General features: G+C 39.1%; 4 protein-coding genes and 2 pseudogenes across 4 annotated transcripts; 4 read left to right on the top strand and 2 right to left on the bottom strand.

Moving 5' to 3' along the window:
• Positions 1-2,005: 2,005 nt before the first annotated feature.
• Positions 2,006-3,723, top strand: LOC112163768. Its single transcript, XM_024300032.2, has 2 exons — positions 2,006-2,061; positions 2,651-3,723. Exon 2 carries the CDS (start codon positions 2,656-2,658, stop codon positions 3,721-3,723), a length of 1,068 nt encoding a protein of 355 aa, XP_024155800.1. The 5' UTR covers positions 2,006-2,061; positions 2,651-2,655.
• Positions 3,724-8,417: 4,694 nt separating this feature from the next.
• Positions 8,418-10,744, top strand: LOC112163766. Its single transcript, XM_024300031.2, has 2 exons — positions 8,418-8,473; positions 9,063-10,744. Exon 2 carries the CDS (start codon positions 9,068-9,070, stop codon positions 10,742-10,744), a length of 1,677 nt encoding a protein of 558 aa, XP_024155799.1. The 5' UTR covers positions 8,418-8,473; positions 9,063-9,067.
• Positions 10,745-24,015: 13,271 nt separating this feature from the next.
• On the top strand, positions 24,016-29,326 carry LOC112201885. Its single transcript, XM_024342811.2, has 6 exons — positions 24,016-24,362; positions 24,648-24,844; positions 27,321-27,398; positions 28,169-28,408; positions 28,621-28,698; positions 28,876-29,326. The coding sequence occupies exons 1-6, from the start codon at positions 24,248-24,250 to the stop codon at positions 29,113-29,115; spliced, it is 948 nt and encodes a 315-aa protein (XP_024198579.1). The 5' UTR covers positions 24,016-24,247; the 3' UTR covers positions 29,116-29,326.
• An 8,240-nt stretch (positions 29,327-37,566) lies between these two features.
• Positions 37,567-38,691, top strand: LOC112163765 (annotated as a pseudogene).
• A 16,969-nt stretch (positions 38,692-55,660) lies between these two features.
• Positions 55,661-60,293, bottom strand: LOC112166647 (cyclic nucleotide-gated ion channel 1). The gene is made up of 7 exons (XM_024303521.2): positions 59,271-60,293; positions 58,645-59,062; positions 58,094-58,294; positions 57,311-57,576; positions 56,890-57,001; positions 56,485-56,721; positions 55,661-56,277 (listed from the first exon to the last, which is right to left on the bottom strand). Exons 1-7 carry the CDS (start codon positions 59,288-59,290, stop codon positions 55,798-55,800), a joined length of 1,734 nt encoding a protein of 577 aa, XP_024159289.1. The 5' UTR covers positions 59,291-60,293; the 3' UTR covers positions 55,661-55,797.
• A 583-nt stretch (positions 60,294-60,876) lies between these two features.
• On the bottom strand, positions 60,877-62,437 carry LOC112201390 (annotated as a pseudogene).
• Between the last annotated feature and the right edge of the window lie 9,652 nt (positions 62,438-72,089).

The raw sequence follows: 72,089 nt of genomic DNA, 5'->3' as shown, positions 1-72,089 counted from the left end.
TGAGTTATTAATTTGAGAAAATTTCCTTCATGAAAGTTGTAGAGGGCGTTAAACCGAGCGCGTGCATATGTGGTACGTAAAAATCGGAGTTCGTATGCAAAAGTTATGAGTGAATTAAGAAAATTACTGTTCATGGTAACTTTTGGATAAAAATAGAAACTTACCAGGGTAGGTTTCCAAAACCGGAAACCCACCCCCCCATTCTCTTTCTCTCTCCCCGACTCTCCCTTCCTCTCTCGGCCGATTCGCTCCCCCTCCGAGTTCTTCCTCTTCCGGCCGCCTCCGGACGTAATCCGGCCAACCCCAAGCTCGGTTTCCTCCCCGGTCACGTCTGTGGAAGCATCTTTGGACGATTTGGCCGGAAAAGCTCGGATCGAACGAATTTCCTCCCCGGTTGCAGTTTTGGATTTTGGCCGATTCCCGGCCATTCCGGCCACCTCCGGCCCCCATCTCACCGTCGAAGGTTCGGTTTTCATCACTGATCATTTCCCCTATGGCCTTGTATCACGATTTGTTGTGTAGAGGTCGAATCGACGAATTGAAATTCTAGGGTTCTTGAAGTTTTCTGGGTTTTTTTTCATTGTTTGATTTCGGCCATTTAGAGTTAAAATTGATCAATGTTGTAGTTAAGAAGTTGATTGGGTCTGTTGAGATGATGTTGTTGCCGGAATTTGGTGGTCATCGGAGAAGGTCGCCGCCGGCGCGTGGTCCCCACGTGCCGCCACTGTAGGTAGCGCGTGGAGGCGCGTACAGTAGGGTTTTAGACGTCATTTTAATCCCCTGTACCAGTGAATGATTGTAGAACGTAATGCATGAAGTTTGGTGGAAGTTGGAGGATTTACAAATTGAGTTTAAATGATTAATTATTGATTATCGTGAATTCGATCGCCGAATTCCTTTTGAATTCACTCTAGGTATAGCATCAATGATAGATTATTGTTGGAGCATTAAGGATGGATGTTGTAGAGAGTTGAGGAGTCGGATTTTAGGAAGAGGGATGTTTTGAATTTCCAATTATAAGTATCGTAAAGTTAAAGTTCCGTCCTGTGAATTATATATTTATGGTTGTTCTTCGTACAGGACGAGAGGAGTCTCCAAACGAGGAGAATCACGAGCGACGTCAGGATTGACCGCTTATTGTGAGTGGACCTTTGATTTTAATTGATGCATGCAAATTAAATTCCGCAAGTTTTAAGTTATTGATTTAACAACTATTTATCGAGCATTTTATTTTGGTTTGGATTATTGAATGTTTTATTGGTTTGAACTTTTGAATTAAGATTCGTTATGCTCGATTTGAGGATTTTGTTTTATGCGGATTCGGAAATTTATACTATTGATTTTATATTTATACTCAGCTCTTGGAGCTTTTTAAGAGATTTACGAAATAAGAATTCGAAGAAGCAAAACTTTATACTTCTTTATACCCTACTTATATTGGAACTTGAGATGATCTTGGCGTGCGGGGTCACGTCTTTATACACTTGGATTCTTATTTCGTGAGATAAGTGGGGAAATTATACAGATTTACTGGCTTTGGACGATCTCCTTCCTCACCATACGCGGGTCATGTGAATAGGTCTCCTCCTCACTTACTTTGTGTTTGTGAGTGGCAGTGAGGTAGCTTTCTCCTCCTCACGTGGGTGGTAGTCGAGGTGATATTCTCCTCCTCACACAATCTATGTGTGAATGGAAGTTGAGGTTATTAGTTCTCCTCCTCGCACAATCTATGTGTGAGTGGCAGTCGAGGGTAGGTTGAGCCTGAGGGGCTCTATTCCCGTATGGTGAACCCATTTTCCCCATATTCTTTGTTGTTGTTCTTGACTAGCGGGGCTAGTCGGTCTTTTCTTAATTATTGCATGCATCGGGAGTTTTATTGAGATAATTGTGGAAAAGTATAAAACCCTTTTTCTTTCAATTACTTATTTTTGTCCACTCACGCTAACGTTTTGATATACTTTTCCCTGGGCCCTTCGGTTTCAAATGCCCAGATTGCAGTGTTGTTGCTCGGTGTACGAGTGTGAGCCATAGTGACCGCACCTGCTTCCGCCATCACCTTCTGTAGGTTACCTGGTTAACCTACTGTATTCCTTGTCTATTTATATTCCTAGAATGCTCTGATTACTAAGGGATATGTGACCCAACTTACATGTATTATATTCGAGGTCGATGACCTAACTTTGGTGATTGTAGTAAATTGTATCTTTTGGAGTTTATGTTTGATGTGGATAGTTTTGAGTTGGGTTGTTTAAATTTGGGAGCAGGGTGGCTCCAGGAGTTGTGGTTGGTTTTTTTTGAAGTGAATTATTAGCTTTCAACAGGATTTTGGGTTACCCATTTTTAAGGGAGGTCATGCCGAAAATTTTGGTAAATCTCCTTTAGAGGTGGGTCCCGCAGGGCCACTTCGGATTCCAGGGTGGAATTCGGGGCGGGTCTTGTCAGTTGGTATCAGAGCACTAGGTTTCTAGATTCTGTAGACTTCCTTACTTCCTTACTACTTTATATGCCTAATGACGCCTGGTACCTCCCGAGTGATGGCCCGACCGCGGCGGATCCCCATCGTGTGCTCTTCGGTACTAGTGTGTTATTATGCATGTAAAGTAGATATCTTGTTGTACTGATCCTTGAACTTCTTAAATACTTTCTTCAGGTACTATGGCTCGAAATCGCCGAGCACGTGAGAGAACTCCGGTTGGGGAAGATGAGCCGATACCTAGGGGGTTTGCTGATTCTTTTGGACAGTTCTTTCGGCAGATTGCCGCAGCACTCCCCGGGTCACGTACTGACTATACTGTGGAGCGTGCTAAGAGGCACGGGGCTCAGACTTTTGCTTCTGCCGCCTCACCTGTTGAGGCTCAGCGGTGGATTGACAGGATGGAGAGAGTTTTCTCCCAAATGGATCTTCCAGAGGATAGGAAAGTGGATTTGGCAGTACAGTTTCTTGAGGATACCGCCTGGCATTGGTGGATTGATGTTACGAATGACCCTGCAAATGTTGGCCCCATGACATGGGATATGTTCAAGACCCATTTCTATGGACGGTACTTTAGTGATGCCCACCTTAATCGGATGCAAGACCAGTTCTTGAGCTTAGTGAAGAGAGATGATCAGTCAGTGTTGGAGTTTGAGCAGGAGTTTCTCTCCTTAGCCCACCATGTGCCGGATTTGGTTCGCACCGAGCAAAGCAAGATTCGTAGATTTGTTTTGGGACTTGGAGGCAAGTTTAAGGACAAGATGTTAGGCACACCGTATCGGAGCTTTGCTGAGGCAGTATCTTATGCCATGGACATTGAGTCAGACTCACCTGCTGGATTTCACCCTAGGGATCCTGGTGGCCCTAGCCAGGGTCCATCTAAGAGGGCTACTTCCACATCTGGTTCTGGTTCTTCAGTTGGTAGTGGAAAGAGCAGTGGTTCCAGTTCGAGAACCCGTACTAGATTCAGGGCACGTGACAGGAGATTCTCTCGGGGTCAGTCTAGTAGACGACAGTTTGGACAGTTTGAGAGGTCCAGGAGTTATCATGGTGGTTCGAGTGGGGCTTCTGCTAGCCAGCCAGCCCAGTATGGGCAGTATCAGACAGCTGGATGTTTTATTTGTGGTCAGCAGGATCACTTCAGGAGGGACTGTCCCCTTGCGACTCAGGGAGCTAGATCTACCCCACTCAGACTGTTGGTCAGTCCTCTGCTGGTGGTTCTACTAGCAGCGCCCGCACTAGCTCGGTAGGCCGAGCTAGTTCTCAGCAGGGCAGGGCTCAGCGAGGTCGTCCTGTGACACATGCTAGACTGCACGCCATGACCCAGCAGGAGGGCCGTGATTCACCCAAAGTTATCGTTGGTACGTTATTTATCTTTCATCAACCTGCTTTAACCTTAATTGATCCTGGTGCGACGCACTCTTTTATGTCCAGTAGATTCACATGTTTTGCAAATGTGCCATCATCACTCCTTATTGGTGAGTGGTATGTTTCTTTACCTGCGGGAAGGGCACTTAAGATAGAGTGGGTTTTTAATGGTTGTGGTGTAATGGTTGACGGTTTTTGCCTAGAGGCCAACCTAATTCCTCTAGACCTTGTGGAGTTTGATGTAATTCTGGGGATGGACTTTTTGGAGACACATGGTGCATTGGTTGATTGTTTCCGTAAAGAAGTAGTGTTTCGAAGTCCAGGAAAACCGGAAATCACCTTCCGTGGTGAGAGAAACATTCTCTCCTCTTGCCTGATTTCGGCCATTACGGCTGAAAAGCTTATGAATAAAGGTTGTCAGGCTTATTTAGCACACATTGTGGATACAAAGAGGACGGTTAACTCGTGCCCCAGTTTTAGTATTGCCTGATGATAGCGGGGAGTATGTGATTTACAGCGATGCCTCAAGACAAGGTTTAGGTTGTGTGTTGATGCAGCATGGAAATGTGATTGCTTACGCATCTAGGCAGTTGAAACCTCACGAAATGAACTACCCAACTCATGACCTTGAGCTTGCTGCTGTAGTTTTGGCACTTAAGCTATGGAGACACTACCTTTATGGAGCACGATGCCAGATTTTTACGGATCACAAAAGTCTCCAGTATCTACTTAACCAACGGGACTTAAATTTGAGGCAAAGGAGGTGGTTAGAGTTGATTAAGGACTATGATTGCACTATTGAGTACCATCCAGGAAGAGCTAATGTGGTAGCTGATGCACTTAGTCGAAAGCCCTCTAGCTCTTTAGCCCATTTGAAGACAGTTCGAGTCCCTTTACTTTATGAATTGCGATCTACAGGAGTTAATTTGGCGATTGAAGAAGGGTCTGGAGCATTGTTAGCTAGCTTCCATGTGAGGCCGAATCTCATTGATAGGGTGCGGGAGGCACAGGATGAAGATGAATATTTAAGACAATTAAAAGAAGCAGTGAGTGATGGTACTAGAACGGACTTTATTCTTAGAAGAGATGGAGCCTTGATGTTTGAGAATAGAATGTGTGTACCTAACCTTCATGATCTTAAACGGGAAATTTTGGAGGAGGCTCATAGTTCTGCTTACGCTATGCATCCTGGCGGGACAAAAATGTATCGAACTTTGAAACCATACTATTGGTGGAGAAATATGAAAAGGGAAATTGCAAAGTATGTGAGTAGGTGCTTGATATGCCAACAGGTAAAAGCAGAAAGACAGAAACCTTCAGGATTGCTACAGCCGTTGCCTATTCCGGAGTGGAAGTGGGAGCACATCACCATGGATTTTATTTCAGGTCTTCCACGAACTCGCGATGGTCATGATAGTATTTGGGTGATTGTGGATCGACTCACCAAGTCTGCTCATTTCTTACCTGTTAACAAGACTTATGGGATGAACAAGCTGGCGGAACTTTATGTAAATGAAATCGTGAAACTTCATGGACCACCCGTTTCCATTGTCTCTGATCGAGATCCTCGTTTCACCTCAAAATTTTGGAAGAGTCTGCATGAGGCTTTAGGTACTGGATTAAGTTTTAGCACGGCATTTCATCCACAGACTGATGGGCAATCTGAGAGAACTATCCAAACCTTGGAAGACATGTTGAGATCATGTGTTATGCAATTCAAAGGAAGTTGGGATAGCCATCTGGCATTGATTGAGTTTGCTTACAATAATAGCTATCATTCCAGTATTGACATGGCTCCTTACGAAGCTCTCTATGGAAGACAGTGCCGTACTCCTTTATGTTGGAATGAAGTGGGAGAAAGAAAGCTCATAGGTCCAGAGATTGTTCGGATTACCACCGAAAAGGTTAAGTTGATCCAGGAGAAACTCAGGACTGCTCAGAGTCGACAAAAGAGTTATGCGGATAACCGCAGGAAAGACTTGGAATTTCAAGAGGGTGATTGGGTATTCTTGAAATTGTCCCCTTGGAAGGGTGTAGTAAGATTTGGAAAGCGAGGGAAGCTTAGTCCCCGATTTATTGGACCTTTTATGATTAAAGATCGAGTTGGCCCAGTTGCATACAGACTGATTCTACCTCCGAGGTTATCAAAGATTCATGATGTCTTCCACGTGTCCCTGCTCCGCAAGTATATTGCTGATCCCTCCCATGTTTTAGAAGAACAGCCCATTCGTTTGAAGGAGGACCTTACTTATGAGGAGAAACCGATCCAGACACTCGATAGGAGAGAGCAGGTCCTTAGAAACAAGACGATACCTTTAGTTAAAGTATTGTGGAGTAATCATTTGGTGGAAGAAGCCACTTGGGAACCGGAAGATTTAATGAGACGACAGTACCCCCATCTGTTCTGACAGGTACGTAAATTTCGAGGGCGAAATTTTTGTTAGGGGGGGTGAATTGTTACACCCCATATCTGATATACCCTTGTTATTCAGTTGCATGGAATTCCTTATGGTTACCGTTCGCGGTTATAATTTTAACGTTTAGGGGGTGGTTTAAAATTGACTTTTTGTGAGTTATTAATTTGAGAAAATTTCCTTCATGAAAGTTGTAGAGGGCGTTAAACCGAGCGCGTGCATATGTGGTACGTAAAAATCGGAGTTCGTATGCAAAAGTTATGAGTGAATTAAGAAAATTACTGTTCATGGTAACTTTTGGATAAAAATAGAAACTTACCAGGGTAGGTTTCCAAAACCGGAAACCCACCCCCCCCATTCTCTTTCTCTCTCCCCGACTCTCCCTTCCTCTCTCGGCCGATTCGCTCCCCCTCCGAGTTCTTCCTCTTCCGGCCGCCTCCGGACGTAATCCGGCCAACCCCAAGCTCGGTTTCCTCCCCCGGTCACGTCTGTGGAAGCATCTTTGGACGATTTGGCCGGAAAAGCTCGGATCGAACGAATTTCCTCCCCGGTTGCAGTTTTGGATTTTGGCCGATTCCCGGCCATTCCGGCCACCTCCGGCCCCCATCTCACCGTCGAAGGTTCGGTTTTCATCACTGATCATTTCCCCTATGGCCTTGTATCACGATTTGTTGTGTAGAGGTCGAATCGACGAATTGAAATTCTAGGGTTCTTGAAGTTTTCTGGGTTTTTTTTCATTGTTTGATTTCGGCCATTTAGAGTTAAAATTGATCAATGTTGTAGTTAAGAAGTTGATTGGGTCTGTTGAGATGATGTTGTTGCCGGAATTTGGTGGTCATCGGAGAAGGTCGCCGCCGGCGCGTGGTCCCCACGTGCCGCCACTGTAGGTAGCGCGTGGAGGCGCGTACAGTAGGGTTTTAGACGTCATTTTAATCCCCTGTACCAGTGAATGATTGTAGAACGTAATGCATGAAGTTTGGTGGAAGTTGGAGGATTTACAAATTGAGTTTAAATGATTAATTATTGATTATCGTGAATTCGATCGCCGAATTCCTTTTGAATTCACTCTAGGTATAGCATCAATGATAGATTATTGTTGGAGCATTAAGGATGGATGTTGTAGAGAGTTGAGGAGTCGGATTTTAGGAAGAGGGATGTTTTGAATTTCCAATTATAAGTATCGTAAAGTTAAAGTTCCGTCCTGTGAATTATATATTTATGGTTGTTCTTCGTACAGGACGAGAGGAGTCTCCAAACGAGGAGAATCACGAGCGACGTCAGGATTGACCGCTTATTGTGAGTGGACCTTTGATTTTAATTGATGCATGCAAATTAAATTCCGCAAGTTTTAAGTTATTGATTTAACAACTATTTATCGAGCATTTTATTTTGGTTTGGATTATTGAATGTTTTATTGGTTTGAACTTTTGAATTAAGATTCGTTATGCTCGATTTGAGGATTTTGTTTTATGCGGATTCGGAAATTTATACTATTGATTTTATATTTATACTCAGCTCTTGGAGCTTTTTAAGAGATTTACGAAATAAGAATTCGAAGAAGCAAAACTTTATACTTCTTTATACCCTACTTATATTGGAACTTGAGATGATCTTGGCGTGCGGGGTCACGTCTTTATACACTTGGATTCTTATTTCGTGAGATAAGTGGGGAAATTATACAGATTTACTGGCTTTGGACGATCTCCTTCCTCACCATACGCGGGTCATGTGAATAGGTCTCCTCCTCACTTACTTTGTGTTTGTGAGTGGCAGTGAGGTAGCTTTCTCCTCCTCACGTGGGTGGTAGTCGAGGTGATATTCTCCTCCTCACACAATCTATGTGTGAATGGAAGTTGAGGTTATTAGTTCTCCTCCTCGCACAATCTATGTGTGAGTGGCAGTCGAGGGTAGGTTGAGCCTGAGGGGCTCTATTCCCGTATGGTGAACCCATTTTCCCCATATTCTTTGTTGTTGTTCTTGACTAGCGGGGCTAGTCGGTCTTTTCTTAATTATTGCATGCATCGGGAGTTTTATTGAGATAATTGTGGAAAAGTATAAAACCCTTTTTCTTTCAATTACTTATTTTTGTCCACTCACGCTAACGTTTTGATATACTTTTCCCTGGGCCCTTCGGTTTCAAATGCCCAGATTGCAGTGTTGTTGCTCGGTGTACGAGTGTGAGCCATAGTGACCGCACCTGCTTCCGCCATCACCTTCTGTAGGTTACCTGGTTAACCTACTGTATTCCTTGTCTATTTATATTCCTAGAATGCTCTGATTACTAAGGGATATGTGACCCAACTTACATGTATTATATTCGAGGTCGATGACCTAACTTTGGTGATTGTAGTAAATTGTATCTTTTGGAGTTTATGTTTGATGTGGATAGTTTTGAGTTGGGTTGTTTAAATTTGGGAGCAGGGTGGCTCCAGGAGTTGTGGTTGGTTTTTTTTGAAGTGAATTATTAGCTTTCAACAGGATTTTGGGTTACCCATTTTTAAGGGAGGTCATGCCGAAAATTTTGGTAAATCTCCTTTAGAGGTGGGTCCCGCAGGGCCACTTCGGATTCCAGGGTGGAATTCGGGGCGGGTCTTGTCAGTTGGTATCAGAGCACTAGGTTTCTAGATTCTGTAGACTTCCTTACTTCCTTACTACTTTATATGCCTAATGACGCCTGGTACCTCCCGAGTGATGGCCCGACCGCGGCGGATCCCCATCGTGTGCTCTTCGGTACTAGTGTGTTATTATGCATGTAAAGTAGATATCTTGTTGTACTGATCCTTGAACTTCTTAAATACTTTCTTCAGGTACTATGGCTCGAAATCGCCGAGCACGTGAGAGAACTCCGGTTGGGGAAGATGAGCCGATACCTAGGGGGTTTGCTGATTCTTTTGGACAGTTCTTTCGGCAGATTGCCGCAGCACTCCCCGGGTCACGTACTGACTATACTGTGGAGCGTGCTAAGAGGCACGGGGCTCAGACTTTTGCTTCTGCCGCCTCACCTGTTGAGGCTCAGCGGTGGATTGACAGGATGGAGAGAGTTTTCTCCCAAATGGATCTTCCAGAGGATAGGAAAGTGGATTTGGCAGTACAGTTTCTTGAGGATACCGCCTGGCATTGGTGGATTGATGTTACGAATGACCCTGCAAATGTTGGCCCCATGACATGGGATATGTTCAAGACCCATTTCTATGGACGGTACTTTAGTGATGCCCACCTTAATCGGATGCAAGACCAGTTCTTGAGCTTAGTGAAGAGAGATGATCAGTCAGTGTTGGAGTTTGAGCAGGAGTTTCTCTCCTTAGCCCACCATGTGCCGGATTTGGTTCGCACCGAGCAAAGCAAGATTCGTAGATTTGTTTTGGGACTTGGAGGCAAGTTTAAGGACAAGATGTTAGGCACACCGTATCGGAGCTTTGCTGAGGCAGTATCTTATGCCATGGACATTGAGTCAGACTCACCTGCTGGATTTCACCCTAGGGATCCTGGTGGCCCTAGCCAGGGTCCATCTAAGAGGGCTACTTCCACATCTGGTTCTGGTTCTTCAGTTGGTAGTGGAAAGAGCAGTGGTTCCAGTTCGAGAACCCGTACTAGATTCAGGGCACGTGACAGGAGATTCTCTCGGGGTCAGTCTAGTGGACGACAGTTTGGACAGTTTGAGAGGTCCAGGAGTTATCATGGTGGTTCGAGTGGGGCTTCTGCTAGCCAGCCAGCCCAGTATGGGCAGTATCAGACAGCTGGATGTTTTATTTGTGGTCAGCAGGATCACTTCAGGAGGGACTGTCCCCTTGCGACTCAGGGAGCTAGATCTACCCCCACTCAGACTGTTGGTCAGTCCTCTGCTGGTGGTTCTACTAGCAGCGCCCGCACTAGCTCGGTAGGCCGAGCTAGTTCTCAGCAGGGCAGGGCTCAGCGAGGTCGTCCTGTGACACATGCTAGACTGCACGCCATGACCCAGCAGGAGGGCCGTGATTCACCCAAAGTTATCGTTGGTACGTTATTTATCTTTCATCAACCTGCTTTAACCTTAATTGATCCTGGTGCGACGCACTCTTTTATGTCCAGTAGATTCACATGTTTTGCAAATGTGCCATCATCACTCCTTATTGGTGAGTGGTATGTTTCTTTACCTGCGGGAAGGGCACTTAAGATAGAGTGGGTTTTTAATGGTTGTGGTGTAATGGTTGACGGTTTTTGCCTAGAGGCCAACCTAATTCCTCTAGACCTTGTGGAGTTTGATGTAATTCTGGGGATGGACTTTTTGGAGACACATGGTGCATTGGTTGATTGTTTCCGTAAAGAAGTAGTGTTTCGAAGTCCAGGAAAACCGGAAATCACCTTCCGTGGTGAGAGAAACATTCTCTCCTCTTGCCTGATTTCGGCCATTACGGCTGAAAAGCTTATGAATAAAGGTTGTCAGGCTTATTTAGCACACATTGTGGATACAAAGAGGACGGTTAACTCGTGCCCCAGTTTTAGTATTGCCTGATGATAGCGGGGAGTATGTGATTTACAGCGATGCCTCAAGACAAGGTTTAGGTTGTGTGTTGATGCAGCATGGAAATGTGATTGCTTACGCATCTAGGCAGTTGAAACCTCACGAAATGAACTACCCAACTCATGACCTTGAGCTTGCTGCTGTAGTTTTGGCACTTAAGCTATGGAGACACTACCTTTATGGAGCACGATGCCAGATTTTTACGGATCACAAAAGTCTCCAGTATCTACTTAACCAACGGGACTTAAATTTGAGGCAAAGGAGGTGGTTAGAGTTGATTAAGGACTATGATTGCACTATTGAGTACCATCCAGGAAGAGCTAATGTGGTAGCTGATGCACTTAGTCGAAAGCCCTCTAGCTCTTTAGCCCATTTGAAGACAGTTCGAGTCCCTTTACTTTATGAATTGCGATCTACAGGAGTTAATTTGGCGATTGAAGAAGGGTCTGGAGCATTGTTAGCTAGCTTCCATGTGAGGCCGAATCTCATTGATAGGGTGCGGGAGGCACAGGATGAAGATGAATATTTAAGACAATTAAAAGAAGCAGTGAGTGATGGTACTAGAACGGACTTTATTCTTAGAAGAGATGGAGCCTTGATGTTTGAGAATAGAATGTGTGTACCTAACCTTCATGATCTTAAACGGGAAATTTTGGAGGAGGCTCATAGTTCTGCTTACGCTATGCATCCTGGCGGGACAAAAATGTATCGAACTTTGAAACCATACTATTGGTGGAGAAATATGAAAAGGGAAATTGCAAAGTATGTGAGTAGGTGCTTGATATGCCAACAGGTAAAAGCAGAAAGACAGAAACCTTCAGGATTGCTACAGCCGTTGCCTATTCCGGAGTGGAAGTGGGAGCACATCACCATGGATTTTATTTCAGGTCTTCCACGAACTCGCGATGGTCATGATAGTATTTGGGTGATTGTGGATCGACTCACCAAGTCTGCTCATTTCTTACCTGTTAACAAGACTTATGGGATGAACAAGCTGGCGGAACTTTATGTAAATGAAATCGTGAAACTTCATGGACCACCCGTTTCCATTGTCTCTGATCGAGATCCTCGTTTCACCTCAAAATTTTGGAAGAGTCTGCATGAGGCTTTAGGTACTGGATTAAGTTTTAGCACGGCATTTCATCCACAGACTGATGGGCAATCTGAGAGAACTATCCAAACCTTGGAAGACATGTTGAGATCATGTGTTATGCAATTCAAAGGAAGTTGGGATAGCCATCTGGCATTGATTGAGTTTGCTTACAATAATAGCTATCATTCCAGTATTGACATGGCTCCTTACGAAGCTCTCTATGGAAGACAGTGCCGTACTCCTTTATGTTGGAATGAAGTGGGAGAAAGAAAGCTCATAGGTCCAGAGATTGTTCGGATTACCACCGAAAAGGTTAAGTTGATCCAGGAGAAACTCAGGACTGCTCAGAGTCGACAAAAGAGTTATGCGGATAACCGCAGGAAAGACTTGGAATTTCAAGAGGGTGATTGGGTATTCTTGAAATTGTCCCCTTGGAAGGGTGTAGTAAGATTTGGAAAGCGAGGGAAGCTTAGTCCCCGATTTATTGGACCTTTTATGATTAAAGATCGAGTTGGCCCAGTTGCATACAGACTGATTCTACCTCCGAGGTTATCAAAGATTCATGATGTCTTCCACGTGTCCCTGCTCCGCAAGTATATTGCTGATCCCTCCCATGTTTTAGAAGAACAGCCCATTCGTTTGAAGGAGGACCTTACTTATGAGGAGAAACCGATCCAGACACTCGATAGGAGAGAGCAGGTCCTTAGAAACAAGACGATACCTTTAGTTAAAGTATTGTGGAGTAATCATTTGGTGGAAGAAGCCACTTGGGAACCGGAAGATTTAATGAGACGACAGTACCCCCATCTGTTCTGACAGGTACGTAAATTTCGAGGGCGAAATTTTTGTTAGGGGGGGTGAATTGTTACACCCCATATCTGATATACCCTTGTTATTCAGTTGCATGGAATTCCTTATGGTTACCGTTCGCGGTTATAATTTTAACGTTTAGGGGTGGTTTAAAATTGACTTTTTGTGAGTTATTAATTTGAGAAAATTTCCTTCATGAAAGTTGTAGAGGGCGTTAAACCGAGCGCGTGCATATGTGGTACGTAAAAATCGGAGTTCGTATGCAAAAGTTATGAGTGAATTAAGAAAATTACTGTTCATGGTAACTTTTGGATAAAAATAGAAACTTACCAGGGTAGGTTTCCAAAACCGGAAACCCACCCCCCCATTCTCTTTCTCTCTCCCCGACTCTCCCTTCCTCTCTCGGCCGATTCGCTCCCCCTCCGAGTTCTTCCTCTTCCGGCCGCCTCCGGACGTAATCCGGCCAACCCCAAGCTCGGTTTCCTCCCCCGGTCACGTCTGTGGAAGCATCTTTGGACGATTTGGCCGGAAAAGCTCGGATCGAACGAATTTCCTCCCCGGTTGCAGTTTTGGATTTTGGCCGATTCCCGGCCATTCCGGCCACCTCCGGCCCCCATCTCACCGTCGAAGGTTCGGTTTTCATCACTGATCATTTCCCCTATGGCCTTGTATCACGATTTGTTGTGTAGAGGTCGAATCGACGAATTGAAATTCTAGGGTTCTTGAAGTTTTCTGGGTTTTTTTTCATTGTTTGATTTCGGCCATTTAGAGTTAAAATTGATCAATGTTGTAGTTAAGAAGTTGATTGGGTCTGTTGAGATGATGTTGTTGCCGGAATTTGGTGGTCATCGGAGAAGGTCGCCGCCGGCGCGTGGTCCCCACGTGCCGCCACTGTAGGTAGCGCGTGGAGGCGCGTACAGTAGGGTTTTAGACGTCATTTTAATCCCCTGTACCAGTGAATGATTGTAGAACGTAATGCATGAAGTTTGGTGGAAGTTGGAGGATTTACAAATTGAGTTTAAATGATTAATTATTGATTATCGTGAATTCGATCGCCGAATTCCTTTTGAATTCACTCTAGGTATAGCATCAATGATAGATTATTGTTGGAGCATTAAGGATGGATGTTGTAGAGAGTTGAGGAGTCGGATTTTAGGAAGAGGGATGTTTTGAATTTCCAATTATAAGTATCGTAAAGTTAAAGTTCCGTCCTGTGAATTATATATTTATGGTTGTTCTTCGTACAGGACGAGAGGAGTCTCCAAACGAGGAGAATCACGAGCGACGTCAGGATTGACCGCTTATTGTGAGTGGACCTTTGATTTTAATTGATGCATGCAAATTAAATTCCGCAAGTTTTAAGTTATTGATTTAACAACTATTTATCGAGCATTTTATTTTGGTTTGGATTATTGAATGTTTTATTGGTTTGAACTTTTGAATTAAGATTCGTTATGCTCGATTTGAGGATTTTGTTTTATGCGGATTCGGAAATTTATACTATTGATTTTATATTTATACTCAGCTCTTGGAGCTTTTTAAGAGATTTACGAAATAAGAATTCGAAGAAGCAAAACTTTATACTTCTTTATACCCTACTTATATTGGAACTTGAGATGATCTTGGCGTGCGGGGTCACGTCTTTATACACTTGGATTCTTATTTCGTGAGATAAGTGGGGAAATTATACAGATTTACTGGCTTTGGACGATCTCCTTCCTCACCATACGCGGGTCATGTGAATAGGTCTCCTCCTCACTTACTTTGTGTTTGTGAGTGGCAGTGAGGTAGCTTTCTCCTCCTCACGTGGGTGGTAGTCGAGGTGATATTCTCCTCCTCACACAATCTATGTGTGAATGGAAGTTGAGGTTATTAGTTCTCCTCCTCGCACAATCTATGTGTGAGTGGCAGTCGAGGGTAGGTTGAGCCTGAGGGGCTCTATTCCCGTATGGTGAACCCATTTTCCCCATATTCTTTGTTGTTGTTCTTGACTAGCGGGGCTAGTCGGTCTTTTCTTAATTATTGCATGCATCGGGAGTTTTATTGAGATAATTGTGGAAAAGTATAAAACCCTTTTTCTTTCAATTACTTATTTTTGTCCACTCACGCTAACGTTTTGATATACTTTTCCCTGGGCCCTTCGGTTTCAAATGCCCAGATTGCAGTGTTGTTGCTCGGTGTACGAGTGTGAGCCATAGTGACCGCACCTGCTTCCGCCATCACCTTCTGTAGGTTACCTGGTTAACCTACTGTATTCCTTGTCTATTTATATTCCTAGAATGCTCTGATTACTAAGGGATATGTGACCCAACTTACATGTATTATATTCGAGGTCGATGACCTAACTTTGGTGATTGTAGTAAATTGTATCTTTTGGAGTTTATGTTTGATGTGGATAGTTTTGAGTTGGGTTGTTTAAATTTGGGAGCAGGGTGGCTCCAGGAGTTGTGGTTGGTTTTTTTTGAAGTGAATTATTAGCTTTCAACAGGATTTTGGGTTACCCATTTTTAAGGGAGGTCATGCCGAAAATTTTGGTAAATCTCCTTTAGAGGTGGGTCCCGCAGGGCCACTTCGGATTCCAGGGTGGAATTCGGGGCGGGTCTTGTCAGAGTAGCTAAGAGAGTGAATCATATGAAGAATCTTAAGTTCTTAAGTTCGTAAAATCTCATCAAGGGAGTTGCTTGCTATGTTGCTTGGAATTTGTGATTTCCTATCCACTTCATTTCTCTAACTCCTCACCCTAAGCCTCATTACAACCTAATAAAAGTCCTTTTTGATCCAAGAAGGTTTGTGCATGACCCGTGGAGATGAGATTGAAAAACAAACATATGGCGACATTTGCATGAGATTGTTTGAGTGATAGTGTATGATGCGGCTAAAATAGCCTCACAATTTAACCCTGCAAAATGTAGTTGTCAGTATAGGATAAGCAGGGATCGTTCAGTCCGGGGATTGTAGGGTACACCTACACAAAAAGGTCAATTAACAAATAAAAGAATAAAATGGGGGGTTTTGAAATTTGGTTCCTAATCTACTTAAAATAAAAACGAAACAAATAAAACTATATACAATGATCGACTTCCCTAACCTAGACCAATACCACTCGGAAATTACTAAGTGTAAAAACAGAAAATTCATTTCAACATGATACAAAAATGTGCCCATCTTAAATGCCTAGATAAGAGCCTAAATGAAAAGCCTCAGCGGATCAATCCACTTATCTGATTCATTCTAATGTAGGCTTGGATCGGAAAAGTCCTTACCAAGCCTAATACTACTAATTTTTGAAAACACTCAGCGTAATTCTCTTAACTAGTAGTATTATCTAACCCTCGAATCAACTCACACGTGCAAATTAACCATTACACATAGAATTTAACACGTAATTTCCAGAATCGTTTAACCATTGAACATAGTTTTTACCACTTTTTAGAACTAATTGCTACTTGTTTAACTCTGCGCCTTAACAAATAACAATTACTCTTGGCAAATTAAGAAAACACACAAGAACTCTCACCGTTATTCTAGCATGCAAACTTATGAATCTAACTCTGAAAATTACCAAAACACATAAAAGGGCACAAGATTGTAACATGCATCATAAAAGAATTCTCGAAATTAACTCAATAATAAACTGAAAATCTCAAAATATTAATAAAAATATTCTGAAAATTTCATGTCTCCAATTACACAACTCACAAATTGAAACACACAAAACCGAAACAAAAATTGTAAGTAGAGTCATAGTTACACTTTGAAGCTTTCCTCAGCGGCTTAGCAACACGGTGATGAACTCGTCTCTGCTATGATGGTGGAGCGTCCTTGACTCAGCGCCTTAGAGCTTTGTAGATTGATGGATGGATGGTGGTCACGGTCTTGTAAGATATGGAGGTTTGAGGAGTGAATTGGGTAGTCTTGGAATGATCTTGGCTGGGAAGTGATCTTGGCTGGGAAGTGGTCTTGGCTGGGAAGTGATCTTGGCTGGGAAGTGATGCAAATTCAGTTCTGGACGTTGCCTATTTATAGGGGAGCATTGGTTGGCTTTCCCAACTGAAACGTCTTCTTTATGGCCTTAACTCCTCTCATAATGGGGCAATTCCTTTAATTTCCAAGCTGAAACATCTTTTTCTTTTATTCCTCAACTGAAAACGTCTTTTCTCCTTTATTCCCCAACTGAAAACGTCTTTCTCTTATTTATTTTCTAGCTGAAACATCTTTTTCTTTTATTCCTCAACTGAAAACATCTTTTCTCCTTTATTTCCCTTCTTCATTGCTTGGTCAAATATCTTAATGCTTTATTTTATGACTCCATCATTGCTGTTTCCAAGAGTTCAACCAGGCAACGTTTCCTACAACAAGCAGGAGAATATCAGAATTTTCTAGAGAAAATAAAGGGAAATTAAAATGTAAAGACCGCAAAAATAGTTGACAGTTAGGAATCCTGATCCAGCTAGGATTTTTCATGAATTTTACTTTTTCCGCTTATTTCACGCCAAACACTCTACAAGACTCTTAAAATGACTCGATGACTCAAAACACGAAACTTAAGGGAGAAACAAGGCTAAAATGGAGCATATACTCATTAATATTATCACACTTTTTTGCTCCTATCAACTACCCCACACTTAGCTTTTGCTAGTCCCTTAGCAAAATAAAAATACAAAACAAAACAACGACTCGACAAAAAACAAGTAAATGACTCTACTTCCCCTAACTGTTGTCTCAGAGACTCCAAACTCATGGCTTTCACGTTAAACACTTAATCAATATCGCATAGATAATTCCATGGTTAATAAACATGTGACATTCATATGACTAAGCAAGATATGGAGAACTTAAGTTATACAGTGAATGATAGCATGTTTCGAACAAGTCCAATCCAAACTCACAAGGCATACTCTCGATTTTTCTCTCAGAAATGGCTATGCTTAAAAGCTTCACTCTCAAGTATATGCAAGAGAATAAATTGTAAGGCAACAAACAGCTTGCATATTTCATCAATAAACGCATTTTGGGAAGAATTTTTAAAGACCTCATGAAATGACTAAGTGCACAAATGGACCTAAACCATAAGCTCGACTGCGTACCTGACTCCACTAACCAAAGACAGCCCATCTCAAGGATCAAGTCAGCACTTAAAACAGGTTGTAATGGGGCTAAGCTAGGGTTTTCGAAATGAAGATTAAGGATACAAAAATCCTAAGGACCTAGCAGAGCATATAAGGACCACCTTATGTCATCATTTTTGTAGACCAAATATCATTGTTTTGGGCCAAACCTTCACTCTAACCAACATGGGAATGGACAAAGGCATAATTTTCAACTTTGAGCCTTCTACAAATTTGAAAGTCCAAAACCACACTTCAACAATTTCCCAAGAGTTTTCTTTTCAATTTTCTTCTATTTTGCCGCTTTTCTTTCTTTCTTTTCATTTTCATTTTCTTTCTTTTTTTTTTTTTTTTTTACGGCAAATTTTTTTTTTTCCCTCTTCTTTTTTTCTTGGATTTTCCCCACCCCACACTTGTCTTTCATCGTCACCCCTACATACTATGTCATGCTCTACTAAGTCCCTAAGACAAGGGTAGAGATATCCTGTACTAAGCTCATGGTAGGGTAGTGAGGGTGATGAAACAAAGGTTTTCAACGTAGGCTCAAAGGGGTTCATTCTATGGAGTCCCACGACGGGCACAATTGGGGACACATGCTTGTTTGGCTATGGTGGTTACCCTAATGTCTTCTATCCTATCCAGGATCAGTGCATTTTATGGCATACAAGTTTTGACAGTCACAACAGCCGAGTTCTAGTACTCTCTAGTCCATTAAAATCTATGACACATGATCATTGGATTTTCAAAGAATGATGAGGTTTTGCAAATACAGCCATGAAATTATGAATTTATCAATAAGCACTCGAAAAGAAAGTATTTTAGCTCAACAGCTCACTTAGGGTCAAATGAATCAGACTTAATCCTAGCATGCTTAATGAACCAAGTTACAATCCAATCTCAAATCTTCATACAAGGATCACAACGTCGATTAACCACAGAATTCAATTAAGTCCTATTTTGATTGTCAAAACCTTCAGCCATGAATTCAGAGACATGTTCATCCTAGACGTTAGGGGCATCCTAAGACTCAAGCAAACAAAACAAAACAAAAGACAAAAAAAAAATAGAATTTTTTTTTTTTTTTTTTTTTTTAGGGAAGGGTAAAATAAACAAACAAAGACACAAGTACAATTCAACCTAAGCAAGTGAAGGGATAGAAATGTCAAACTCTCGTTGATGGCTCCTTCACAGCTTCGTTTGAAATGGGTTGCCTCCCATGCAGCGCTTAATATTTATAGTCCTTCAGCCTGGACTTTTCTCCTTGTTCACACGTGCTCATTCCTTGGGTGCCTCCTGGAGGGGTATCTCTTCCAATGTGTGCTCCACAAAGGACTCACCAGATCAAGTGTTAGTAACATATACAAGGTTAGAAATACAAACATTATGTCTTTCCTACTTTCTAAGTTACTTTACATACTTAGGTACTGGAACAGAGGATCCAATATACCTTAAGCAGGTCACACAACGCGTTTTTTTTTTTTTTTTTAGTTTATTGTAAACATAGTTAATATCTCAATTGATTCCAAGTTGTAAGTCGAGCCCAATAGAAACCACTACTATTGGTGAGATACGATATAGGGATAGTCGCCTAGACATAAGTCTCTTTCCTTTGTTTCAGAAGGCCGAATGGCCAGATTAAGAGGTAAGTGAGAGGGAGGACTCATTTTAGTGATACTACGGAGGCTACTCCCTCAATGAGGTTTAGGCCCCTATCGGCTACTCCCACATAGTGGTTTACGCTCATTCTATAGTATCTCTGAGATCCAATTGAACCCATCACCCAGGGTCTCAACCTTAGACACCATCCGTATGCCCCTTACTCAGCTGGGAAATTAACTTATGTGTTAGACCGTTCTCCAAGTGCTAATAAAGGCCGCCCTCAACCCCAAGAGACCATAGTAAGGTACTAATGAAGGGTTTAGGCCAATATTAACAAAAGGGCCCTTGTCTACTCATACGATTTTACACACTTACAACAATTAAGTATTTAGCTAAATTCATAACCTTAAGTATACTAATCTAAGTGAAACACATACAATTTACAACATACTAAAAAAAAAAACTCATTCTACAATTTACAATATACAATTTACAACATGCTGAAAAAAAAAAAAATCTAAGTGAAACACATTCAATTTACAATATGGTTAAAAAAAACAACTTCTACAAATTGTACAACAATGATAAAAGACATGCTTAATTTTGTAACACTCATAAAACTTAAACTAAATCACAATTAAAGCTTGGCCTAACCGAAATCGCAATTTGTCACCATTCCACAAGGGTAGTACAAAAATTAGCATGCATTCTATATACAACAAAATCGATGACACTTAAAGTGCAAGAGATTTTAACAGTCCCCGGCAACGGCGCCAAAAATTGGTTCGGCTGAAATAGCCTCACAATTTAACCCTGCAAAATGTAGTTGTCAGTATAGGATAAGCAGGGATCGTTCAGTCCGGGGATTGTAGGGTACACCTACACAAAAAGGTCAATTAACAAATAAAAGAATAAAATGGGGGTTTTGAAATTTGGTTCCTAATCTACTTAAAATAAAAACGAAACAAATAAAACTATATACAATGATCGACTTCCCTAACCTAGACCAATACCACTCGGAAATTACTAAGTGTAAAAACAGAAAATTCATTTCAACATGATACAAAAATGTGCCCATCTTAAATGCCTAGATAAGAGCCTAAATGAAAAGCCTCAGCGGATCAATCCACTTATCTGATTCATTCTAATGTAGGCTTGGATCGGAAAAGTCCTTACCAAGCCTAATACTACTAATTTTTGAAAACACTCAGCGTAATTCTCTTAACTAGTAGTATTATCTAACCCTCGAATCAACTCACACGTGCAAATTAACCATTACACATAGAATTTAACACGTAATTTCCAGAATCGTTTAACCATTGAACATAGTTTTTACCACTTTTTAGAACTAATTGCTACTTGTTTAACTCTGCGCCTTAACAAATAACAATTACTCTTGGCAAATTAAGAAAACACACAAGAACTCTCACCGTTATTCTAGCATGCAAACTTATGAATCTAACTCTGAAAATTACCAAAACACATAAAAGGGCACAAGATTGTAACATGCATCATAAAAGAATTCTCGAAATTAACTCAATAATAAACTGAAAATCTCAAAAATATTAATAAAAATATTCTGAAAATTTCATGTCTCCAATTACACAACTCACAAATTGAAACACACAAAACCGAAACAAAAATTGTAAGTAGAGTCATAGTTACACTTTGAAGCTTTCCTCAGCGGCTTAGCAACACGGTGATGAACTCGTCTCTGCTATGATGGTGGAGCGTCCTTGACTCAGCGCCTTAGAGCTTTGTAGATTGATGGATGGATGGTGGTCACGGTCTTGTAAGATATGGAGGTTTGAGGAGTGAATTGGGTAGTCTTGGAATGATCTTGGCTGGGAAGTGATCTTGGCTGGGAAGTGGTCTTGGCTGGGAAGTGATCTTGGCTGGGAAGTGATGCAAATTCAGTTCTGGACGTTGCCTATTTATAGGGGAGCATTGGTTGGCTTTCCCAACTGAAACGTCTTCTTTATGGCCTTAACTCCTCTCATAATGGGGCAATTCCTTTAATTTCCAAGCTGAAACATCTTTTTCTTTTATTCCTCAACTGAAAACGTCTTTTCTCCTTTATTCCCCAACTGAAAACGTCTTTCTCTTATTTATTTTCTAGCTGAAACATCTTTTTCTTTTATTCCTCAACTGAAAACATCTTTTCTCCTTTATTTCCCTTCTTCATTGCTTGGTCAAATATCTTAATGCTTTATTTTATGACTCCATCATTGCTGTTTCCAAGAGTTCAACCAGGCAACGTTTCCTACAACAAGCAGGAGAATATCAGAATTTTCTAGAGAAAATAAAGGGAAATTAAAATGTAAAGACCGCAAAAATAGTTGACAGTTAGGAATCCTGATCCAGCTAGGATTTTTCATGAATTTTACTTTTTCCGCTTATTTCACGCCAAACACTCTACAAGACTCTTAAAATGACTCGATGACTCAAAACACGAAACTTAAGGGAGAAACAAGGCTAAAATGGAGCATATACTCATTAATATTATCACACTTTTTTGCTCCTATCAGTGTAGCTAACCTATAAACACTTGTGTGAAAATTAGAGTGAAAACCTAGTGAGTTTATGGTTAGCGCGGTTTTGTTGCACAAGCTTGGTTTTGGTGCTTCAAAGTGACAATCATGGCATGACATACATTTTACTCTAGCATTTGTCCCATAGCTTCATAAACTTTTGAGACATGACTTGATTTTCTTGCCTTGAGCAAATTGTGTTCGTTGAGGATAATGTTGGAAGGATTATGTTGTGTTATATTTTGTTATGTTTCGATTTGGGTTAATATTTTTGCTTGAGGACAAGCAATATTCAAGTTTAAGGGTATTTGTTGAGTCACAAATTACTTATGGAGTTGTGTCCTATAACTATGAAAATTGATTTGTCTTCCATGCTATTTTACCATTTTTAATCCATTTTCTTTTAATTGCAGGAAACCTTGCATTGAGAATAAAATGACTATTTGAGGCTTGAAATGCGGAGATTTGAAGTTAGAAGAAGAAGACACAGAGATTGGAAGAAAATTGCAAATTGACTTTTCCGGTGAACTTTTCCGACGAGCCGCCACTCATGGAGGGTCCTTTCTCCAGCAAAGGAGGACCATGGTTTTGAGAATCTCCCATCACTTGAAATTCAAATATCTCTCTACACCTTGTCCTTTTGTCACCTTGCCAATTTGGGACCATTAGGGGGACAATAGTGTAAGAGCATCTCTTGCACATCTTGAGACCAAGAGGACATACATAGCTGATGTCAAAGACTGATCTTCAGCATTCTTGACTCCATTCCATCATCTTCATCCTATCCAAGATCCATTTTCTCTCTAGAGAAGACACCACCATCCACCACTACAACCCCTATTTTCCTCCACCACTCAACACCACAACTCACTTTAGAGATTCTAAATTTCACCATTCTTACTAATATCAAGAGTTTGGAGCAAGGAGAAGGAGGTGACTACCACCACATCATGTTCTTGGAGACCTATCTCCATCACCTCTTCCGGCATCATCAATAGTCATCCCTTTACTCCCTGTCTCTTTATGTATTTGATGTTTAATAGAATGTTGAAGCTTGTGTATCTAGCTATGTGTGAGTAGTACGTGAACTAGTTGGGGGGTTGAAAGCCCCAGCCAAACTTGCTTGTATTGATGCTTTTGTTTATAAATTGATGCAAATTCATGTTGTCATTCTCACCTGCTAAGTCAATAGTTGAATGCATTACTTAGACCTAATCAATTTGAGTTATGTGTTTGCCATGACATGAAGTTTTTCCTAGAGATTGATTATCTTTAGGTAAAAAGGGAGCATGAAAGCACACCATGTGTCCAAGTGAGGGTAGTGAGCTAAAATCACCTAGAGATAGGATTGGTTTGCTTGCTTGGTTACCTAAACTCTAAGCTTTATGCATTTAGGGGCAAATGATTGATGCCTATCCGGTGATTGAATTTGTCTCTAGGTAGTTAGCTCTACACTTTTCATGTTAGAGTTAATAAAATGAAAGGGGTTTAAGCCTTAGTAGTCCTATCCAGATGCTAAGAGAGTAGTTGGACAATTAGCTTTGCATAATTCACATTCAATTGCTTTAATGCTTGCAAGGGAGGCAAAATGTGAGACCCGATGCCCTAACTCCCATCCATTTGATAGCAACTTGTTTAGTTTAGCTTAGTTTATATTACTTGCTTTCGTTGTTTCAATTTGAATCGAAACCAATCTCAAAATGAAAATCAAATCTCTACACACCATCTTGCACATACTCACCATGAACTTTGGTTCACTTGTGAGCCTTTGTTTGTGATTGTATATTTGCATATTCTTCTGTTTTCTTTTAGGTTTTCCCTAACTAAGAAATGATTTACCAATCCTCATGGGTTCGACATCCTTACTTAATCCCCTATTCTATAACTTGTACCTCTTGCACTTGAGGGTGGCTTCAATGCTGACACAACTCCTCTTGACTAGAATTGCAATTGGAGAAAGGAAAACAGTTTATCACACACAAAATTGTTTAATTAAAAATTATTAAAAAAATAATTAAATAATTATTTTTCAATAAATAGAAAGTAAAACTGACATAAACTAATCAAGAGGCTAGTAAATTTAAGTGTGGACAAAAGCCACAACACCTTGTGGAAAGCTGTAATTTCTTATTTTCCTCAAAAATGGGTTCACCCATCTCCCGCCCTCTCAAATAACCCGAAACTCTTCCCCACTTTATTTCCCGCCTTCCAAAACCCTCTTGCTTCTGGAGTCCCAGAATATACGAATCGCATTCTTACCCAAAAACCCTAATTTCCGAGAAACCCCCTACTTTCTTGATTCTCTCTATCTGCTACTCCGTTAGGGTTTCGCGGAGCCCTAGGTTTTCAAAGTATGACGGAACTGAACGCCAAGCACCACACTCTGATTCAAGCTCTGCTCTCTCGCGGCCCACTTAAAGAGGGCCAGTTCCACCGCATGTTCTCGGAACTCACCGGAGAAAACCCAGGTCTCCGTTCTTCAATTTTTTTTTTGCTGTATTCCATTGTTTATATGAAAAATTGAAGTTCAATTACTCAATGTTTCTATGGTTAAGCTGATCCATGCCTTTGAATCTGTTTGATTGTGTCAAAATTGAAAGGAAATTAGGTAACTTTGCTTGAAAGGTAACATTTTTATGTGATTGTTTGGTGCCATTGAGTTTGTTAAGTTGGGGGGTTTCACACTTGATAGCAGTTACGTTGTTGAGTTGAAACTAGAGGCAGCAATTTGTTGATATTTGATGATGGGACAGGTGTTCGTCGGAAGGCGTTTGATGATTATCTTCTGAGGATAAACAAGGCCCTTTCTTATGTTCAGTTCGAGCTGCGGGGATGCAGGAATCAATATGATGGTCAAGTTTATTATGGAGTTGTCAATAATGTCTCTGATGAAGAATCGAAGCTGGGAACGACTTATTCGGTTGCTCAGATTGCTTTCTATAAGGCTATTGTAAGTCCGAAATCTTTTTACAGCTTTGAAAAATTAACTAGTTGCCTGTGTTTATCTTGCTTATCCTACAATAAGACTTTGATTCTTTAAGATTATCTCTAGTGAATCAGCTATACCCTGATTGTGAGTTTCAGAAAAGTTAGGGCTCCTTGTCAATATTTAACTATTAGGGAATGACTCAACATTATAATCGATGCTTGTGATTAAATTGATGGGGTTGGATAAAATAGCATGGGTGATCTTGTGTATTGACAGCATACTATGGTTATCAAAGGATAAGATGTTGAGACAAGAGATTGAGGTATAGAAGTGTGCATTGAGTTTGAAAGGCTCTGAATAGCAGTATCTTGGAGTAGGTGGATGGTATTTTATTACTGTCAATACTACAAGAGATTGAGCTTGGGAAATAGTTAAACGTGTTGGTGTACTGAGAGTAAACTACTTCAGGTGTTTAATATTTTGGGACTGATAGCACTTGTTTGGAGAATTGTTAAAGTGGAACAATGAATAGATGCTGTGCTAGTGGTGGTGATCACGTGCACATTTGAATCAAGGAGAATAATGCTGAGATGTTGTTTCTCTATTGGAAATGGGAAGTATGGTCCTCCTTGAGGTTTTGAAACGCCTCCTTTCCTTTGCCACTACTGGCTTAGTGCAGCATTGTGATTGATCAGAGGAAATAGTTGATTGACAAGCTAGCAAGAGCCAAGGGGAGTAGACAGGTTAACAGTTGCATTATTTATTGGAAATCTGGAGGACTTCTTAGAGTTGGAGGGTTATGTATTGGCTAAAACTTCAACCTCAATTCTTTTCTTATGGAATTTGAGGAAGGGGGTGTGGCTCCTTTCTCCATCCTGGGTTCAGGTATTGGTTTGGTCTGAAGTCACCTTCTTTCTACAGCAGGTTGACCAAAATCTGAAGTTGATAATCTTAATGGGAGTTCATTATTCCTCAGGTGATGTGTTATGAAAAGTTGAATAGGAAAAAGATTGTTATCTTCTGCTTTACATTTTCTATTTTTTGGGTGATTGTTAGATTTAGCTTTGTCAAGATTGCACTTGTTTAAAATTTTGTAGTCCCCCACTCTCTTTCTTTCTCTATAAGTTGGATGGACAAGTCCAGTGACGAGAATTTGTAGCTGGATTTGGTAATATATTATTTGAATATATTTGCTAATGCTGTGTGACACAGGACTAATTTGATGAGTACTTGGACAATTATGGACTGTTTGAAATATTAGAGTGATTGGGATTTCATGATTGAAAATTGATGTATAGACTACTAAGATATCAAAATGTTAGTCATTTTTATAAATTTTGATTCTGCTAGTCCATGCAACTTCTAAATTGATATGTGACCCCTAAGTTCTAGTGACTTGGTTCTATTGGCATTTGACTCATCTCAGTCTGCAAGTTGCATTTGTGGGTGCAGAAATTAGTCCTGAAATCTTACTCTTGTGTTTTATAACCTGTTTCTGATTTGACCATGATATTAATAGCATATGAATCTACTAGACTTTATTATCAAAATTTGTGTCTATTAGCTGATGCTAGGACAAAGGCTCTCTTGGCTTATCAATTATCATCTTAGGAGCATCGTTGACCACTATTTTATGCTAAATCTTTGATCCCTGCTATGATTTATTTCCTTACCTGACCCAATATTGGTGGGACTCAGGCTCTTTTGGGTCCTACTTTCTTTTGTGTCCCTACACTTACTGCTTTGTTTGTGTTATTATTGAGTCATCCATGGATGCATTTGATATGCCTACCTATAGACTCCCCTTTGATTGTTTGTGTTATTATTGAGTCATCCATTGATGCATTCGATATGCCTACCTATAGACTCCCCTTTCTTCTTGATTTTCTTACACCTTCCATTTTGTTTGTTTGATTATAAGTATTTTCCCAAGCCAATCCACTTTATTTTTCAGTTTGTGTGTCTCCTATAGAGAAATCTTTATCCTCCAAAAGGTCATGTATGATACTTTGGACAAATGTTGAATTAGTTGAATTTATAAAGATTCTTCACCTGTGTTTCTGAAGCAAGATATATACCTATTCCTCCAGCTCATGCTTTACAAAGAAGTTTTGAAGCCAAAGTTAAACAAAAAGGATACCAGTGATTAGAATGTCCATGTACTTCTCTCATAGACTGTTGCAGTTGGTTGGAATTGGGTTTCTGCTATAATCACTCCCTCCAAACACAAAGTTATCTTAGTTTAGTGTCTTCAGTTTTATCTTTGTATGTGTGGGGTGTGTAATCATATGCAATTGTGCATTGTGTGCACGCTGGAGCATAATTCTCATCTACAGATGTGTATGTAAAGAACAGTACAAGTTTTAAGTATAGGGCTTAATGAGTATTTCTTTTTTCTTTTTTTGAAATTGTATGTGGCTTAATGTTTTTGTTGTGTTTTATTTTGATATTTGTTTATTCATTTATATTTTCTGGTCTATTCTTTTGATATTATCAGATAGAAGCAATAGTGCAAGAAGCTGCTCAAGGAACCATATCTAGCAGTGATGCTCTTAATCTACGATTAGAGAATCAGGTGTGAAAATTTTTGCTCACTAACTCTAATTTCCAGCAAGCTTTGTCTTTGCATTGCATTAACTTTTGTATAAAAGTTTAAGTTGATAAAGCAGGTCTTGTTTTTTTCAAAAAAGTGAGGATGAAATAGATAGGAAATTATTTGCCTGCCTGGCTGCCTGTTTTCCAGCTTTACAAACACAAAATAGGAGAAGTACATTTAAGATGACTGTAGTTAGTTGAGCAGGGACTTATCCAATAAGGAAGTTCTCAAAATGGATTATTGGTAGTTTAGATATTTATAAAAAGCTCTTGATAGAAACTGAACGCTAGAACTCTAGGTATATATCCACCTTCTGCTCAACTACGAACGTGTAGGGGTGTCAGATGTGGTCTCCCTCATTCCGAAAGAAAAAAAGGGGTTGATTTGGCCTCCTTAGCTAATTACTCTGATCAAGTTAACCTGAATGATTAGGTATAATATGGTGTCTGACATGTATATAACGTATGAGACCAAAAGGCAGCACACAACCCAACAACTGTCTCTTTGATTGAGGACTAGTAGACTTGTAACCCAAATATAATGTAAAAGGTATTGTTTATCCGAACTAAGATTAATATAATGTGCCACTCTCTAGGATTAATGAGGCTGCAGAACTAAAGAAAGGCCAAAAATAAACCTGAATTTGAGACTAAGGAATCAGAGTAAAATCAAAGGGATGCACTATTTAATACACAAAGGTTATTAATCTTGTACATGCATGCTTGATAACTCTGGTGGTCTTTCTTTAGGTTAACAGTGGTACATCATCACAATCACAAGGAGGTCCAGTTCCTATCCCTACTGCATTGAAGAACTTTTCAATGTCCCAGAAGGAAAAAACTCTTGATGAATTTGTACGGGATAAATGGCTTTCCTTCACTGCTGAGGGTCATGTTGGACTTGGTGTCAGATCCTTCCTTGATCTGCGAAGTTGGTTTCGCAATAATGATGTTCCTTCATGCGAAGTGTGCAATGAAGCTGGTGTGAAGGTTGTCTCTTGCTTTGTCTCACAATTGTTCAATTCATAATTTGTGATTTTTGACTGCTCGAAATTAAATAATTCAAGTTACAGCTTTGCTCGTATGCTTCTTTCTTCCTTCTTAACCATTTTAATTCCAGGATAATTATTACTAGTGCAACTTGCCAATAGTTTGCTGATGCTGTCGTATGTGACAATTTGGTGGTGTATTATGTCTGACAGGCAGTGTTATGCCAGAAAGAGGGTTGTTCAGTTCGAATTCATCAGTACTGCCTAGGAAAACTGTTTGCTAAGAAAAAGGTATATTATATTGATAGGGCAGTAGTTTTTGCACTCCACATTTAAATAGATCTTAACATTGCCAAACTCTTCACTGATATTGATTAGCTTATTGACTCCCCTATTGATTGACTTATTTGGTAGTAAAGAACAAAAGAGCTCTAGTGCTTAATCAATCTGCTGCTTGATGAATTTCAGGGTGAAAGAGTTTGTCCAAGTTGTGGTACTCAATGGCAATATACAGGACCAAAAGCAGAAGCTGTAGAAGATGATGAGCCAGATTGCGCTACTCAGAGCCAACCACCTGTGGAACCCAAGAGAAAGAAGCTGAGAACAAGCCGAATTGGTGATGGAGATATAGTTGAATCTAGTTCCTCTCAGTCTTCCTTACCTGCGCGTAATCTGAGAAGATCAACTCGAAGTTCCACCCGCCTCTAATAACTTGATTTCATATGCCCTCTTGCAAGTACCTTGGAATATATATTGTATATTTTGCTCCTGAAAAGTAGACTGGATGAGAAGATTAGGGAATGATGTCAAACTCTTGCCTTTTGGATGCTCACTGGTCGGTAAAGTTGTGAGTAGCATTGTTTATATAGTAATTATATTATTATGGCTACTGTTATTTTAAAATTTTCACATTGTGATGCTTTGAACTCTTGTTACTGTTTTTATTTTATTTTTTGGGTTTAACGGTCCTAGGTAGTTTTATCTAGTATGGAACACAGGAGCGAAGCCATGGCATAACTAATGACTCAAATCCTGCTGAGCATTACTACTTTGATCAATTCAGCCATGAGATCTCGAACACTCCAATGAGAGTTGAGGAGCACCGAGTAATGGGTCATTATGGATCAAAGTTGGTGGCATCCTAAAAACGAAAGGAAAAAAAAATAAAAATAAAAGAACGTTGCTTGCATTAAGCTTGTTGGTTTAGGGTCCCTTCTTTTTTTTTTCCCTCCCCCCTTTTCTGTTGGTTTAGGTTCTTTGGTGTGGAAGTGAGATGATGAAAATTCATCAGAATCAGAGTTGGGAGGTTTAACTCATGATTTCTAAATACAATTGAATTTCTGAAGAAGCAAGAGAACTAGCCTACATGCTTGACACTAGAGCAACAGACTCTAGTACCTATCGATATGATGAGTTGCTTGAGGGGGAAGGATAATTAAAGCATACCAGAATCACCATTCATCTGTATTTATTAAGAGACTCATCAGCCATATTGCTTTCTGGATCGATATGATGAAGCACAACATATTCAAAGCTGCAAAGTAGGTGCTTGCTGCTGTTATTCAGAGAACCTTTATACTGTGTGTAACTGAAGAGAGCAGTTCAACAGGTTAATTGACACAGCTCCCCATCATCTCAGTTTTAGAATGCGCACATTACCATACAGTAGAGTGGCTCAGCACAACATACACAGCCACGCAGAGTCATAAGGTATCAGGAAATTAGCATCGAAAACTTGCTTATTTCTCGACTTCCATATATGACAACAAATGCACGGAATAAACCACACCATTCAACTTTTCAAGCCATTATAGCAGCCACTTGTGCAGTGAATATTAGCAGTGAGCCAGCAAATCCTATCCATATGAGAAGTTTTTCTAACAGTAGAGGGCCAGTAAAAAAGCTGTCCACATCGCCATTGATATGGGGCATTCTTTTAATATGTGAAGTATGGTGTCTATATCATCAGTACGTTCTGACTCTGCACATTTGTCAACTTCCCTCGAGTAACAAACTACCAAAAAGTTATCAGTTTAGGAAGGATATGGAATGTGGATTTGACAGTAAGCAATAATTAGAAGTGCCTCCCCAAACTTGAACATCAGAACCACAACCTTCAAAATCAGGGGCCAATACAAAGGACCTATTGAATGGTATCAGGGGGAAAAAACCATTGAGTTTATTAATGTCCGAGCCATGCTCATTCCAAAAATCATGAACAAGCTCAAAGGGTTTTGAAGGCCAAAAACAAACATCCATATGAGCTCATCACTGGGAAAGTTAGCACCATGCATGAAAAATAATTTTCCAAGTGCTAGAGTTGAAGAATAGACATCCATGTACCAGAAACATTTTATGAAATTCGAACCAGCTACGTTTCAGAAGTTTTATTCACCCCAAGACCTCCCTTATCCTTGGGATTCCAAACCATGTCCCAGTTGACAAAGTAAACTGTCCTTTTATTTTCCAAATCACCCCACAGAAAATGTCTATTTAGTCTATCAAGATTATTGCTAAGCTGACTAGGGAGCTCAGTCCTTTGCATGGATGGCATAAGTGGGAATAGAAGAAGTAACTGACTTTCAGAGTAAGGCAATGCTGGGGACTTACTTTTCCAGCTAGCAAGTCTACAATGGACTTTATAACAAATACCAGCACAAGTGTATTCAGTAATTCTAGAGTGGAGGAGAGGCATACCTAAACATTTCCAGGATTCGCAGTGAGAGGTGAACCACATACGTGATCGATGACAGTAGCAGTGCTTCTTCTCGTGTTATCTGAAACGAGGTGGAGGTAATGAATGATGGTGTGATCTCATAGAGGAGAAATCGAAAAATAAAAAAGTGTAGGTCCGATTGGCAGGGTCTAGCGGGCCATGGTGGATCCGGGAGGCACCGACCCGTTATCCTTCCACTGCAAGGAGCGGGAGGTAGTCGCTGCTCTGTGAAACCAGCCTCACGCAGTACCCTCCACTCTAAGAACCATGAGACCCAGAGCCTTCGCTCAAACCACATAGCCCAACTCTCCGCTTGGAACGGGCGGGACAGTATTAAGCCAAACCGAACCCGACCGGCTAGCGCAAAGCCAATGTTTCAACACTTTGATGCCCCCACTCGGGTTATAAGCTGGCGTTACCAAGCTCGGCAGCGCATTAGGTATTGTAGACATATATAAAGCGCTCTCATAGCTTCTGACTTTCGATGTGGGACTTTGTTCTCTTATACGTTTCACTCAGGCAGGAACTCAACTTTTAAGGTCTATTGTCCTATAAAATTTCGTTCATAATTTGATGGATTCTTATTTTTCATTTACCAATGTAGGGAGTAGAGCTTACAGTGTTGAATGAGAGCCACTGAAAATGGCTAAATCAAGACTCTGAAGCCTCTTATGCCACCATCTAATCCCCAAGTGAAATATATGGTCTTGCAATGTCCGAATGATTTTAACTAAATGCCTCTCCAATCTTGCTTGAGGCTTCATTCCTCAGAAACAATTTTCGCTGTAATGAAAGTGCAAGTGAACAATTGAAGTTCCAGCCAGATCATTAAGAAATGAGATTACTGAAACTAACAGGCTATCATATCCTAGATATCAACGAGAGAAGCAAGGTATGAATTTATCATTATCAGAGGAGGTCCAGAACAATAAATTGATTGCTTCAAATCTTCTCTTGGATGATCATGAAACTATAAATTGGATAACTATACTCTAAAACATAGAGATACAGGATACGATCATGAAAACAAGATATGAGACAATAGTTGGAACCGGCTTTTCTATTTTCTACAACAATCTTGCTGCTAATGGCAAAGATGTGTGTAGCGCTATGATTGTGAGAATAGGAATATTTCCTAATTCCTATATAAACTAAACTAAGGTTAAAGAAAACCTAATACATATTTCCATAGGATTAGGCTTCCTTGTTCTATAAGTTAAACATACATGAATAATTCTCAGTTACTTAAGTTCGCTATAACAATAGCTTTACGATGTGTCCTACTGGATTATTTCACCCCATTCAAAGCAGTTACGACCCGATCGATTCTTTATATATATATAGATCATAAAGATGCCAAATGTGATCCATTAATGCATGCAGTAACCAGGAAAGCAACGTACTAATTGAGGGAGGCCCCGACCTATAACGATTATGCGGATGCGAAGTTTGTGTTTGGAGTGATGGCCTAGTGTTGGTGTGTTCAACGCTTGCTTGACATCCTATGAGTCTAAAAAGGATGGTTGGCTTCATACCAACATGTTTTAGCCAGCCACTCTCCAGATTTGGTTTGTTAAATGAAAATTCAAAGGACAGAATGTGATTTTTGGAGAATGGGGATTGCAGTACACTGATCAATCCTTACTGCGCAGCAGAAACCAAAATAACAAACTAGACACCAGATTTTGGTTACGCAGTGAAAACCTCAAATATGAGATTAAAAAACACTGCGGGGCTCTTACTCTTGAGAACCCAAAATAATAATCATCTTATTCAAAAGGATATGTTCTTGTACAAACTTGTATAGCACTTGCTCGGCTATAAGATTTAGACAAAAGATAACTCTAAGTTTGTCTTCCTTCTAGAACTCCTTCACTTGAATGATCTTCAAATCTTGTTCTTCTTTCTTCACAGTCACTCTACTGATCTCGAGAGAGTATTATGCATATGAAACTATGATCACAAACACTTATACATGGACCAAGTGTTTTGACTTTTTGTGAAGACACAAACTCAAACAAACATGCAAGACCCTATCACAAATTCTTGCGTTTTTGAATGTGTACCCATCCCAAAGAATATGTTTTCTGCTAATATAATAGACATGCGGCAACTACTCAATCAATCAAAGATTCTGTTTGGCTCCAAAACCAGTTGGCGTGCAAACTGTCTCTTTTGAGCGAGTGATTGCGTAGGCGTGCCAGCACCGTGGGGTGCAGTCGTCGGGGCGTCCCTTGACCTGACTTCTTGATCAAGCGCTGTGGACGAGGAGAGCACCAACCTCGTCACAAGGCTATTTTCTTGCCTTCCGAGAAAGGACTTCTTGCCTTACGGGTAAGGGCTTTGGTTGTGGTCTCTTGCGTTCACTTAATCGATACTTAGTGTTGTAGACTAAGCAGAGCAATCACTGGGAAGTTTGGAAAAAGCACAGGGTTTTGCTAAACCTGACTTTAGCTTCGCTGGGTTGCGAGGGCGTTACCCTTGCTTCGCTGGTAGTATCAGTGGCAGTAGCACTAGTAGTCGGCTCTTGGAGAGACTAGGACTGGAAGCACGGTCGCCGGGTTGATCTGGTGATGCTGACAGTCGGCTCTTGGAGAGACTAGGACTGGCGCGCGGTCACCGAGTTTCAACGAGGTTGAAAGTTTGCTCCGGGGAGGCTTTGTAATCGCTGGGATTGATTGATTTCAGAGAGAGGTCCGTTCTGTATCGTCTTTAGCCTCTATATATAGGCTACTTGTAGATTCACTTTCCAAATAGGAATTAAATATTATATTTTAGGCCACAGTTATTGGCCTTGAATCAAATCAAAACTCTTAATAGTTTTGATATTATCGTAAGTAATAATTAATAATTATCCTCTGTCACCGCTAGAATATAGGCAAGGGTTAATTGCCTCTGAGAACAACTTCTGGGCATGCACATCTCCTTGTGAAATACAATTAAGGATAATTGCCATCTGTTCACGTCCAACATGCCTTACCTCAATAATCATTTTTTTTTTGAAATAAGAGAATTCATTGAATTAGCGATAGAAATCGCTCATGAGGGCATCCCACATGAGATTGGGAGCATACAAAAGCCAATTTCGGCTTGACCATAGAGCTAGATGAGAACAAATCAGAAGGTGTACTCCACCAACAATTTGTCCTTTTACAATAAAACATTACTCTGAATCACTAATAGAGAACTTAGCAAAAACTGAAGATATAATCCCAGCCTCCTCAAGATAATTACCAACAATAGCACCATTGTCATGACCTTGAGATTTGTAGAGCAAATCATCAGTATCTGCAATTAGGGTATGCAAGGAATTGGTAGACCAATCAAAACTAAATTCATCCCAGCCTAAAACACACTGCTCGCCAAGGCACTCAATTGTGGTACTCACAACGCGATTGTACTGAGACTCTTCATAGAATGTAGCAATGATCAATTTACCCAAGAGTAAGCGCATCACACCCAAAATATTACACGTAGCAAAACTGAAACAGCAACCAGATCGAAGGTCTCCTGGGTCCCAAATCCAGACCCATGGAGAGGTCTGGCCCAACAGAAAGTTGAACTGGGCCCAGAAGCAGCCCAAATTCATGGAAGCTCGATCTGATCTGGACACCCAAGATCGGGCACCCTTCATCTGTGCCCCGGCTGACCACCACTTCAGGCATCCTCGGTCTCCCTGCAACACCACCGTCCGCATCACAAACTGGAGTTCGAAGGGCGAAACCCAGAGTTCGATCAACCCAAGGCAGAATCTCCAAGCGCGGTTGCGTAAGATCGCCTCCAACCCAGGCCATACCAGTTTCTCCGACATCGACCGCATCAAGGCTACCCACTAGAGAAGAACCCAGCCACCGCTCAGCAGCGCCGCCATCCATCTCGACCGGTTTATCCGAGATCCACCATACCGGAACCGAAGCCCACCCTTCAGCCGCCCTCTCCGTGGCCGCTCTCGCGATCCAAAAGAAAGGCAAAGGAGATAATCATTGATTACTTGTTTGCATGCATATGTATATATGTGTTTGTGTGTGTGTGTGTATATATATATATATATATATATATATATATATATATAGCCCACGTGCATGAGCTCGCATAATTGACTTATATATATATATCCTTTGTTAACCTTCGCGAGCAAGACCTAATTGAAATATATATGTGTAGCCTTGATTCTTGCGCCATGCTTGCTATCCTTTCGCGAATGTTTTAATTGCGAACATATTTGCTATCCACAGTGAGGCTAGCCCACGTCCACTACGAACCTTCAATTTAGACCAACTATTTTCAATTACCAGTGGCAGCTTGCACGTCAACCTCCTCTTTTCTTGGGCAATACTTGGTAATCAAGCCAACACATCTCCTTAATTATCAAATATTTGATAATTAATACTAGATCAATGAATATCCAGAGTTGCCTCAAGATCGCTTGATCTCCAAGTAGGCTTTGATTAGCCTCAAAACAATATATTTCGAACTTGTCACAAATAAATAGCTTGGGCCACGGATATTGGCCTGGATTTCTTCGAGTCTTCCTTATCGGGAAAAAATGTTAATTTTGGGTTCAAACAGATTCTACCCTAATTCCCAATTAAATTGGAAAGAAACTTCCCATATATGAACTCCAACAAATCTTAAGGGAAATCAATTAGGAATAGACACGTCCTAAAAACCCTAGGACATCAATAGTACCATTTTCACAATCAGAAGACTCTTTAAAAACGTAAATACATAAAACCAAAAACCTACTTTCTAAAATCGGACTCCGCATGAAACTGACTGCAGACTCGGGGATTGCAACATATGTTGCAATCCCATGCATATGCAGACACATTTACCTGTCCTGTGACTCTTTGAGATCAGTAGAGAGCATTGTCATAGCTTTGTATGGGAATGCCAATACGACAGGTACAAAATCTGTATCTACATTAAATGACAATTCCTGTCCCAAGTGCAATACTGACAATGAAACTGCAGATCATCTCTTTGGCTAATATGACTTTGCCAAGGAAGTCTGAAGACTAGCAGGTATGCCTTCTACTCTAAACTGGAATGAAGGGCATTTAAAAATCTTTCATGATTTACTTCTCTCTGGGCCTTATGACAGCAAACTTTATGTAAAGCTAATCACCTTATGCTGGCAAATTTGAAAAGCAAGAAATGATGAAGTCTTCATATATAAATGTCCAGACAAATCCACGTTCAGTGGTGGCAACTTCAGCGGTTGTGTTTAGCTGACACTGGATCATCAAGTGATCAAGCAGGGAGAGACACTATCCAAAACCAGCCTTCCACTATAAAGTGGAACTCTCCTCCTGCTTGTTCTGTTAAAATAAATTTTGATGGTTATGTAAATAGGTGTTTTGATGTAGGTGGCTTTATCATCCGAGATTGTCATGGCAACCCACTTGTAGTGGCCACCAGGGTTGCTGGTTTCACCACAGTACCTCTAGCAGAAGCTTTGGAGCTAAGGAATGGTCTCTTCTGCACACGGGAGGAAGGCTACAGAACAGTTGAAGTTGAGAGAGACTCCAAACTGGTCATAGATGCGGTTAATAGACTCATCAACTCCCTTGGAGACTAATATAGATCATCCGAGATATCCATGCCATTGCCACATTTTTTACCTCTATTAGTTTCAAACACATATTTAGAGAAGCAAACTTTATTGCGAACATGCACTATTGTCAATTTAGGACATAACTTTGTAATAGGCTTAACTTGGATCAATAGGGTTCCCAATAAGGCCTCGAGAGCCTTATTGTTCGACGATGTAAACTGTGGTTGCCCAAGAGGCTTCCAACTTTGATTTCATAGTCTTTTTCGTATCAAAAAAAAAAAAAAACTTTTAGTACTCCACCTGTATAAGTGTACGATAGCCACTGATTCAGGCAGCTATGAAAATGTGGTTTCAAAGAAATTTTGTGACCAAGTTAGATTTTGAGACACAATATCATCGCTAATCAACCCGAGCTATTTTGGTTGCCTAGGAAATTAGGTAACAGTTGCAGGATGTCTTTGTTGAAGAGATGCTACCGAGATTGCCAACTGTAAGGGCTATTGAGCACCAAATTGACTTGATTCCAAGTGCTTCTTTAAGTTCTTTGCATAAAAAGACTCCCTACAAATGAGTTCTTAGACCATCTCCAACAGATGGGTCTTTTGCCATCTGGACACCCAACGGGTATTTTTGACCGACCAAACCATTCTCCAACAGATGTGCTTTTTACATGTGGATTTGACATCCACCTCTCCTCTGTCAAAATGACAGAAACCATTGAAGCTGTCTTTTAATTTTTTATTGTTTCTTTCTCTCACACTCTCTTTCCCTTTCACGGCTGTCTTCCTCTCCTCTCACCCAGAACTTCAAGCTTCCACTGAAAAATGACCCAGAACTTCAAGCTTCAATCTTCCTCTTCTCAAGATTCTTTTCTCTTCTTAGGATCATGGATCAAGAGAAGGGGAGAAGAAGACGTCGGGGCACAATTCCTGGTCGCATATATAAAGATAGACAACGACTGCAAGGCCACAAAACACTGTTCAAAGATTATTTTGCAGAAAATCCTGTTCATGAAGAAGTTGTATTTCGGAGAAGGTTTCAGATGCATCGAGCTCTTTTTCTTCGAATTCTAGCTGCAGTAGAAGCTCATGACTCATATTTTGTTCAAAAAAGGGACTCAGCAGGATGTCTTGGGCTATCATCTCTACAAAAAGTTACCGCTGCAATGAGGATGCTTGCGTATGGAATTGGGGCAAATGTTGTGGATGACTATCTTAGAATCGGTGAAAGCACTGCAATTGAAGCTATGAAAAGGTTTGTCCAAGCTGTTATCTCTGTATTTAGAGCTGAATACTTAAGAAACCCAACTTCTGATGATATTTCCAGATTGCTATTGATTGGTGAGAGTCGTGGATTTCCTGGAATGCTTGGTAGTATCGATTGTATGCACTGGAAGTGGAAGAATTGTCCGGTTGCATGGAAAGGTATGTTTTCTCGTAGAGATCATCGTGAATCTTCATTGATTCTTGAAGTTGTTGCTTCACACGATCTTTGGATATGACATTCTTTTTTTGGATTACCAGGCTCTCATAATGATATTAATGTCTTAGAGCATTCGCCTTTATTTGCTGACCTCCGTGAAGGTTGAGCCCCTCCAGTCACTTATAAGATCAATGATCATGAATACACAATGGGATATTATCTAGCCGATGGCATATATCCTTCGTGGGCCACTTTTGTCAAAACCATTCCATGTCCACAAGGAGAGAAAGCAAAGAATTTTGCTAAAGCTCAAGAGGGATGTCAGAAAGATGTAGAACGAGCATTTGGAGTGCTGCAAGCAAGTTTTGCAATTATTCGTGGACCGGCTCGTTGTTGGGATAGTGAAATACTTCAAAAGATCAAGAAAGCATGTGTTATAATGCACAACATGATTATTGAAGATGAACGAGTTGAACGTATTGCACACGATGATCTTGAAACTCTTGCAAGGCAATATGCTAAACCAGACATGGAAATTGATGATGTTCTTGTTTCAACAATGTTAGATATGTGCATACAAATCAAGTAGCCAACACAATCTCTATATCAATATATGTTCTGTTTTGTTATACCACATACAAATCAAGCAGCAAGAAATATGCACAAGCAGCAAAAAAGTTCAACCCATTTCATATATATCTAAAAAATTAATAGTGGCAAAGCAAACCTGTACGGTTAACAGATCATTCTTTTGCATAATCATTCCATACATTATCATCATCTACAGTTAGCATCTTACGCTAATTATCCCAATTAAAACCACTTTGGCTTCATCACATTTACATTATACTTGGCTGACATCTTCAATGCAGCCAAAGTAAATGCTTCAGTTTTCCACCCACCATCACTTTTATAGCCATATTTTCTCTCACTTCTAAGAATATCCGCCAATGAACGATCCATTTCCGGATTACAATGCAAGTATTTGCCTCCATCATATTCCTTTTTCATACCATTTTGCTTCTTATCCATTCCTTATCTAGTAGAGAGAGTACTGACAGGTGAAAGTATCAACCACCTATAGCTGCAAATGGTATAATACTGGCCAACTTTAATATCCTTATACTGCAAACCAGACTCTGTAGTTACCACATGGACCTTCAAAAAGGGACAATTCACTACTAGAATTTTGTTAATAAACATCAGTTCAGAACCGATATAAAACTAAATTTCGACCAATCTCTTAGTGGGTGATGTAAAAGATCTAGACATCAGTCTAAGTGCATCCAAAACCGATGTCCCGGACAACGACCAACATCGCTTCTAAAACACAAATCGATGTATAATCGTTACAATCATCATAATTTTGTATGTTAACTATATTTAATTCTTCATATTTTCACATTTTATGCTTAATAAAGTATATCTCGAACAATACCTAAGTGAACATTCAAATCGATTACAATTTCAGAAATGATGTCTAATACTCTCATAGACATCAGTCTCCAAAATTTTTTGTTTGTTCATGTCCATTTTTACGTGCATCTTGCCACCTTATTCTCTTGAGAACGAAGTATGTGCCTTTAGGCAACATCGGTTAATCTATTAAGAATGATGTGTTATTTTACTAGGAACATCGCTATTCGTTGGTTGAAACGATGTTTGGTGGTTTTGTGTACATTGTTTTTTTTTTGTTTTTTTTTTATGTGAAACGATGTTTACTGGTTTGTCGTACATCGTTTCTTTTCAAATAAACTGATGCGTTGCTTGTTTGTAGACATCACTTCTATTTTTCAAAACCGATGTCCTGTATTTCATGGTAAATCGGTTTACTTTATAGAAAAGCAGACATCGTTTTTCTTAGCATTACTGTTTTGTTATGCTTTTATATACATCAGTTCATTTTGACAAGCATGATGTACAAAGTGATCATCTACCTGCCGCTGGGAAAAAAAATACATCTCTCATCCAAAAATTGGGGTTTTCCATTAATTTTCATTCCAAATTCATGATTCAACATAACTCACAAAATAAAACCCCAAAGCCTACAAAGGCTAGCCTAGAAACAAATTAGCAACCAACTACAAAAGTTCTAAACCAAACTTTGCTTCAAAGCAAAAAACTAGCCTTACTCAAAATCATATTAGTTGTCAAAAGTTCTATACCAAAGTTTATACATAATCAGCCACTTCAATGCCCGCGTACCTCGTCACTTTGTTGTTGGCTATATGATTTCCGAGTCTTTACTGCTCACTAGAAATGTATAAAACAACATATAAGTCACAATCATTGGGTAAACCAGATGATATTTAATTAAACTAAAATTGGACTGTGCGGCAGGAATCCTAAACTTCAAATAGACAGCTAATCTTCATTTTATTTCCATGTCATTAGAAATCCAACTAAAGTAACCAGAGTCGGATATAAGTATACACTCACCATAAAATAAAGAAACGGAAATAGAGATAATAGCAGCAGCGCTGAAAAATATCAAACAATAATGAATCAGGATTAGAAATTTTGCAATTGCAATAAATCCGAAGACATAGAAACTTTGCCGAAAAAAGAAAAGAAAAGAAGAAGACTAAAAAGCAAGAGATGATACAAAACATAAATATAGAATAGTGAAGAACCAGGCAATCAACTATAGATCAGATGTAGATACTTAAAAAAGTAAATAATCATTTGTAGAATGACAAACCAGTTAAAACAGTCACAGATCAACATAGGCATTACAAATTAACAAAAGAAAAACAATAGAGCAACCAAAATTGAAGAAGAACAAGGTACAAATTTGAACAAGCAAAGTAATCAGATGGATTAAACATGAGTATAATTTTGAGTTATTGATATCCAGTTACCTTCATGAAATGTAGTTATTCTAACTGTGTTGCAATCCTAGTTCAAGAATATAATCAAAGTTCAAACAGCTAAAAAAAAAAAAAAAAAAAAAAAAAAAAAACAATAAGCAGGGATTATATACCTTTAGAAAATCGACAATGGCATGGAGAACAAAGTAGAACCGGTAAGAATGGTACTAAGAAATTCTTGCAAGTGGTCATAAGAGACCGTTAATCGTCTTTGGCAAAAACCTGTTAAGAAAAAGAATTGGATAAATACAAATGTTTGAAAATTTGTTAGGAAGGTGCATGATAGTACCTGCCATGGCCTTCCCCAATCAAGTGGTAGGTGTCCTGGGCAGAGAGAGAGCTCCAGTTTTAGTTAGCATTTATGTCAGTCTCATAACTTCTGTTTCCTTTTGCGATAGTACTAACTAATTAGTCCCAAAAATCCATCTTTCCCATCTCCAATTGCGAAAATTTCAATCTATCTGATGGTACATTAGATGTGATAAACATCCACAAGTATTAGATGGATATATGCATATAAATTTTTTTGATAAGTGAACGCCAAAATTGCTTTCTCGAATTTTTTTCGATATACTTCTTATCACTCTTTAACTTATCTATCCCGCTTTTAAGCTTGAGATTCTTATAGAAGAGTATATCACCATAACGAAAATGCCTCTTAATCACCTTTCAAGCTTTTGTAATGACTATGCCATCAATCTTCGGTAAGTACTCACAGCTGGCCATGATTAACATCTCTAGAAACATATGTGGTGTAAAGTCCTTGATCAACTGGTGCTATAGTGTTCAACAAGCTTAACCTTAACAATGAGAACTATCAAATCTATATCAGAGAGGGTGACGTATGGAAGACCACCTTAAAGATGAGAAATTTTGAAGAATAATACATTTTGGTCTTTAAATTGATTTCTAGCCATATTTTTATAAATAGTTGAAAAGTAACCATATAGAGATACAATGTCATAACTACCCTAATTCAATTTTTACGTAACGTACCCTGCTGGCTATCCAACCTAATCTCCAGCGACAAAAGACCTCTTCCTAATTTTTTATTTTTCCCCTACTGTGGTCTTCTACTTTTCCCATCCCATCAAGGTGAACGTTGAAAGATTATTGCATCTTTTAGCCCTCAATCAAAATGCTCTTATTTCGTTTTTGGGCCAACGATTGTTTATTGTTTGGGATCTTAATAATTCTATCCCCCAATGGAGATGCTTATTTGATGCGAGAATTTGGTACCAATCTTAGGCTCCGTTTGGAATTGTATTTTCAGAAAAATAATCACTTATTTTGAACTATTATCAGGAATTTAGTGTTTGGTTGATTAATAAAAAACGACGTTATAAATAATTTGAGGTTATCCCCTCCTCGTGATTTTTGAAAGCAGCTAAAGGGCTGCTTTTAACAACAAGGGGAATTGAACAAGTTTGATGACAATTTTTAAATCTCGATAATGCCCTCAAACTTTTTCGAAATGGCAGCATTTTGTGATGTATCAAATTCTCTTATGCGAACAAAAGGTCTGCTCACCTAAGAGCAAGTTCACCCGTTGGGTTACCATGTCACATTGTCACCCACTATTCACTGCTTTTTAATGTTAATTTCACCCTCTGGGTCACGAGCACAGTGTATTTCGTGACCCAGAGAATGAAAATATACACTAAAAAACAGTGAATAGTAGGTGACCCGGTGACCTAACGGGTGAACTTGCTCTAAGGGACAATTTTTAAGGGACTGTGAGGGATAAGTGAATCTGACGGCTGAAAATAAATGCACAGTTTTAAATTGTTATAATTTCTGTTTTATATTTAATACATGTGGTTGAGATGCATTTATGCCTCAGTCCCTTAAAACCATCCCTGATGCGAACCATTACCCTTTCTTTCTTCTTTAGCTCTCTTTCCTCTAGATCAATCCAATTCCTCTTTAAGTGTTGCTAATTTGTTTTTCAATTCAATCTCCTATCTTCCTCAATTAATCACTTGTGAACTATGAACTGTGTGATTGTGTAAACATAATTTCCCTGCACTACCCTTCCTTGTTCATCTTCCTCACCAATTTTCTTATTCTGCGATTCGCATCCCGGCCTCTCTTTTTTTTTGTTTCTCCCATAGGGCTAGAAGATATTCCTGGATTTCCCAATATTTCTTCTTCTTGACTTGTTAGTTTGACTAAACGTAATTTAATGGTTATTTATATTTCTCGCAGTGTTGCTATGAACAATCGTTGAATGTCAATTATAAATGCAAGTTCTTATGAACTTTTCTTTATATCTGATTGATTTAGATTTTAGAGGGTATGACTTTTAAAATACCGATGTGTCATACAGGTGGCTTTACTTTCATAAGCTAACAGTAGAGAGCCTTGATGAATGTTTGCTTCATACAAAAGTATATTTCCGGTTTTGCAAGGCATGTACGGTAAATCTGACCAAAAGAGCTAAATATAATTTCAAAAGAGCTCGAAATACATTTTTTTCGGTCTTCAGCAGATACTGAATGCCCAAAACTTATTCTGAAATTTGCACAGTTCCGTTGTGAACTTGTGATGACTATTGCCCAAAGCTAAAACTGAAATTTACATGGATTGGTTTATGAATCTTGAGGACTTGCAAACCTCAGTTCTGTACTTTGTACTCTGAATACAATAGGGATTTTAGCCATTTTATGTAACAAATTTAGCAATCTTACTCATCAGTGAAATTTCTTGATCCTATTATTAACAACAGAGGCAACATTGTTAGTATCCAACATTAATCCATTTTGTCATTTTACAGTGTTAAAGTATTTTTATACAAAAAATTACCAAACATATTAAACTGCTTTTTATGATAATATCAATTTCAAAAATACAATTACCAAACGGTTAATTGAGTTTTTTTTACAATTGAGTTTTTTTACAGCAGAGTATTCTCACAGCAATACCAAACTTGAAACCTAACAGACGTTTGATGACACCACACTGTCGTCTGGTTCGGCTGTGATATAACATCAGTTGGGAGTCTGGGACTTGGGAGACTAGGAGGTTTATTGAGAAAATGTTGTCGAGAGGCCTGTTCTTCTTGCTTAAACCTCTCAATCTCCCAAGTCCCAACCTTTCTCGGGAAACATAGAAGCACTTGTATGCAAAATGTAATGTGTGTGTGTGTGTGTGTGTTATTATGCTTTCTCAGGTAAGGATATCCTTACCTAAGCTTATGGAACAAATTTCCAGCTTTTGGCCACTTTTTTATTACATATTCACATCTTAACTGTTCAGCTTTTAGGTCCTAATGTATAGATCACTTCTGCAAAATTTCAGCCAAATTGATGATCGTTAAGGCATCCAAAACTGCAATTTACACTAACGAACCGAATCTGTCGAACCGGAACCGTTCTTGTATATTGTTGTAAATTGCAGTTTTGAATGCCTTAACGATCATCAATTTGGATGAAATTTTGCAGAGATGATCTATATATTAGGATCTAAAAACTGAACGGTTAAGATGTGAATATGTGATCAAAAAGTGGCCAAAAACTAGAAATCCGTACCTAAGCTTAGGTAAGGACGTCCTTAGCCAAGAAAGACGGTATATGTTATAGGTTATTTGATCAATCGGTTGGCACTGAAAATAACAAGAAGAATAGGCCCCTCGAGGATAAGCCACTATCATCATCTCAAGAAATTGGAAAACAAGGAAGAAAAAAATTGCCTGGAGCTTCAGGTTGTTCAATAAATATTATATACTTGGTTATTTACACACGCAGCATAACAACTACTTGCAATGACAGAACCTGTAGTTGTAAAAGAATGGGATAATAGAACAGTTGCAAGTAAAACAAAATGAAAAGATCGTAACACATGCACAAATATCCATAGATTGAAAAAAAATAATTGTAACCAGAGCAAATGACCACTCGGCATTGATATCTGAGAGCTTTGATCTGACACTGTTTTATACACAAATTTCTGTTCCAAAGAGGCAAGTCTAGCCTTGGTCTTCACAATATACAAAAAATATGTTCAATGGAAACCAAGGATCTGAAATGGTTTTCAAGACTTTTCATAAGGGAGATCTAAAGAATCTGATTAGTTTCTAAGAAAAAATCATCATTAGTACCTGAGGAGATACTGGATTTCTCGAAACTTATCTTCTGACTAGAAGGTTAAACAAAAAATGAAAGCAAGAAAAACAACAATAAAATAGCAAGAATATTATCTTGATGATTTATATTTTGACAGGAAGTTGCAGGGGCATTATGCAATATGCACCATCATAATATGTGAGCTTCTCTGCCTTTGATACATTATATATAATTTGACTTTTAAAAAAGTTGAAACCGTGTGTTATTATAAGTATCATGATGACATCAACCACTAAAAAGGTAATATGGCTAGAGTCATACCTCCTAAGAAAAGTTGCAAGTACTGCATAACTCTTGATGAAGTTTTTACATCTCAAAAACTAAATTTGAATGACAAAGAGGAAAGAATACCTTAGTAGAATGCATAACACCCAAGATTTCCCAAAATATACACTAACAAGGACATGATCCTCCGAAAGTGATAGCCTTGTAAGTCCAAAGTCCAAACACATTCTATTGCTATGAAGATCAGGAACTTGTACAAACAATCTATAAATTGTTCTAATGAAATCCTTCTTAACTGTATTTCTAAGCTTAAACAGAAAATGTATACAAAAGGATAATAGCACAGAGGCAGCAAGGAGATCATGATTATCAAAAGTGAACACTCTCCCTCTTAGAACCGGGAAAACTGTTGGTGAAGCAAACCCTGTTTCTCAACCCTCTGTCGTGAACTCGTGATACATGAGTTGAAAATCAGAGATCTGCCAAAACATGTTTGCATTTAGGAAATCAGATTGCAGAGTTATGCATGGAAGAAGTTTCTCGATGTGGAAGATCAGGAGAAGTTGGCGCTAGTGTATAGTGCTGAAATCGAAGCAACTCAGATGGTACATGCTTGTCAAATCATCAAGCAATACCCTAATGGTTAGTTCACTAGGAGTTAAGTACCAACACTGCCCTCATAGTACCGTATTATTGCAAGGTTGGTTTTGATTCGGGTGGTAAAAGAACTTGGAGGAACTAAAGGAGATGTGGAGCAAGTTGTAAATATGACATTAGGGCTTGGGAGGCACTTTTGTTGGAAAGGATGCGTGAAGGACTGGTTAACTATTTCTTCATTAATGGACAACGAACAATTGCTCTAGGATGTTCGAATAACTTTCTCAATCCGATGCTCTTCACATGTTTCTCGAAAGTGGATTTAGGTAACAACTTAGTAAATAAGTCCGCTACATTATCCTCTGATCATATTTGATTTACTTCAATCTTTAGAAGTGATTGTTATTGCTGATTGTAAAAGAATTTAGGTGATATATATTTGATGTTGTCGCCCTTGATGAAACCTAATTTCATTTTCTCAATACAAGCTGCATTATCCTCATAAATGCATGTAGGTTCATCTGTGGCAGACTTCAAACCACAAGTCCCTCGGATGTGTCTAATTACAGACCTTAACCATATGCATTCACGCACAACTTCATGTAGAGCAATAATCTCCGCATGATTCGAGGAAGTAGCAACAAGGGTTTGTTTTGTAGACCTCCAAGATATCACAGTGCTTCCCATGGTAAAGACATAACCCGTTTGGGAGCGACCTTTGTGAGGGTCAGAGAGATACCCTATATCAGCAAATCCCGTCAAAACATTCACTATCATTTTGATGGAGGGGAGGAGGATGACGCCGGCCACAGCGTTTTAGACTGCGCCTTGGGCTAATGAGATCCGTTCTCATTCTTCCGTCATTCTTTTCTCTCCGCAGGAATCGAACAAGCCCATATCTATCGTACATTTTAAGTAACGAAAGATTGTCTTTATACCAGTCCAATGATGTTGCGTTGGCGCGGGGCTATATCTAGCCAACAAGTTCGTAACAATTGAGGTGTCCAGTCTTGTATTGTAATAAGTACAATAATGCGCCTATTGTACTCAGGTAAGCATTTTTGCCATTAACACGTTTTCGTCATCATCTCTGGGAAGAAACAGATCACTCTTAGGGCTAAGACTACGGACGACCATGGGACTGTATCTTTGACTTTATAAAAATGCCTAAGCATCTATTGACACGGTATACAAGTTCTGAATCTAGACAAACCCTTGTTCTCCCAAGGTCATTCCTCTCAAACTCGGATTTCAGGTGTTCAGTGGTTTCCCTTAACTCTCATGGGTTCCAATTATGTTTATCAACATAAACCGCGACAATTGCAAATCCGGAACTTGTCATGGAAATGAGTGGGCATAGTTCATTATATCCCTTCCCAATCAAGTAGTCACTTTAGTGAGCGTTTTAACCTCCTTGCAAACGCGCTCCGTGGTCTAGAGCCACTTGACTTGGGTAAATGAAGTTCACAAGAACCTTCATTATATTCCGTATCTAGATCCCCATAAAGATAAGTAGCGACTACATTCGTAAGTTGCATGTTCAGTTATTCAGAAACTACCAAACTGAGAAGATAGTGGAGTGCAATGACATCCGTTATGAGAGAATATGTATTCTAGTCGATTCCAGGGCGTTTTGTGAGAAGCCTTGTGCCATAAGGCGATATTACCATACCTTTTTCTCATCACGCTATCTAACAAAGACCTATTGTCAACAGGTTTTATGTTAGGAGGTGTTGGTATCTCAGGCCCGAAATCCTTCCTCTTTGTTAGTGAATCCAATTCAACCTGGATCTAGGCCTCATCAAAAAGCCCGCGGATCAAGTGGGCCCATGGAGGCCCGCCGGCCCTAAGGGCTAAAAGCTCTGCCCGGCCCGTTAAAAAGCCCGCAAAAGCCCGCAAAAGCCCTCCTCGGTGGGTAGTGGGCCGGCCCGTAAAAAGCCAGCAAAAACCCGGCCCTTAAAAGCCCGTAAAATATTATATATATATATATATATATGTGTGTGTGTGTGTGTGTGTGTTTATAAATATATATATATATACACACATATAGATATATATTTGTGTGTGTGTTTATATATATATATATATATATATGTGTGTGTGTGTGTGTCGGTGTGTGTTTATAAACATATATATGGAAGGTTGTAGAATCAGTGAGAAAAAATGGCTAGTTGGGCCTTCTGTTACTATCTTCTTCTCCTTGAGCTTGCTATTCTTTTTTGCAATATGTAAAGCTTCCAAATGTATATATATAGAAAAGATATATATGCATTACCGCATAAGAAATATATATATATATATATATATATATATATATATATGTTTGGCTCCAGTTTTGTTGCAGCTGGTCAACAGTCTCTTTTCTGCGCGGGCGTGCAAGCACCGTTCGGGTGCGGTCGTCGGGGGTGTCCCTTGACCTGACTTCTTTCAAGTGATTGTAGACGAGGAGAGCACCAACCTCGTCGCTGGGGTCTTTGTGCCTCGTGGCGAGGACTTTTGCTTATCTTCTTGTATCACCAAATCGATACTCGATGTTGTAGATCGAGCAGAGCGAGAACCACCGGGAAGTGAGGAGAACTTGCTAAAGCGTGACTTTAGCTTGGCTGGGTTGCTAGGGCGTTACCCTTGCTTGGCTGGTTCTGTAACCGTTGTGGTCGCGGCACTACCGTCGGCTCCCGAGGAGACTAGGACCGAAGTACTTTGACAGAGGGTTTGGTGGCACTGAAAGTCGGCTTCTGAGAAGACTAGGAGTGTGATCACCGGTAAGAGAAAGAAAAGGAGAGGAGTTGCTCTTAGAGAGGTTTGCTCTAGAGAGAACTTAGATCATCTTAGAGATGTTGTTGTGTTGTGAATGTGTGTTGGTGTTGGTGTTTGGTCGTGGTACTACAATTGGCTCCCAAGGAGACTAGGATCAAAGCACTTTGACAGAGGGTTTGGTGGCACTAAAAGTCGGCTTCTGAGAAGACTAGGACTAGGAGTGTGATCACCGCTAAGAGAAAGAGAAGGAGAGGAGTTGCTCTTAGAGAGGTTTGCTCTAGAGAGAACTTAGATCATCTTAGAGATGTTGTTGTTGTGAATGTGTGTCTTAGAATGAGATGAGAAGGTGTTTATATAGGGAAGAAAAAGAAGAGTGAAATGATGAGTGGAAGAAAAATAATGAAAGTGGATCTAAGTTCACTTGTAAAATATGGAAAAGATAGAGAAAAGATGAAATGAAAGCAAAGCATGAAGGTGCAGCAACATGGAAGTGGTGATGATCTATTAAAGAGATTGTAGAATAAAAATATATCCAAGGAAAAAGAGAAAAGCATCTAGCTTTCTTCATGTGGGTAGGAAACATGAACATGTGAATATTGAGCTGTTTTTAGGTCAGTTTCTGCCCCTTTATTCCTTCAATTATTTATCCAACAAGACTTCATTATATGCCTTCGACTTCTTCATATGAAATGTTCCACTATGAGTGTAGATCATCCTGAAAAATTTTCAGATTTTTATTCCATGCGGTTGGGCCGAAAATGCTGCTGGACCTCTTACAGGTCCAGTTTTCCAGTTTTGCTTCTGTAGAAAATTGGGCTGATTGTTTGAAGGCCTTCCACTCAAAAAAAGCTCTTGCACTCTTCATAAGAAATGATCCTTGGGCTGTCTAGAATGGATCTGGAAAGTTTCAGCTCATTTAGATTTCATTTGGTTAGTCTGCCACCCCTCCTTCCTTGTCTAGCTCGGTTTCTCCTAGCAGAAGTAGGAAAATATGCTAAAGTTGACTTTTCATGCTTCCATAGTAGGCTTTATTTAGCCTCTAAATATATATTTCGAACTTGTCGACAATATATAGCTTGAGCCACTGATATTGGCTCAATTTCTCCAAGACGTGCCTTGTCAGGCCAAAATGTTTATTTTGGGTCCAAACAATATATATAGATATATGTGTGTGTGTGTGTGTGTTTATATATATATATATATATATATATATATATATATATTTATATATATCAATGTGTGTGTGTGTGTGTGTGGAAGTTCTTATACTTCTATATAAAATATGTGCTAATGTGCATATATATATTCTACATATCGGTTGACCAATCCGATCAGATTCTAAAATATGGTCAAATTGGCTAAATTTTTTACCACACTCATAATTTATTGTAATAAACTCATCCAACGGTCGGTTTTTTCATTTTCTTTGAATTGATAGGGGTTGCTCTTTGGAGTGTATGATATATAAATATAGGTTTATAAGAGTAACTACGTTTGACCTAGTTGATCGAATTCGAAACTAGAACCAAATTGGCTGGATTTTCTACAACCACCATAAAACATTACAATCTCTCCATCGAGCGGTTGGTTTCTCCGAATTCATTTTCTACTTCATGGTTGCTTTAGAATGAACCTAAACAATTTAAATGCAATGTATAAGTCATACAACTTTAGGAATAAAATTGGTATAGTCCAATGTGTTTGTAATTAAAATTAATTTTTTTTATCTTATGTCCACGCACATCCATTGATGGAATATATACAAACGTGATGTGAAAAAATAAGCACGTTTCGAGGTTGTCACGGCATCGGTCAACCAATAAAACATATAAGTGTCTACGGTTGACCAATCCGATCGGATTCGAAAATATGGTGAAATTGGCTAAATTTTTTACCACACTCATAATTTATTGTAATAAACTCATCCAACGGTCGGTTTTTCCATTTTCTTTGAATTGATAGGGGTTGCTCTTTGGAGTGTATGATATATAAATATAGGTTTATAAGAGTAACTACGTTTGACCTAGTTGATCGAATTCGAAACGAGAACCAAATTGGCTGGATTTTCTACAACCACCATAAAACATTACAATCTCTCCATCAAGCGGTTGGTTTCTCCGAATTCATTTTCCACTTCATAGTTGCTTTAGAATGAACCTAAACAATTTAAATGCAATGTATAAGTCATATAACTTTAGGAATAAAATTGGTATAGTCCAATGTGTTTGTAATTAAATTTTTTTTTTTTATCTTATGTCCACGCACATCCATCGATGGAATATATACAAACGTGATGTGAAAAAATAAGCACGTCTCGCGGTTGCCACGCCATCGGTCAACCAATAAAACATATAAGTGACTACGGTTGACCAATCCGATCGGATTCGAAAATATGGTGAAATTGGCTAAATTGTTTACCACACTCATAATTTATTGTAATAAACTCATCCAACGGTCGGTTTCTCATTTTCTTTGAATTGCTATATGTAGCTCCTTGGAGTGTATGATGTATAAATATAGATTTATAAAAAATTAGTGTCTTTAAAAATTTATTTATCAATAAATTAGTATCTATATATAAATATAGATTTTTTTGGGTACAATATAGTTATATAGATATGTTATCTTTGGTTGTATTTGATCATTATCCATTGAATTTCCAAAGTTTGATTAAAAAAAAATTACTTGTGTCTTTAAATATTTATTTATAAATAAAGCCTGCAAGGCCCGACCCCAAAAAGCCCGCAAGGCCCGCGTTATATGGACGGGCTTGGATCCTTTGATTTTTAATAAAGCCCGGCCCGGCCCGTCCCGCAATTATTTAAAAATATAGCAAGGCCCGGCCCAAGCCCGCTATGAATGGGCCCGGCCCGGCCAGTTGACGACCCCTACCTGGATCACATCTTTCCATTTAGGCCAATTTTCTCTACGTTTCCATTCTTCAACGGAGCAAGGTTCGATGTCATTGGTCTCAATAATCCCACATCCTCATGTACAATGGTGTAATTTGTACAGATCTCTATATTTCAGGAGTTGGTTCTAACGTTGAGGCGTCCCCCAACGATGTCTCTTAGACATAACCACAATCTAGAATATTCTCATGAGACGGATTTTGAGTATCAATGATCAATGGATCAAGTTGTGCCAAAACTCGCTCTTTTCCTAGGGCGAGAATCCATCGAACCTATGGGTCTCCTACGCTCTCTAGCGGAACCCATGGCCTATGACGCCATTATGCCACATTGTGGCGTCACTATACCACCATCCATGGTGGTGGTGTCATGCCAATCTCTTCTGGGTGGCGCCATGTCCTCTTGAAGGGACATCTATCCTTGCAGGCATGTTTGCAGAAGGTATATGTGATCCCATCACTTTTAAGGGATCGAGATAAGACATAGTGAGGACAGACCACGAAAATTCCTGTCGTTCCTGTTGAACGTTGAAGTTCAAATCTCCCCCTAACGATGGGAAGACTGTCTCATCAAAGTGACAATCCGCAAATTTAGCTGTAAAGAGATTGTCTGTCAAGGGTTCTACATAGCGGACGGATAGTTGGAGATTTATATATATATATATATATATATATATTATATATATAAATGCATTCATTGCAATGACCCATTTTGATGCGCTATGGTGGCGCACTTGGCACATAAACCGCACACTCAAATATGCATAAGTACGAGATATTTAGACTCGCACCCAGTCACTAGCTGTAACGCAAATAAAAGTTGAGTGGCTATGAGTCGTAGACGAATTAGCATAGTTGCATGCGATATTGCATAATCCCAAGCGAAAATATTAGTGCGCATTACCAATGTCCGGGCTACCATCGTAGTCGTTTAATGGTGGCTTTTCCGTGAGACTATGGGGGTGTGTTCATGGGAATATGATGCCTAATATCAATCCCCAATGATAAGCAATAGTCATCAAAAATTATTTTGATGTAAACTCTCTACCATTATCAAGTTGAATTGACTGAATGAGATGATTCGGGTAGTGAGCCCATAGCCATGTGATCTGGGCCAGGAGTTTATCATAAGTAGCATTATGAGTGGGAAATAGTGCAACACGTGACCAGCGTGTTCACACATCAACCAACATCTAAACAGTCTGCACTTTGGTTGAATCGGTCCGCTTAATCCCCTTGGATTCTTTGTAAGAATGGAAATATTTTCGTTGGGTCCTTTGCATAGGATGGTCTCGATCCTAATTTTGCTAAAGAGCAGGCTTTGTAAAATGAACGATGGGCCTTAGAAGTAACCAAGGAAGAATTTCGTTGAGCCACGAAGTCATAATGGACTTTAGAAGTAGAAAAATGGGCCAAGGAGGCATTGGTGGCGTCAAAGCCATCTTTGGGCCGCAGGGGGTAGGCGGCGCCGGCCATTGATGGCCAGTTATGCATCATGTGGCGCATGTGCCCTTCCTTGGACCAAATTTCAGTTTTTACTTCTTTTCATTTTGAAAAATGGATGTCAGTGTGAAGTCTTTAGTATACGGATCATCATATCATGACATGGGTGTCCCCAACGGTCGTGCCAAAGCATATATGTGTCAGAATCCCATAAGTCATCTCTCATGACATGGTTGGGTTTAGTGATGCGAATAGTGGTTGCATACAACCCACTAAAGCGACACATAAGTTTCTCTAATACTCGTTTATGTCCGTAATAATTAGAGGTGATGCAAAGAAACTCTTGTCCATTCTCACAATGTGTTTCCACATGAAAATAATTGGCTCTTATATCTTTGAAATAATAAAGTTCGAATTAAAGTATGTCCAAGACATGAAATAAAAGAATCGACACTATTAATAGTCAATGATTACATCAAAGTTTCGTAACCAAAAATCTAATCCAAAATTTACATAATTCTTGGAAAATAAAAGACTATAAAATCTGCGGCATTTTATCTTCATCGCCATATTTGAAGTCTTCTTTGATTCAATGTCTTGATCACCATAAGGTGGCTACCGTACATTGCAAACTCAGGTCTATTGATCAAACGTTCCATATCAGACATAGACACCATGAAGAGGATTCTCCCTTGATTGAGGAGCATTGATGCAATGTACATGGTCCCTAGGACTTGAGGCATTGGAAAATTATGACCATGGCCAACGTTGGCTTCATGATTTCCAACCTTCGTCCCTCAAAGTCACGGCTCCTACAGTCGCTTGATCGTCGCCTTTGGCGATTACCTTCATGAGCATTTCGATCATATGGATCATGACGTCTATGGTGACGTTCTCTATCCATGGAACGATGCTCTTGGTGGCCATCTCGAAGCCTATCAATTTCTCTTCTCACAAGCTAGATGTCATGTCTTTCAAAAGTGGCCATAGCTTCAATAAGCTATTGAAAACTTGTGATCCGTCTTGCTTTTACATGAGTCCGGAATAAATTAGAGGACCTCATAGCATAGACAGGGAAGGTATTGAGGGTTTTCTCAATCAATTGGTCTTCTATGATCGTCTTGCCACAGATGCGCATCATTGCTTTGATGCGGCGAGCTTCCGAATAAAATTGCATGGCTGTATCAAAGTCAGAGAAGCGAAGATCATTCCATTCTGCTTCTAAATTCGGAAAGATGGAGTCACGAACATTACCATAACGTTCCTGAAGCACTTGCCATAGCTTTATAGCGCTATCCTCATTCATGAACTCAAACTGGAGGTCTCTATCCATATGACGCATCATTAGGGCAAGTGTCCTGGAATTGTCAATCTTAGTTTGAGGGTCTGGAGCAGTTCCTTCAGAATAAGGCTCTTGGATTGTGTGCAATAGATCACGGGAAATAAGATGGAGCTCAACGTCCTGAGCCCACAATAGATATCTTTTGCCTGCATAATCCAATGGAACAGAATTGAGTCCGTTCGAGTTCGACATCCTGAAAAGTGAAACAAGAACAAATTTGTTTCGGAGTCAATGCTTCCATGAAAACTAATATTAATAAGATTTCCGAGTTATGCTACCAAGAAATCGATTTCCAAGTTTATTTGTATTAGACCGAAACAATGATGTTTAATATGGTCAAAGATTGATGCTTGAGGACGCTCTTAGTCCTACGATCACGAACACTCTTAGTTCGTATATAGCGTGAATCCCCACAATTCCGCTTATTTAAATAATAGAACTCACGTTTGTATATTGCAAATCCTGTAGAAAATAATGAAATTTAAAAGACAAGAAAGCAGGAACTTTAATCATAAAGACTTAGTTGTTGAAATTCGGAGCAGATTCGCTTTTGAACATCTCCCACTTGGATTGGTATACAAGTCTCAAAACAACTCTAATAGGGCTAAAATTTGGAGGACAGATAGAAGAGACAGAGATGAACAACTTTATTAAGAAAGAATTTTGATCAGAGATCCCGAACTAGACGTTTTGGGGCATGCAAGCAGACTGATATGCACAGGAACGAGAGGAAAGGTGAGAGGAGGAGGATGCAACGGGCATGCGGCGGTGCTGCAGGGGCAGCATGCGGCACATGGTGTTCAGGGACTGCAGGGGCAGCACACAGTATGGCTAGCTAGGGCTAGGAGCTTGCGGCAATTGGTATTGGCCAAAACAGGAAAAACTGGGCAAAAAGTCGTTTATGCAGGAGGATCAGTTGGTGTGACTGCCGTTTCAAGGGCTTCTGGACTGGTTCTTGGAGTATCGCTTCTCGGTTCTTGAATCCTAAGAGAGAGACGATGCTGTTGACAAAAATTGGTGGCAATTGGGTGTCCAGAAGGTAGTGAACTGGTGGAGAGATCGCAGCGGATAGTTTGGGGCTTCCGGCAGCCAGTTCGGTAAGTTTCCGGCCTGTTTTGGTTGTGTTGCTGCCAGTTCCGAACTCTCTGGGTCGGGGGCTACTAGTTGGGAGGTGGAGGGAATTAGGGTTTGAGGGTTTCGACTTGTTTTAGGGTTTTGGTTATTTGTTTCAGGGTTAGAGCTCTTGTTGATAACGTGTTGTAGGAAAATATGATTCGAGAGAAATTGTGTGTTCTAATTATCAAGGAGCCTTTTATATAGGGATTTACATAGTACATACAAGGTAATAGAATCTGAATACAATTAGGAAATCTAGAACCTTCTTCTGTTATAACTCTAGAACTAAACCCTAGTTTGAAGAGGCGCACTAGAATACAACATCCTTCAACAGTTGGCTCCTTCTGTGGCGGCGCCATGCTGCTTGCAAAGTACGTGCAGCCCAAGACAGTGACAGTGGCCTTGTCCCCTTACTAAAACAGAACCAGAATTTCTTCACTATAAGCTTTAACTGATGGACCCTTAGAACAAAGACTTCAACTTCAGTTTGAGCTTTGACAGTTTTGCTTGACAAGGGAAAGTTGTATATGTTGGTAGAACTCAAATTCTCTTCACTGTAAGAACACAGCATCCAATCGAGAAGTTCTTCACCATAGCAGTCACCATTTCCAAGAAATCTTACCATGGCCGAGGTGGTGTAAGTCACTATCTTGCCACGGGTGATAAACAGCATCTCAGCCAGTGGCTCTCCCTCTTGAAAGATGATGCTATTCTTTTTGTAAAGCACTGGCTTCAGATGTTCACAGATTGCGTCCAACAGTTCCTCATTCTTATTTCGAAGTAAAGACACCTAAATGAAACAAAATAGTAAGGGTAGCTAATATCATCCAGTCATGTAAATTAAGGAGAACAGTTGTAATAATAGCAAATTACCACAAATTACAAACTCAGCTAATTTAATAACTGAACCATATAGGAGATGCTATATTTAATACATTATCTTTTTCCTTACTATACACAATTTGCAAATGAACAACATAGGAACAAAAGAACTTACTTCTCTGAGTGGATTATAGCAAATATGTCGCTTTATATCCTTACTGAGTTCACGAGGAAGAAGGTGAAGAAAAGTTTCCACATCAATTCCCGTGTTTTCCTTGAGCTTGTATTTCAGGGACTGCCAAATTCGAGTTTTAAGATTCCGCGGAAGTGAATGGAAAGACATCCACACTGCTATTTCTTGTTGCTTGGCTCTCATATCCTCTGATCTTGCAACTTTTGCTAGCAAATATGTCTTTTTAACAACAGAAGATAGTTCATCAAATTCTAAAATGTGATTATCCAAAACACTATGAATATATAATTAGATTTAGGAGTAAAGTTTAAGCAGGGGAGAACGATGAATGCCACATGATTAAATAACTGAGTGCTCTGAATTGAAATAAACTTATGTAGCACCAACCTGCATGTTACCAATAAGAAATGCAAATAGTACCAACCCACATATTGAAACAGAAACTGCAAAACAAATTTCCCAGATATGGATACTTGTTTTGAGGCTTTGACCAAGAGAACTGCATAATAGATACTGAAATCTATCAGAAGCAACTCAAAAGTGTATAAAAGATCTTTAATATATTCATATGTTACATAAACGCATAAGAGAAAAAAAAACTCTACAAATCGCATAACGTGGTTTAATTTGACAAAATGTATTAGTTCACTATTCGGTAGGTCTACAGTGCATTTATGCATCAATATATAAGACTAGTCTACCACTACATGGAGTTGGTCTACGTTAATGTATTGATAGATTAATGCACTGAAGGGGACCCCCTTAAACTTTTAGCAGAATGCAAGATCATAGGATAGAATGTGCAGACCTGAGATTTTGCAGTCCCCACCAAAAGCCGTAAGAAATCCTTTGTAAAAAATGAGTTGAATCAACAACTCCAGATTCAACGGCATCAGAGTATATTCCAAAATCAAAAAGTGTAGAATTTGTAGAGCAAGAATCATTCAGAAGTGTGATAGATCTTAAGGTGTCATCACAGTACAAAGAACAATTAACACCGAGACGTTTACATGCTTCCAGCCAGCAAGTTGCTTTCCTTTCTATAGAAAACAAATACCAAAAGGCTCCAAGGACCTACAAGGGGACAAGAAAATTCCACTTAACCATTAGATTCTGAACTAGTTCGGATCAGTAGCACAAACAGCAAGGAAATAAAATTTAACCAAAAAAAAAAAAACAAGATTATTTAAGGAACTGATGAATGCATAGTTCCCTGTAAACTATGTTTCTCAAGTTGAGCCTGAAGTTTCTTAGGTTATGCATGCGACCTTTGATATCATATTTAAAGTGTGTGTGGGTGTATATCTACTATCTAATATCAGCTTTGTTGCCAAATGCAAGTCAATATCACTATATCAGAACCTCTCTGACCTTAAACACCAGATACTTTTACAAAAAAAATGATCAGAGTAATTTTTGAAATTGTAGTCAACTAGAAATGCTAATAAACATGGATGCAGACACACATACACCAATGCTTAAATAACATGAGAAATCCAAAGAACTGAGCCTCGGTAAATCATGCTAGATTAGAGAAAATTTAAAATGTATAAGAGAAAGGTGACTGAATACAAATGGTTATGAAACTTACATGACTCGCCAGCATAAAGAAAGAGAGATTAGCCCATGCAGATTCAGCAAGGATGCCAGAAGCCCTTATAATGAGTGTTAACAAGGAGCAGGTTCGAAGAACCCTCAGCACATACTGAATTATAAATAAAAAGTTCAAGGACTTTGCAGCACTGTAGATTCTGGAGTCATTTAGATTGGGAACTACAGCAAAAACTAGCACCTGGACGGACAGATAAGAGCAGGACAAGTTTATGAGTCCACAATTCTAGTCAAAACTATAGAAAGCTACCAATTCATATCACCAACAGCTATTCACTCTGGGACTTTTGCCATCTGAGATGTTATTTTGTGACTGTGCATCAGTACTTAAGCTAAGGAAGGCCACTGATTTCAAAAATCTCAAAGATGCTGAAAAACAAGCTCCTATCAGATAGGCATGTCAGGTTTAAGTTTGTCAATATGAAAACTAAAATCATGAGAGAGGAAATAAATAAATAAAACTGCCAGGGATCGATACTTGTAAAAATGGTGCAAATAATGTAGTTCAATCAGTACTATGAATTTCCATACCTGCGGAAGTGGAAGAACTACAAGTATGTCCACTGCAACTGAACGAGTAACAAATGTAGCATCGAAATGATTGATGATATGAAATATGTAGTAGAGGTCACTGAGGGATCGCAAAACAGTAGCTATAATCCCCAATATTCTGTCCAATCTAATGCACTTCTTCTCATCACTCATGACAAGGATATAACAGAAAAGCGGATCCAGTAAGAGCGCGCTAAGAGACCAAAAAAGTATTCTATTCTTCCTGATTAGCTTTAGCTTGTCAACCAATACTCCACAATGAGATTTTACTCCTTTGGTACTCATTACCCTTTCAAAAGATCTAGGTCCCAAAACTCTATTGAAGTACCCTGCCGTCAAAGATTCCCCTGAAGATACACTTCCGGGAGCATTTTCTTCTAAATCACCACTCTGTATCCTAAACATTACATATAACAAACAAAAACGATAGTTACATTGTTTCCTGAATAGAACATATAACATACAAAATTAGCTTAGAACTCCGATTCTTGTCAATAAAATGTCAAATTTAGTTTAGACTACAAACTAGAAAGACTACTACTCTACATCAAACAGAAAATACCTATATGTACAATGACCGGGGGGGGGGGAAGATATTAACTTACCGTGAAATTTGAACCTCCATTGTCGCAACTCCTAGATGTACAATACGTACGGTGCAAGTAAAATCTGACGAGTGCACCGGGGCAAGAGCCTCTGCGGAATCAAATGACTGGTTTTGCAATAGTCTTTGGAGCTCGTGGTGGCTACTATAGTCTACGGAGCTACTGTTCAAACTTCAAAGTCTTTGCAGTATTGACTATAACGACCTCGAGATTCCCACTTCCTACAAGTTGACTTAAGCCTGTGCTTTATTTGCGGAAGGAACTTCGCTGACCAACCCTGGTCAGGGTAGGCTGACCACAGCCACTAACAAATCGACATCTGTCCCATTTTCTTTTTTCTTTTTCTCAAAATGGATAACAGCTTCCTCACTTCTAGATCCCTCAAAGTGAAGTCCAAGTGAGAGAACTCTGGTACAGATGAACTCAAAGTTTCATGCATAAACAATTCATCTCAACTAGCCCAGAAATAATCTCCACGTCCATTCCCAGGACATTCAATTTCATGTTTTTCCTCCCCAGCAACCAAATAAGGGTCCAATGAGAATCAATCAAAAAACAAACCCATTCTGATCGAGACGTAGTATAAACAAAATCCTCTCAATTAATTAATATAATCCAGAAGATACCAATACTTCCAATTTTCAAGATCCACAAAACCCAAATTTTCTCGATTTAAACAAAAAATAAAATAGATCCAAACCGGTCCTCTGAAGTTTTTGAAGTTCATCTCTCATGGGTTACAATTGAGGAATGCAGAATTCTCTCAAGGTTGGAAGATAAGAATAAGACGACATGGTTTTGGTCAGATTTTCCCAAAAACAGAAAATAGTTGGCTTTGGTCTTAGTTAAGAGCAGATGAAGCCATCATTTACTATCGTTTATCTAAACTAACTACAAAAAGTATGAAAAGAAGATCTTTAAAATAAATAACCAAACCTCTCGGGAAAAAAAAAAATGTTTCGAGATTTGCCGTTTGGGCCGATCTTGTTCACCAGTGGACCATAGCCGTTTCAATGTTTCACTTATGCTGGATATACACACAGACACACACATATACTCAATGCATCTGGGACTTGCTTTGGTCTCTGTTGTAATTTATTGGAATGGACACGTGTCAAATCATTATAGGCACACGTATGAAGCTGGTCAGCGCTGGCTAACCAGGGCTGGTCAGCCAAGTAATGTCCTTTATTTGCTCAAGCTTATACTATCTGCAATTAGTACAATATATATATGATCAAATATATGACTGTCACTCATTTGGTTCGAATTGGTACAACTTCAAAATCAAATATTTCGGTTTTAAAATTAAGCTATCAATTACCAACTAAGATTTTCAGTTTTTAATTATATCTACTAAATAAATATTTCAGTTTTTTATATTACCAACTTTAGAACAACTAATTCTTTGTAATATAAATTAGAATGAACAATACTAGATTTTTCAATATTATAATTGTAAATTTTATATTCATCTACTTATTATAGCTTTCTTTTCTATATATGACATCAGTACTTGATTAAAATGTAACATACTTTTGTGCAGACTCGGATTAATACAAGTCTGTTTTATACCATTACTTCATGTTACAGACTAAGCGCTGAATCAAACCCGAAAGGCTACTACATGTTGCTTTTGAGCAGATATATCAGGCTCTGCTGGCTTCTGGAGTAGCAATGGTCTATCGTTGCGCCTAATAGCATGAAGTGCATTGGCAGCAAAACGCAAGGCGTATATGGTGGAACCTAGAGTTGGGGAGTTTCCACCAGCCTTGACTAGTGCATGCATCTTGCAACCTATTCTCCTCTTTCCGCAAAGACTTCTCTAGCTTCTTCTTACAATGGTGGCGCCAAGTTGCTTGAATATAGCAAGCTGCCCAAGTCCTCCAGGGATTTGAGTAAAATCTGAATGTGTAAAGCCGCAGGAACTGAGAGGCTACGGACTTCAAGTCATCTGCTTTCAGAGCAAAGGCTTCAATTTCACTAAGGGCTTGGACAGTTCTAGTGGAGATTGGAAGAGTAGAATAGGGGAGTGGATTGATCAAGAGACCATGTGAGGAGCTCTTCACCACAAAAGTCACCAGCCTTGAGATTTACCGAGTTGAAGAAGAAACCAGTCCTTCCACCATAAGTAGTCACACTCAAGAGTCTGCCTCGCATTATGAAGAGCATCGCATCCATTGGTTCTCCTTCCCGAACAATATAACTTTCTTCTTTGTAAAGTACCGGCTTGAGATTATCAGACATTGCATCCAGCACTTGCTTATCCAAGTTTTCAAAGAATGGCACCTAAAAATCAAATGCATCCAAGTATTAATCCAACATTCCAATATCTCGTTAGATAAATAATATAGCACAGCGGAACTCAGTACTCCACTAATAACCCCAAAGCAAAGATATCGCTTTGTATCACTCCTAATGTCCCTGGGAAGACTGAGCAAAAGGTTGTCCATGTTTATTCCTATGTCTTCTTGCCATTGGTCTTTTTCGTATTCCCTTATACACATCTTGAGATGCTGAGGAAGTGTATAGAAGGCCATCCAATGTTCTCTCTCTCGTTCCTTCCTCTCATTTCTGCAGATCTTGCAGTTTTCGACTGTAAATATGTCTGTTTTGGATGAAAGACTAAAGAATTAGAAGGGAGAAATGATGCCATAGTACATAACCAAGACATTGCGAATTAGTTATTTATATTCAGCACCAACCTGCATATTTCCAATAAGAGATGAAAATAGGACCAAACCAGAAACCGAAATGAAAACAGCATAGTAGATTTCCCACACATAGGTACTTGTTTTCAGGCTTTGGCCGAGGGAGCTGTTGAAAGAATTCTATACATTAGGATGTGGGTTTAATTTAATTAAAAAATAAATAAATAAATAATAAAAAAATCTGAACTTATAAATATCAAAGGGTTTAAGGCTTACAGACCTCAGGTTTGCAGTCCCCACGAAAAACAGTAAGAAATCCTTTGTACACAATCTGCTGAGTCGATGACACCAGATTCAAGAGCGTCAAAGTATATCCCAAAATCTTCCTCATGTTGTGGGGAAGATTAACATGAGGAAGATTTTGGCATAGGTATCATGACCCAATTTGGGGGTTGCCGGCGCGTGGAGCCCACTGCAGGCGGTGCGTCTGCCAGGATTTTTGGGTTTTGTTTTCATGGTTGTCATGTGCTTATCGATGCAAGCTTGTCGATATATCATGAGGTCATATTGTGATAAACTGAAGCATGCTAGATTTACATAATTTCGGTTTCCCCAGTTTGCGATCCGTGAGGATCTTGTAAGATCAAATATGGACATAACACATATCATCATAAAGTAATTGATGATTAGCTTAATATCAATCCTAGTTTAACATGGATACAAACAGTAAATCAATACTTGTAACCTAATGAAGCAGTGTATCTATTCATTAAGGTAAGTAATCCTATTCTTAGTCTGCAAGAAAGACTACAATGAAGTGTTACATTAAGAATCTAACTAGGAAACCTAAACCAATATGGATAGCTTTAATGGGAAGCTTCTTGAGGGTTAAGTCTCCTATATATACAGATGAATTGGTCCCTGATTACTACCGACGTTTTGCATATTGTTCTGTCCATTGAGAAGCAAGTTGGTAAGTAACAGAAGGCTATATTCAGTGTTCGTGTTTGTAGCATAAGATGGAATCCATGCCAGTGATTGCTGAAGGTAAGCCTTAATCCCTTTTATGATTGTGTGCATATGTTGTGAGCATGTATATGGTTATTTTACAATTGGTATCAGAGCATAGGCTCACAAGTATCAAAATCGTTTTAAGGGTTTTGCAAAACAAACAAAAAAAAAAAAAAGGTTTTTGCTTTACCGATCAAGTAACTGGTCAAGTAACTGACCAAGTCACTGATCAGGTAACTGACCATGTAACTGGTCATGTAACTGATCAAGGTAAGTTACTTAAGTCGATTGCTGCATCTGGTTAAATATCAAATTCATGCTTCCGCTGTGATTTTTTTTTTAGCAGCAAATTGGGGAAAAAGCAAAAACAGGTTTTTCTGTGAAATTGATTTCGATTCATAGCATGATAATTGAGTTTCTGATTGTGCTCAAGAACCCTAGTTGCATTCCCGGCCTGCGTTAGGTTAGAGTAGATGGTGATCGGATGAAATTTACAATTTCTTGATTGTTCTGTGGTTTCTTGGAATCAAATCAATTTTGGTTATGCTTGAATATGCATGTTGAATTGATTGATGATATGGTATTGTATCTGTGATTGTGTAAAATTGCATGAAGAACAAAAATCTCCCAGATTTTGTTTACACATTATTGAAATTGACAGATACGAGAGCTTAATTTTCTTACAAGGATGAATCTGGGTAGAATATAAAGTTAAAAGCTCATGGGTTTTGTAGTTTTCTGTTGGCATAAGTGATTATGATGCACAAAGCATTCTTCATTGATGTTGGCAGAAAACAATGATCAGGTAACTGACCATGTAACTGGTCAGGTAACTGACCATGTAACTGGTCAGGTCACTGACCATGTAACTGGTCAGGTCACTGACCATGTAACTGGTCAGGTAACTAATCAAGTACCTGATCGAGTGACAAAACTGAAATTGTGTTTTGTGTTTTAAAACTATGCTTCAGTTTTATCTTCCAAAGAAGTGGTCAAGTATGGTTTTAGAATACAAAACAGCAATATACATGCTTGATGAAAATAAATTCGGATACTTAGAAATTTTTCTTCTGTCTAAAGATGTGGATAAATTTCTTTGGATAACTTGTTTTCATTGAACATGGCATATTGATAAAGAACTCCAGAATGTTATGCTTCTGCTCAAAAGTGTTGCTTAGCATTGTTTTTGGTTATGGACTGATATGAATGCAAGTATGGATTGTTTAGGTTTTCTGTATGTTCTTGTTTTGGTTGCTTAAAGCTAAATAAAACGCAGAAAACTTAATGTTATTTTCTTTACAAATTAAGAACTCACGTGAATTTTTGTTTTGCTCCTTAGGTAACTCCTACATGAACTTGAACAGTGTCTTGATGCTAACTGGAACCAACTATAGAGCTTGGCTAGATTCTCTAGAGAACTATATGGGAATGCATGAGAATATAGACTATTGCTTTACTGAGGATAAGCCTATAGAGTTGAATGAAAAGAGCACCAAGAAAGAAACTGACCTCTACAAGAAGTGGCATAGATCCAATAGAATGGCTAAGAACCTCATTCGTACCTCTATGTCCAAGACTGTCAGGGGAAGTATAGAAGAGCCTGAGCTAGCATCAGATTTTCTGGAACTCATAGGTGCTAAGTTTAAGGAAAGTGAAAAGGCAGAAGCAGCTAGACTAACCAAGGAGTTTCATGATTTGAAGTACATGGGTTCAGGGGGAGTTAGAGAGCATATCATGAAGATGATCAATATTAATGGCAGACTCAGGGAGCTCTTGATGGGGGTTAGGGATGAGCAGGTAGTGCATTATGCACTTCATTCCTTGCCTAACAGTTTTAGTCATCTTAGGACCAGTTACAACTCTCAAAAGGGAAACTGGACTTTAGATGAACTTATATCCATCTGTGTTGATGAGGAAGCTAGGATCAAGGAAGAAAAAGAACCTGCTACAGCCATAAATCTCATAGAGAAGCCTAAGAAGAAAAAGCCCCAGAACAAGCTCAAGCCTACCAAAGCCATAACTAAGAGTTCAACAGCTGCAGTGGCCAAGGAAAACAGGCCATTTAGGTTCAAGTGCTACTTTTGCAAAAGAGTAGGACACATGAAAAAGGACTGCACTGGCTATAAGAACTGGTTAGCCAAAAAGGGTAAGATTTTTTCTAATACAGTTTTTTCCTTAGAAATTAATCTTATAAATGTTGAACCACAGTCTTGGTGGATAGATTCAGGCTCACCTATTCATATTACTAATTCTTTGCAGGGATTCATAAGGAGCAGAATCCCAAAAAGTGATGAAGTGAACCTGTGTGTAGGCAATGGCATGAGAGTGGCAGTCAAGGCTATTGGCACCTTAAAGCTTGATCTAGGATTAGGAAAATTGTTAGTTTTGGATAATGTTTTTATGTACCTTCCATGAGAAGGAATTTGGTTTCAGTTTCTCTTTTAGTAAAATCTGGTTGTAGACTTGTTATTGATAGTAATGGAATTCTTATTTCTAAAAATTCTGTTCAAATTGGTTCTGGTGTTATCTCGAATGATTATTTACAGTTAAGTTGTTCAATGGCTCAACAAGAAATTTTACTTGTTGAAGATAACACAAACAGTACTAGCACTTTAACAGGTGTTAAAAGAACCAAACTAAATGAAAAGTCTGCATTTTTATGGCATAGAAGACTCGGCCATGTTTCAAAAGAGAGACTGAAAATATTGGTGAAAAACAAAATCCTAAATGAACTTGATTTTTCTGATCTAACAGATTGTGTGGAATGTTTTAAGGGAAAAATAACCAACACAAGAAAGAAAACTGCATATAGAAGCCAAAATTTATTAGAACTCATACACACTGATATATGTGGACCATTTAGGCATCAAACTATCTGTGGGAATGTGTATTTTATCACATTCATTGATGACTTTTCTAGATACAGTTATATTTATCTACTTTCAGAAAAGGCACAAGCATTGAAAGCCTTTCAAATCTTTAAGTCTGAAGTAGAAAATCAACTAGAAAAGAAAATCAAAACAGTAAGGTCAGATAGAGGGGGAGAGTTCTATGGAAAGTATACTGAATCCGGCCAACAAAAGGGTCCATTTGCCTTGTTTTTGCAAGACAATGGAATTAAAGCTCAATACACAACACCCTATAATCCACAACAGAATGATGTTGCAGAGAGAAAGAATAGGACTCTTTTGAACATGGTTAGATGTATGATGTGTACAACTGGTTTGCCTAAATTTCTGTGGGGTGAGGCTTTAAAAACTGCAAATTATATTTGCAACAGGACACCTAGCAAAGCCATAGAAAATACTGCTTTTAAGCTTTGGTGTGGCAGGAAACCTAGTCTTCATCACTGTCATGTTTGGGGATGTCATGCAGAAGCTAGGATTTATAATCCAAGCTTGAATAAACTTGACCCCAAAACTGTTAGTTGCTATTTTATAGGTTATCCAGATAAATCTAAAGGCTATAAATTATATTCTGCTCATCATTCACCTAGAATTTTTGAAACACATCAAGTAAAGTTTCTAAGTGAAAAAGTTCACAATACAAACCTTGAGGATTTAACCTCAGATTTTGAGGAAATTGTGTCAGATGAGATTATAAGTGTACCATTGCCTTTAGGACAAGATGTAACTGATCATGTCACTGGTCATGTAACTGACCAAGTACCTGTCCCTGATCAAGTAACTGACCGTGTCACTGACCAAGTCACTATACCTGGTCGAGTAACTGGCCAAGTAACTGACCATGTCACTGACCATGTAACTACCCAAGTAACTGTACCTGGTCAAGTCACTGCCCATGTCACTGACCATGTAACTGGTCAGGTCACTGTACCTGGTCAAGTCACTGCCCATGTCAGTGACCATGTAACTGCCCATGTCACTGACCAAGTAACTGACCACGTAACTGGTCAAGTAACTGAACCTCAAAATCATACAGTGGCTCAACCTAGAAGATCACAGAGAGCAAGAAAACCAACTTATGGGGGGGGAAGAGAGTGACTACATTGTTTATCTACAAGAAGCAGAAATTGAAATGGACTGTGCAGAGGACAATGATCCAACTACATTTAATCTGGCCATTGAAAGTAGTGAATCTCATCAATGGCAGCTAGCAATGGAAGCAGAAATTAATTCCATGAGTCAAAATGCAGTTTGGGAATTAGTTGAACCTGACCCCAACCAGAAGCCTATAGGTTGTAAATGGGTTTTCAAAACCAAAAGAGATGCAAATGGCAATGTAGAGAGACATAAAGCAAGATTAGTTGCCAAAGGTTTTACACAGAAGGAGGGCATTGATTTTACTGAGACTTTTTCTCCAGTTTCTACAAAAGACTCGTTTAGGATAATCATGGCTTTAGTGGCTCATTTTGATATGGAGCTGCACCAGATGGATGTTAAAACAGCCTTCTTGAATGGTGAACTAGATGAAGTGATTTATATGAGGCAACCAGAAGGTTTTGTGCGAGCTGGAAGTGAAGACTTAGTGTGCAAATTAAGAAAATCAATTTATGGCCTTAAACAAGCTTCTAGACAGTGGTACAAGAAATTTGATTCTGTGATTTCTACTTTTGGATTTACAGAAAATCTTGTTGATGAGTGTGTTTATTTGAAGACAGTTGGGAACAATTTTATTTTTCTGGTACTCTATGTGGATGATATACGTTTGGCTAGCAGTAACATTAAATTGCTTAAAGATACCAAGAGTTTTCTGTCAAGGAATTTTGACATGAAAGACTTAGGAGAAGCATCCTATGTACTAGGTATTGAGATTAAAAGAGATAGGGCACAGAGACTACTTGGTTTGTCTCAACACAATTATATTACCAAAATTTTAAAGAGATTTGGTATGGAGAAGTGTGCAGCTGGAGAAGTTCCCATGTCCAAAGGAGATAAGTTAACCAAGAAGTAAAGTCCCAATAGTGATGTTGAAAAGGAAAATATGGAGTCAAAGCCTTATGCCAGACTTGTAGGAAGTCTCATGTATGCACAAGTCTGCACTAGGCCAGACTTGTCTTTTGCAGTAGGGATTTTGTCAAGATTTCAATCCAATCCAGGCCATGAGCATTGGGTAGCTGGGAAGAAAGTGTTGAGGTACCTGCAGAGAACTAAGGGTTATATGCTAGTTTATAGGCAAGTGGAGGATCTGAAACTCATTGGATTCTCAGACTCGGATTTTGCAGGGAATTATCCAGATTCCAAGAAGTCGACTTGTGGATATGTGTTCATGCTTGCAGGAGGTGCTATTGCTTGGAAAACCATGAAACAAATACTTGTTTCAACTTCTACTATGCAAGCTGAATTTATTGCAGTATATGAAACTGTGTGTGAAGGACTTTGGATTAGGAATTTTCTCATGCAGACCAAAGTATTGAGTCACATTGTGGCTGGAACACTAGTGATTTATTGTGACAATGAGGCTGCAGTTTTCTTTAGCAAGAATAGTAAAAGGTCAAATAATTCTAAACACATTGATCTAAAGTATTACAGTGTTAGAGAAAGAGTAAAGCATAGTGAAATAGCTGTTTTGAGTATTGACACAAATTCACAGCTAGCAGATCCTTTCACCAAGGCCTTGTCAGTAGCAGCATTCCAGAAGCATACAACAAGCATTGAAGTTTTAGCTAATCTAGATGCTTAGGTTCAGTAGAGAGTTAGAGCAGTTGGAGCAATTTAAAATTCTAAGGTTTTTGAGTTCTTGTATTTTTAGTTGTGATATTTTTTGACTTTTGTTTATCACAACTTATTTGTAATGGCAGTTTGTTATTATCAATAAAATTTTGAGGTATTTCCAGTTATGATTTTGCTGCAGCTTTATTGTTTTGTTTTGGAAATTATCATCTTGTTTTGAATATCATACTTGCTATCAGATGGCTTAAATCATGTATAGCATGATGTTGAGGTTCAAGCAATAATTTTAAGCCATCAGTGTTCAGTAAATTTGCTTAAGTTTCTGGTTTTAGAAACATAAAGTAGGACCTAATATATGTTTACTTGTTGATACACATTAACATATATTGTATCACTTCTGGTTTGACATATGTGGATTGCAGGAGCTTATGTTTGTGGTTTTGAAACTCTGCATTTTTGTTAAAATGTATACTGTTTCTTGCTCTGCATAAGTAACTGTGATCTGACCATGTTGGAATGGATTTTCGATTTGAGTTTGTTATCTGGCGCGCACTTCAGTAAGTTAAGTAGGTTTTGATATTCTCTGGTGCAAATCATCGAGCATGATATGTGTGAGTCCAAGGGGGAGATTGTAAGATCAAATATGGACATAACACATATCATCATAAAGTAATTGATGATTAGCTTAATATCAATCCTAGTTTAACATGGATACAAACAGTAAATCAATACTTGTAACTTAATGAAGCAATGTATCTATTCATTAAGGTAAGTAATCCTATTCTTAGTCTGCAAGAAAGACTACAATGAAGTGTTACATTAAGAATCTAACTAGGAAACCTAAACCGATATGGATAGCTTTAATGGGAAGCTTCTTGAGGGTTAAGTCTCCTATATATACAGATGAATTGGTCCCTGATTACTACCGACGTTTTGCATATTGTTCTGTCCATTGAGAAGCAAGTTGGTAAGTAACAGAAGGCTATATTCAGTGTTCGTGTTTGTAGCATAAGATGGAATCCATGCCAGTGATTGCTGAAGGTAAGCCTTAATCCCTTTTATGATTGTGTGCATATGTTGTGAGCATGTATATGGTTATTTTACAGATCTGACCATTGGATCATCTTATAATTTTAAGAAATTGATCCTAGAAATATTCTGAAGACCTTGGGAGGTCTCGAAGGGAGTTTTATCTCGATTGACGAAATCTTTGATTTTGGGTTCAATTACTCAGTTCAAATTGTAACCGCTTTCGTTTAATCGTGTACTGAGTTGAGACCTTATTTTAATTAGGTGATTGACAGAGTATGTTTCTATACTTTATCTCGGCTATATGAAAAGATGCAGCAGGATTACAGGTGAGTAAATCTCACGGGGTTCATTTATGAACGGAATTACTTTATTATTCGAAATTATTTATTAAAATGTGAAATCGTTTCGGAAATAAATATTTGTTTTAAATTATATGAACTTGATCATCAACGGTTCATAGGTAAGTAAAATGAAATTTTATTATAAAAATGATTTTTCACGAGTTTTGTATTTGTGAACTATGGTTGGTATTAATGGCATCCCTGAGTGGATGACTACGTGTGTGTGTATTTATATTTATGTGGAATATACACACACACACACACAGACACATACATACATCTATTGGTGGATTTGTGGCGATACAAGCAATATGTGTGAGTGGGTTCATTTATTGTTTTGGGGTATAACTTTCAGGAAACAATATAGTGTGGGAAACAATATTTTCTATTGTTTTGAAACGTGTTTAAGGATTTGGGAGTCACAGGGTGTGATTTCTCCTTTGAGTTTTGGGTAACATTTTCAGGTTCGGTGCAACCATTTTAAATGTTTTGATATGACGACCAGTGGTTTGAGGACTTGGGAGTCACATGTTGTGATTTCTTCTTTTGAGATTTGGGTAGTATTTTGGGTCCAGTGTAACTCGTTTTTTTGTTTTGATCTAAGGGTCAAGTTGGCCTAAGGATCCGGGGTTACAGGTTGTGACGTCAGGCAATATATCGGATACCATAACCTTTGGCCGGGTGACGGGTTATGATTTAGTTAGAGTTCTAGTCTGTCTGTCATTGTATGTCATGAGGGGTAACACGTAAGTTACTTGCAACTCATGAGTACACGTATTTAAAAGAGAGTTTCAAGTGGTTTCTTTCTTTTATTGTTCGAGGAGGGACTTGATTTTCATATTATGGTGTGAGTCGAAATAATATGATTTTATCACTTAGTGATGTATATTAACTTTAAGAGGTAAGGATGTCGAGTTTTGAAAATGAGTCATTTTGTCAGATCGTTTATTTAGAGTTGAAGGGTGATTTCTTGGCTTTAGCGTGAGTTTCTTAATTTCTTCTTTATTTTCCTTTTTCATTTCTATTTATTGATTTTAATGTAATCTCCTGAACTAAACTATATGCAGGGAGGAAGGCCCTGGGTGGACGGTTTGATGATGTGGGCAGGAAGGCCGCCGGAAATGGCAGTGGTGGAGGCGGAGTGGCAGAAGAGGATGGACTGGACTCCCTTGTGGGTTTGGGTTTGGGTTTGGGTTTGGGTCTGGGTCTGGGTCTTTGGGTCTGAGCTCAACTTCTGTCTGATGGGGCATAAGACCATGGTCTCTAGGAAAAAAACCTCCAAGAAAGTGAAGAGGGTATTTGCTGATATGAGCTCCATCTCGAAAGGGAAGGAGCTTGTTATTTATTAATTTATTTATGTTGGGTATGAGCCTATGTGAGTGGGGACAAGCTTCTATGACGTTTCTAGTTGCTAGTTTGTACCACAATTGCGTGACTGGCAAGCTAGGGCTAGTTGAATGATTCTTTCCGTAGGAGGCGAAGCTTGGTCATTCTTGGATAGGCTCGCTTAATTGTGAGCTTCTCAATGATGTTAATTAGTTTGCTTTAGCTTGGATAGGTTTTACCAGATTTTCTTGCCGGAATTCTTATGTAAGTTTTGTAAGCTATGGCCTATTGGCTGTTGATTATTGAATATCAATCAACTTCTATTCAAAAAAAAAACTATATGCAGGGATTAATATGATTTCTTTCGTTTGATTTTAATGTAATCTCCTGAACTAAACTATATGCAAGGATTACTGTGACTTATATTGTTTGATTTTAATGTAATCTCCTGAACTAAACTATATGCACGAATTACTATGGTTTTAGATTGTCAAAAGTGAACACTCCCTCTTAGAACCAGGAAAACTGTCGGTGAAGCAAACCCTGTTTCTCAACCCTCTGTCATGAACTCGTGATACATGAGTTGAAAATCAGAGATCTGCCAAAACATGTTTGCATTTAGGAAATCAGATTGCAGAGTTATGCATGGAAGAAGTTTCTCGATGTGGAAGATCAGGAGAAGTTGGCGCTAGTGTATAGTGCTGAAATCGAAGCAACTCAGATGGTACATGCTTGTCAAATCATCAAGCAATACCCTAATGGTTAGTTCACTAGGAGTTAAGTACCAACACTGCCCTCATAGTACCGTATTATTGCAAGGTTGGT

The sequence above is a fragment of the Rosa chinensis genome, chromosome 5 (assembly GCF_002994745.2).
Source record: "Rosa chinensis cultivar Old Blush chromosome 5, RchiOBHm-V2, whole genome shotgun sequence".
NCBI lineage: Eukaryota > Viridiplantae > Streptophyta > Magnoliopsida > Rosales > Rosaceae > Rosa > Rosa chinensis.
This window is presented reverse-complemented; position numbering and strand designations above follow the sequence as displayed.

What these genes read in the sequence shown, in the direction of transcription:
- LOC112166647 (XM_024303521.2), bottom strand. Translation starts at nt 59,290, where the DNA reads ATGGAGGTTCAAATTTCACG. An exon ending in TAGTTCTTCCACTTCCGCAG is followed by an intron (nt 58,295 to 58,644) that starts GTATGGAAATTC and finishes CTGTCCGTCCAG; the next exon opens with GTGCTAGTTTTTGCTGTAGT. An exon ending in TTCTTATTGGTAACATGCAG is followed by an intron (nt 56,722 to 56,889) that starts GTTGGTGCTACA and finishes GTTGTTAAAAAG; the next exon opens with ACATATTTGCTAGCAAAAGT.
- LOC112163768 (XM_024300032.2), top strand. Translation starts at nt 2,656, where the DNA reads ATGGCTCGAAATCGCCGAGCACGTGAGAGAACTCCGGTTGGGGAAGAT.
- LOC112201885 (XM_024342811.2), top strand. Translation starts at nt 24,248, where the DNA reads ATGACGGAACTGAACGCCAAGCACCACACTCTGATTCAAGCTCTGCTC. An exon ending in TTGCTTTCTATAAGGCTATT is followed by an intron (nt 24,845 to 27,320) that starts GTAAGTCCGAAA and finishes TGATATTATCAG; the next exon opens with ATAGAAGCAATAGTGCAAGA. An exon ending in AACTGTTTGCTAAGAAAAAG is followed by an intron (nt 28,699 to 28,875) that starts GTATATTATATT and finishes GATGAATTTCAG; the next exon opens with GGTGAAAGAGTTTGTCCAAG.
- LOC112163766 (XM_024300031.2), top strand. Translation starts at nt 9,068, where the DNA reads ATGGCTCGAAATCGCCGAGCACGTGAGAGAACTCCGGTTGGGGAAGAT.